We start from the raw sequence: 72,089 nt of genomic DNA on the forward strand, positions 1-72,089 counted from the left end.
CAGTGCTTCCCCGCCAACCGAGATAGAGACGGTAATTCCCCCACTGCGTGGGAACTGAGTGATAACTGCTGTCTCACGGTGTGGGAGAGAGAACGAGAATGGGAGTCCCCGATTTCGATGTGAAATTGAAAAGAGACAGATCAAGGGAAGTCCCGAGTTCTGTATGTACAAGGTTTTTTCATGTATTGTAACTTGTTCTGTGATTGGCTTGTGACTTGTAGTGTGAATGAAGTTTGCGTGTGATTGGTCGGTGAGGTCATGTGACGTCTACTCCCAGCGTGGAGGAGACGTGTCATGAGTTCATCAGTAGTCGTCGGGCGATCGCTACCAAGCGAGGCCGCGTTTCGGCGGCTCGCGGTTTTTCGTTGGATGCGGCCGTGTTTGAGGCCGCACATATTTTAGATATTCCAGTAAGACTTAATCGACATTATTTTTTTTTATTATTATTCTCATTGCGTGAGCTGCGAGCATTTCTCAACGGGCGAATGTATGTGGAATGAGTGAGCAGCCTCTTTTGGAAGTGTTTGGATTCGTCTGTGCAGTCTAAATTGAAAGAATAAAACAAAAACTACAATCGACGCTTTAAATCTTTTTATTTTTGTAAGTAACGAACCGTTACAGCCTATGTTTCAACAATCCTTAAAAATATTTGTACCCACAGTTTGTTCCATTTTTGCTTCAAAAATGTGCGTAAATAGCGACATTTTACATCCTAAAAATAAATTTCTTTTCAGGGAAGGAGTCATTTGTTGTCATGTATAAGTATTCCCTCCATTTGGCAAATATCCCTCTCTTGGACTTACCAAGGTTGTCAAGATGCAGTAATGGGCTGTGATATTTTCCAAAGGTTATTTAAAAAATGGCTACGTTTGTTGCAATTATCCTGTACATATTAGTACATACTCTTTCAAGGATCTTTTTTTTATTTGGTTTCCAGTGGCCACGTTAGGTGAAAATGTATTGGTAACATTCGTAGAAGTTGTAATGTTTGTAAACCATGCATTACATAGCATTGCAACACTTTTGGTATGTACACAATTTTTTATTGGCTGTTCTATACTTTCATTGCACCTATTCTATCTTTTCTGTACTAGCTTGCAATATTGTAGCAATTTTGTTGGGTGAATTGAATGACTTGTATGTGTATGATACTAGCAATTAAATATACTTGAGATAATGGGAAAAAATTGAATTATTTAATTGTCCTTTCCTTTAAACTCATATTTTTCTAATTAGAAATTTTGCTTCTTTAAGGACAATTTTGTATTGCATGATGGTTGATGTAATACAACTATTGTATTTTTTCTCCAAATAATTACAGTTCATTGTAAATGCTGTTATGCTAGGCTATTTATTTTACAGTAATTGTGAAGACAAAATGGTATTCTTGTAAGGTATATCTATTGATTATGTGTGTATTCAACTTGACAACCTTCTTTCATTTAATATGGTACCTTATAAGATCTTTCAATTATTAAACATTATAAAGGAAAAAGAACAGCATACATATAACATTCATTTTTAAATAACAATTTAGAATTTTTTGCAACTACAATGGCTAGAGAAAGCTTTTAATATATTTGAATTTCCCGCCGTAGAGCTTTTCAATACAAGTGTTTCCGACTCCGTCCGCTAGATAGCACTACATGCTAAACCGCTGGATGGCGCCACGAGTACATTCAATAATAAGGTTACAGTTTCTCCTTCAAGAGTTACGCTTCTATATTACCCTCCCTTTTCTATGGTTTGAGTCGTGAGTGAGGCGGTGGCCCTCACCCTAATGTAGTCATTTATTCTTGAATTTGTTCTGTCTAAATTCCTTTTCAGCCGCCACCAAGAAAAATATGTTTGGATTGTTGCGTTAAATTAACTTCACCTTCGATTTCGTTTTTGTTTGTAACTGTCTCCCCCTGAGACGTCGTCGCATGTATTTGTTTATTATGTATTAATGTAAATTCTTTCTTTAATTGTACCTGCACTTTGCAGTAGTTTTGTAAAACTTATTGATATGAATTTAATTTCATACTTGGCACTGCTTTTGCTTCGAGTCAACTGCCCATTGTCCCCTTTTGATGGTCCGTTGCTTGGATCCCTTATGGTGTAGCCGGCTTACCTTTGAAATTTATTGATGTTAACAAGCAAGTTTTGTCGAAATCATTGTTACCGATTTATGTATTTAGCTTTGCCTGAATTGTTTTCACTTGACAATATAAGTAATGTTAACTTAATGTTTTGATTTGAATTTGAATAAAATGTCTGTGTACCTGAAACCATTTACCTTGCATACCTGATCTGCTCCATTCACGTATACCCCAGTCCATGCCAGGTTCTGGCATCCCATCACGCCTCCAGAGCATAGTTAGGCTTTTCACATTCAATGATAAAAGCTTTTTTTAGTTTGTTTTTTTAATTATAAGTTTATTTTTAAATACCAGAATACGTAAATCCTGATTGTCTGTATGGGCAACTAGTCTTTTGGTGCCATAATTGCATGTACAGTGAAACCCTGATTATCCGATTTCCAATGGACCATGAGTAAAAAACGGATAATCCAGGAAATCCTACAATGTGGGAACACACTCTAAAGTTACCAAATGCACAATGTATGTACTATTGCAAAAACTTTCAGTGAATCAGTTAGGTATTTCCATAAACTGACACCAGCAGCACACTGTATATACACTATCAATATTGGAAAATTATACTTCCTTAATTTTTTTAAATGAACAAAACAAAGTAAACTTCAAATTTTTATGTTTTAAAAAAGTAATTACGTATGTATTATTCAAAATTTAAAAGGTACATACTCACCACATGTTATAAGATGCACACTTCTTTCTTATTTATAATGCAGAGAAATTATAAGATGAGTTTTTATGCAGCAAAATATTTTTGGTGTTGGTAATCACAAGTTTGTTAAGAGTCGATGGAGGAATACCATAGCGCTTTGCCAAATCAACCCGTTTTTCGCCTGGATTTTTTTCAACAGCATTTATAATTTCTAAACGCTCTTTAATGGTTTTAACCTTTTTTGTAGGCCGATGCATATCAATGAACCTTTACAAATTTCACACGTGCATTAGAGTTAAATGCGTAAAGCTAATTTACCATAAACAAAGAAAATCTCGCGCATATACGGCCGGCCACGGAAACGCTAGGATGAACAATTTCATCTATGTTTCTCGCAGGATTTCACAGTCGCTAAATAGAAACGTGTTTACGTTGGGCTAGTATGTACAGTATATCGACCACAGTTATATTGTTGTGTCGATTATCGCAGAAAGCAAGAACTATCGTGCGAGCATTAGCTTTCGTCTGTTGTTTTATCGAAGTTGGTGAACCTGTTAGCAACAGAGACATGCTCACTTTATTCGTTTTCTTTTAGTAATGGCCGCCATATGTAAATATTGGTATTGCGTGTCGTGTAGACACGCGTAAACTGGAATATTTTTCGGGAATTTGAATATGAAATCGGTTATTAGCCTGTAAAGTTCAACCCGTTAAACCGGGTTAAAAAATATTCATAAACGATGGAAACGGGACTTTTTTAACATTGTTCTTGCGGGATTTTTTCGGGACCACGGACATTGAACAATAAAACCGGGAAATTCTACAATGCGGGAACGAATAAACGAGGTTTCACTGTATTAGATTCAGTGTTTTTCTTATATATCAACGGATTCACTTAACTCCAAGTATTATTTGTGAGTATAAAATATGGTTGTAATCAACAGATTGGATACGTATTTTATAGATACGTTTTACGTTGCAAAGGACGCAGCTTTTTACATCGCTAATGACATTGTGATATGTAATATCTGTTGAAATTGTACGCATTTAGATCAAGCAGAAACGTTTTTATTATTGCAAAACAATTTAAACTATTTAAATTAAAACTTTTTCATCTGGAAATAGAATTCACAAATTAGTGGTCTAAGATTATGGGTTTTCAAAGATGACCCTCAGTTAAAGCCGTGGCATAATTATTTTTATTGAACCCTAACACGAACTAGTAACATTTATAACGTTTTGCTTCATTAACCGGAGTTGAAGAAATATTATTTAAATTTAATTTGGACGATAGACTCTTGTAATTTTACTTCTGTGCCTACATAATATCCTGCTATAGTTACAGCTTGGTAATCAGACACATGTCACTAATTTCATAATAGTAATATTAATAATTTAATTGGATATTATACAGAATTGTGTTATGTTAAGAAATGGATATGGTATAATATAAATTAAATAGAAAATATTTCTTCTCTTATTCCAACCCATGTGTGTAATTGTAGTTGCAATTTTTATTTGTGTTTATTATGCAACAAAATATTTAAAGAGTACAGGGTATAGTGAATCAGCTAATATAATTATTTTATTTAGCTTAAATAATAACTTCACAAACACCCATCTCAATCAGACTATTTCTGGATTTAGAGTATTGGTAAATACTATTGACAAATACCAGTAACTCTACAGTAAATAATGTTTTCTTATGAATTTTTATTTCTCACAGGATGTAGCCCATTTCATGCAGTTTCGCGATGAATTCTTTCATTTCAACATGACAGTTGATGTTGATTTTTGCAGTGTGTATGAACGAGCAACATGTAATTTTGATTATGACACAACTATTCAAGCTAAAAATTCAATGCGAGGGAAATGACTCAGTAGGGGCTCCTGCATTTAGTCCCGAAAGGTCATTTGTGGTGTCTGACGCCTAGGCAGGTGTGCTCGCGACTGATCCCAATTTGTAAGTGGATTAAGTCGTGCTTTCCATTATGGTCTCTCAGAGATCTTTTGTGTTTCAGTCGTTAATACTGCAACGTTCCCACATTGGGGCTAGGTCCGTTGTAGAGATCCTACGGGCCACCTATTGGGGCTGCTGTGAGTCTTTTTCAAGACTAGGGAGTGGAACACTTAGGTAATGTCTGGGAGAGGCAGAGGTAGAAGTCGGAAACCACCAAACACAGAAGAAGGGAGAGGAATGGCTACACGGGCACGGAGAGGTGAGAGCAGACTTGAAGGTCAGCAGGCACCTGATGTGCAAGGGCCACAACCAGTACCTCCTGCGGCTGGAAGAATAACGGTACGCGCCAGAAGACGCATACCCAATATCACCCCTGAGGCGCGTGAAATTAAACTCACAAGTATCGTCTAAAAAACTAGCATTATATCAAACCAATAAAAAAATATTAATTTTTCACACTTGAACATTCTTAAAGGCAACAAAATAACCATTACGTACCATACGTAAGCAATACTTCTTAAATGTGAGTCTGTGGCGACACTTTTTTCTCTATGTGTTGTTGCAGATACATGTCCCTCACGTCGAAATTCAATAGTGGAAAGCGTGGTAGCTATTATAGGCGGTGCTACGGTGCTGCAATTGCCTATACGAATGGTACTGGCTGCCATACTAGTCCTTGGAAAGGCATGCATGGCCGCAGTCCTGGTTCCAGGTTCAAGAAGATGTGCCAGCAGCGTTAGAAGAGGAGCTCAAAAACGAGATTGGAATTCCAGGACAAAGGTGCTCCAAAAAAGAAAAGAAAGCAGGCAGGGGACCCAGATGAGTACTACTATGGTGCTCATGATTTAATTCCGGATGCCGACAAATCCGAAGAGATGAAATCTCGTTCTGAAGAACTACTAACAAAACTGAAGGAAGAAGCAGATAACCAAATCAAGAGAGAAGCTGTGGAGAGAGACACACGAGATCAGCACGATTTTGTGAAAAGTGCCACGAAGTTAGATTGAATCGGTTAACTGCATCCAACTTCGGTACAGTTATCCGGCGTCAAGACTACACGCCTTGCCACAACCTAGAACAGAACTTACTATTCCCTAAGGAATTGAACACATCAGCTGTTATGAACGGACGAGTGCGCGAACCGGATGCATTATGTCGGTATAGCAGAGTAAAAAAGTGTATAAGTCATCCAGTGTGGGATTTTTATTAGTAGTGCTTACCCATACCTTGCAGTGACTCCAGATGGTCTGGTAGGCGAAGATACTTTGGTTGAAGTCAAGTGTTTGCCATCAGTTAAAGAAAAGCTTTTATTGGTTGTGGCTGAAGAGAAAAAATCTACACTTTTCTTGGAAATAAAAAACAGCGGTCTCCAGTTGAAGAAAACTCGTCACTACTATTATCATGTACAGGGACAGTTGAATATCACTGGAGAAAACTTTGCGACTTTATTGTTCTGACAGATAAAGATCTTTTCGTGGAAAAAAATAGAAAAAGATGAACACCTTTGGACAAATATGATGGTCCCAAAACTTACTAAGTTCTACTTGCACTGTATGCTTCCTGAAATCATTGATAGCAGAATCAAACGGAAAATGAAGGTCAGAGATCCACAATACATTTTGGAAGCACAAGAAGAACTGAAGAAATAGAAGTGCGGAAAGCCAGTGAGTTAATTCTTTGGCTTCATGAAACATCTAGAATTTTTGCATATGACTTCTCCAAACAATCATTCTCTGAATAACTTCACAAAAGCTAATACAGTAAAGCATAGGAAGTTGATTGCAAGCCATTTCTTGCTATGTAGAATGAGTTTGTGAGAGTAGGTGCACTTTGTGCTGTGCAACAGCACAACTGGAAGTTATTTCATTAAGATTTGACCTTTAAAGGCAGTATATTAATGTTTCAAAAAATGCATCATTAAAATACTTTCTTACAATGGTGTTATTAAGTAAATTATCATGCATTGAAGTTTAACCTCAAATAATCTGTCCTAGAAGGACATGTAGGCCCTAGGCTCCTATTGTATATTTAGCTTGTCTGCGCTAAGTGTACAGGGTCTTTTGCCAACTGTTAGTAGACAGCAACAGTTTGTTAAGTCAGCCAAGTGTAATTGTTCTTATTAATAGGTCAAGCAGTGTCAATTAGGTGTTGGAGCCTACTGTAAATTGCACATTAGCGTGGGAACAAAAAGTAATGTAACTTACAATTGTTTAACCTCGCAATTGGTGAATTAGCGTTGTAGGAACGGGGAGGAGTCCGCTCACACCGGGTGAAGGCCCAATTGCGAAGTTAAACATTGCAGTCCCGGTATGTACGTTTCACTTATAGGGTTGTCAGTCAGTGGTTGTAGGAAGTAATGAAACCATATTAGTTTTATATTAATATATTTTGAGAGTTTCAGTTTGATTGTAGAATGTGAAAATAAAATTAACTTGAAGACTAGGCCTATGTGATTATAACTTTACCCTTATCTGGATATGAATGCAGACTTTGAAAATGGAAGATATTTACTCGCTTACCAGATTTATGCACAATATCAGCAATCATATTATGGTCAATTACCATCCCCAATATTAGACCCGAATGATTTCAAAAATATTGCTCCTCTCTTTGTATTTGACGATAGTAGACAGGACGACTGTATTAATACTGGAGTTATAAACTGCAAAATCAAGCTTACGGCTGCAGAAAACATGCCTGCAAACACTCAAGCGTATGCACCTTTTATGCACGATAGGCTGGCTACTTATAATGTCCGGGACGAAGTAGTTAAAATACTGGTGTAAATGCGGAAAAGTGTTCAGTATAGTTTCACCTGCCACTGTACACCATTTTCATCATTAGTGGTGTTGCACACATTTTCCTATATAGTCGGGATCTGAAAAGTTTCAACCGTGCTCTGGTTTCCCTTCCAACCACTCATTGGGACAAGTCTGGGTGGTTTAGACGGGGATTCCTGGCAATTTCGAGTTTTTCTCGCAAAAAGTTTCATACCCGACCAGTCGTTTCTGGCCAAAGACTTGCTTCTGGGCATAAATCCGGATCTGGTGATACTCAGCAGCAAGCAACAGGGTCCCCCCCTGGGCATTGACGGGGGGACTCTGCAATTTTTAACTTCAACCCTCAGGTTCCATTTACAATTGTTTTAATTTAACTTACAAACTTCAAATCAGCCACTAGGTGGCTGAGAAGAGTAGTTTCTCCTAGGTGTGTCTCTTTGCCTGCTGACTTGATAGTTTCCTGTCAGCATGGCCGAGGAGGGGTCCGGGGAGGACCCGCCCCTGGAGGACTCTTAATTGCGGGACGATCCCAAACTCCTCTGATGGACTACACCAGGCCTCCTGGTGGCCAACGAGACCAGAAGGGCGACTCGGGCAGTGCTGGAACTGAAGGATGCTCGCCGGTCCGGGATCCGCACCCAGGAGCGCTGTACCAAGGTGTCCGAGTCCAAGCTCCACCAGATGGTGCCCGCTGGCTTCGCCTCGGACACCGCCTTCATCCCGGACAAAACCATGGCTGCCACTTTCACCATGACCACCACCACGACCACCATGACCACCATGACCACCATGACAGTCTGCACCTTCTCTGCCTCTGCCTTGCACCCCATCTCCTCACCGACCTCTGCACACTCTCCCACTCTCCCCCACACTCCCCCTCACTCCCGATCATCACCTACGAGCCTGCGGCCCCCCGGGACGTGCCGATGGACACCAGCTTCCGCCTTCCCCGCCGATCGGTCAAGAGGCCGACGATGGAGCGCGCTGACGACCGGATGACCATCAGCAACCGGTTCAGCACCCTCGACCTCGACTCCGCCGGCGAGGATGGTGTCTCGTCCCTGGACTCGTCGCCGGCCCCTTCCACCTCCTCTCGCATCTCCCACCTTGCTCGCCGCACCACCCTCCGACCATCGACTTCAGCTGCTGCACCTGGACCCCGCACCTGGCCTCCCACCCAACCTGCTGCCGCCCCCGCTCCTGCTCCTCGCATACCTCCCATCAGCTGCCGGCTCCCCATCTCCACCTGCCCCTTCGCTTTCATTCAGTCTTTTCAGTCACACCTCTCCGGCAAACTCTCCATCACATCTGTCAACGGCCGCACTTCCTTCTACACCTCCAACGCCTCCGAACACACCTTCCTCTTCAACCACCTCACCCAGCTTGGCCACCAACCTTTAACCCACCTGCGACAGGATGAGAAGGCTGACCGACTCGTCCTGAAGTGTCTCCCGCTCTCCACCATTCCCGAGGAGGTGCACGCCGCCCTTCTCGACCTCGACCTGCCCGTCGCCTCCGTCACTCCACTCCGCGTCTCCGCCACCACTTGTCCGTTCCTTGTGAACACCCACCACCTGGGGGAGGCAGCTCCCATCCTCGCACTGCGCTCCTTGGGCTGCTGAGTGGTCGCCGTCAAGCACTACAGGTGCAGTGGGCGGGTCCCGCAATGTTACCGGTTCCAGCAGGCCGGCCACCCATCCACACGCTGCGAGAGGCCGGTCGCTTGCTTCAAGTATGCCGGGCCCCACCGGTCCTGGGAGTGCACCTCAACCACCCTGAAAAGTGTCAACTGCGAGAGGCGCACTTCACCACCTTTGAGGACTGCCAGGTGATCCAGGCGTACCTGCGCCGCCACCCACCCCGACCACAGCCTGAGGCCACACGGGCACCCCGACCACACAAAGTAAGTGCAGTGAATTAAGATTAAAGGGCTGGTCTACCTAGTGTAAGATTAGGTATTATACACAATTTTACACGAAAACCCCTTAATGTATTAGTAATATGTTATGGCACAAAGTAAGTTTAAAGATATTTTACATATGCTCTATAATTGCCAAAAAGTAAATTTTAACACAGATGTGTCTGAAAACCTTATGACTGTGTACATAATTAAGTACCAGCATTGCATGTTTAGAGATTACAAGACACTAGATATATTTAATTCTGTTATCCTTGATTCTTATTTGCATGTTTCTGTACTACAATTATTATAGGCCTAAATTATGTACAGATATAGAGAAAACCACTAAATTTTCCGAAACCTAAACCACTAAATTTTCCGAAACCTCACAGGATATGAGTAAAATTCAGATGTGTCCTCAGAAATTCAGAATTTTCTACATTCTTTGTTTAGATTATGTCATTACCCTGTGTTCGTGTAATTAAAACTTTTAAATCACAATCATGATGTTTTATAAAAGTAGTACTGCGACTGAAATCATAAAAAAAAACTATCATATAAAATTGACTGAAATTTTCCCTTCCTGTGATGCAGAAATTTTAGTGACCATTAATCTGTGAACTTTATTTATGTGCTGGTTGTATTTATATACCATGTATGGATTTTTAGGTACATTTAGGACGAAATATCTGGTTGCCTGTAAGTACGTACAAACACTGTGCAGAAGGCATCAACGTTACTCCCAAAGCAGTCACCAGAAACTTCATGGTCGCAGTGTTTTCATACAAAGTATCGGCGAACAGCTCACTCAGTGGCAGGCCCTCAAATAAATTAAAATAAAGTCAGGGAAACCAGCCTTGGAACAACAAAACTGCAAGCAGTAAAAGGTAAAATTGTGTAATCAATACATTTTATTTTAATGTGAAAGTGAAAGATTAAAATTTTTTAAGTAGTCTTAGTTCTCCTAATAATGGAATATCTTATGTGCTTTAAAGTTGAAATATTTAAATTTTTCAGCAAGTAACACAATATAATATATTTCACAACAGCTTCTGAGAAAACTGAATGTGGTATGCAGGCTGTTATATTTCACTTGAAAACTATTTTTTTTGGACCTATTGCCTTTAAATAACCACAAGCTTACTGGTTGCATATTAATTGGTATTTCTGTTACATAATTTTTTATTTCCTCTTGACAAACATTTCAAAAAAAAGTTACTGCTGTGGTTTATTTTCAGTAGTGATAATATGTTATTGTCATGAGATTACATTTATTGGATTATTTAAAGTGTTTTCATTTCACAAATTGTGTATACATACTTTTCTTATTCTGTCAAGTTAATGTATCTATTATACTCTCTTTTCTAAGGAAAATTTGTATTTTACATTACAGGGTGAAATTGGTTTACAAACATATGCTTACGTGTCATTTTCGGGAATGAATAATTGAGTTTATATTCTTATCACATCATATTTTGCCATTTCCATGATACATCTTCTTCATTGTCATTATATTCCAACTGATTTCAACACTGTTTTAACATCAAGATAATGCGAAAATACACACACATTAGAAATTAGGCCAAATTGATGCACATTATTCAATGCCTTTCAAGTTTCTTTATGTGCAAATACATTCGTGATACATATTGCAATTAGGTTGTTTTTTAAAACAATTCAGAAAAACAATAAACTAATTTTGTTCAGTGAAAGTTGTAAATAAGTAAAGATAAACTAAAAATAAATTTATTTTCAGTAAAAAAAAAGTCTTAGCATTTTCTGGAATAAAATTCTATATAACTTGCAATTATTTTCGATTTAAGACATCAATCTGTTAAATGTTTTATTTCCATTACTAAAATTCTGTAATTTTTCAGTTGAAATGCACCATACATGCTTACGGTCTGGCTCAATGGTAGACCAATTTGTTCCCCTTGTTTTTAGTGTAATGTATCAGCTCTTCTCTTGTATCATATTAACCAATGCATGCTTAACTTCAAAAAAATTAACTTTATAGGTGTCTTCAAGATTTCATGTTTGGTGATGCATGGGGAGTATTGCTCAGTCAATCCCAATACCCTAGCATGACTCAAAATTACTAGCACTAAGTTTGCATCCAAATAGTTTGGTGCACATTTTTAAAAGTTAATTTATATTGCCAGAGAATCCTCTTGTAAGATCTCAGTTTCATTACATTAAACATATATTATGTTGTTTGCTTACAGATATGTTGAGATATTGGCTTCAAGAAAATAAGTACTCGCCAATTGAAATAGATTTTCATATTGCTGAAATGAAGAGTGTTGTGGCAGCAATATTACGAGAACAAGGCAGAAAGAATAAAATTAATAATGATTTAGACGAAACAAGTTATAAGGACATACACCACCAGGGCCGGAACTAAGGGGGGGCATGTTCCCCAGGCGGCAAATATCAGGGGGCGGCAAAATATGAAAAGTGGTTCACTAAAACAAGTTGAAACTAGTCATTAAAAAAAGTTTTGAAAGTGTACATATCGCAACCAATAAGTTAGCCAAGAAATTAAGAAATTCTATTTAACTTGACTATGCATAATTTGTAAATATATTCGTACTTCAAATGCGATACTTCACTCTAAGAAACAAGTATTACCATAATTCGTGGTCTGGGGTGAGTAAAACCACTGCGATAAGAGCTGCTATCTCAAGGACCCGTTGCACGGGTGATAACTTGGCTGAGCAAGATGTAGCCCTTTCTCTGATAAATACCCTCATTTTTCCAGCCCCTACTCAGTCGCTCCTGTGTTTCGTACCATGTGCGTCTCTGCCTGAGGACGGGAGCAGATAGCAGTTCCCAAAACGTCGCTTGTTTCTGTTTTGGAAAAACTATTGTGTTTGTTTCGTCTTTTCGTTTTGTCATGTATTTGTCTCATTTCAACTGTTGTGCTGAATTATTTTGGGTTCAATATTTTTGTGCTGTCATCATTTGTGGGGTTTTTATCGTTCTATTCTGTTTTGGAAAACTATTGTGTTTGTTTCGTGTTTTTGTCTCGTTTCAACCATTGTGCTGATTTTTTTTTTGGGTTCAATATTTTTGTGTCGTCATGATTTGTGGTTTTTTTTCGTTCTCTTAGTACATTTTTCTTTGTTTTTCTTTGTTTGTTGACCATATTCCTGTTACGGAATATTTTGTGGTGTTTATATTCTGTTGACAATAGCAATTTTTTGCTTAATTTGTGCTTTTTGTCTTTTGGTTGTTTTTACTTATTTATTTTATTTTTTAGTTTTATTCTACAGAAAACGTGCTTAGCAATGGCGTATGTCCAAAAAAACTTACATCAAGTAATGTTGAAAGTCATTGACAGATTAATTATGGAACTGAGTAACAGGTTTAAGGCTTTGGAGAACATTAACAATAAGTTTGGATTTTTTAGTGGTGTTCAAATTCATAAAATGGAAGTAGAAGATTTAAAAGTCAAAACAGCAGAATTAGGAAAAACAGTGCCGATCTTAACAAAGAAGAATTCGTATTTGAAATTGAAAGTTTTAAGCACCATGCATTAACAGTAGACTATGAATTAAAAGATGCTACAGAATCAACAATGTTGAGCCTTATCTATAAAAATAAACTGGAGTAGGCACATCCGAACATTACTACTGCTCTGAGAATGTTTTTCACCCTTCCAGTTACAATTGCGTTAGGTGAAAGAAGTTTTAGTAAACTTAAACTTATTAAAAGCTATTTGAGAAGCACGATGGGCCAGCAGAGATTAACAAATCTAAGTATTATATCTATTGAACACAAACGAGCTGCTTTGATAAATTTTGATGATATTATTAACAGTTTTGCAGCTAATCATGCTCGAAAAATTAAATTTTGAACTGAATTTCTTTGTATGGTTATCAATACAATATTATACTTAATTCAAAATCACATGTTCCTTATGTAATTTTAGTACTTAATAAACTTATTGGTAAGACATTAATTTTCACTGTTGTGCAAACAATAAACAATAGTTTGATAACAGTCTACTTCATTATAATAAAAAATGTATTAGTTTTCCAATTAGTGTACTTGATAAATAAAATTTCTCAATTATGTATAAGTGAATGGTATCATTTCAACCACCGCTTCTAACAAAAAAGGGTATTTTATAATGTTGGTAAGGAGGGGGCGGCAAATTTAGCTTTGCCCCCCCTAACGAATCTCCTAGTTCCGGCCCTGTACACCACCAACAAATTAGGAAGAATTTTGCCCACTGGCTGTAACTACACAGATGAATATGGTGTAAAATATTTTACAAAAATTTTTATAGTGTACACAGAAAAAAATACAAAACTTGGTTATATAAAACTTCCCCAAAATTTTTATGTCATTGTAAGTTTGTAAAAAAAAGTAGGTCTGCTGTAATTTGAAGTGTTTTGTTTTCTTCAGTTTTTTTTTCCTTTTTAAGTTTTACTTTACTTAACGTTTTTGTACAACAGCATCTCTTGCTTTAAAAAATTACTGTAGATGTGTCATATCACTAGATCAGTACATGTTTTGTAACTCTTATGATTTTGTATCACTCCCATCCTATGTCACCTTCAACAAAATTGACTGCTAGTGAATAAATAAAAACATTAATGGAAAAGTCCAGTAAGGTCAAATTATTATGAAAACCTTCAAAAAAATATTAAAAATTATTATTTTCTTTCCCAAGCACATAACACATTCAAAACACACATTTCTGAAAATACAAACATATTCTTTAATGCTTATTAGTATGTAGTTAATATGTAATTCTTTTTTGTGAAGTGGACTAAATTTGTAATCAGCAACGTATAAAGTTTTTTTAATATTGCAGTTCAACACTTAAATGCATTTATAAACCATTTTTGATTGTGCACTCTTAAGAGACTATTAAACATAACAAATTAAATAATTTTATTTAAGATCCAAGTAACGAAAAGGATTGAGGTAGAGCGTCACAGTTGCACTGTTGTACCCAAAAGTTTACAACTTACATATCTGTTTCCAAGATGGAATATGTTTGCCTGTCATATTTATGTTGCTATTTCTTTTTTATAGACAATTTGTCAATGCAGACATGCATAAAAAGATTATTCACTCTTACTTTTTACATTTCATATATTTTAACATAATAAAACGCTCATTTAGGAACAGTTTATTCAAGTGATTCCAATCCTCAATTCTGTATTCATATTAAAATGAATTTTTATTCAGCAAGCTACTATGATTTTTTTTTGTTTTTTTTTAAACACGCTAGGTGTGCTGTGTCTAATTTTTTTAACTTTGATGGAACTCCTGGCGTGTGGCATTGGGGCTCGGCTTGCAAAAACAACAAAGGAAAGTTTGGATTTATGGGATCTACCAATTTATTTCTGGACTGATTCAACTACTGCTCTTTATTGGATCACAAGAGGTGAATCATGGGCAACATTTGTCAACAACAGGGTTAAGGAAATACGGTCAATATCCAACAGTGAGGACTGGTATTATGTTCCGGGGTCTTTTAACCCTGCTGATCTTCCTTCGCGGGGAAGTACGGTTGACACACTGTTGGAGTCAAGATGGTGGGAGGGACCAGACTGGCTTAAACAGAGAGAAGAAGATTGGCCAAAGTCTGAACTCACTCCTCATACAGAAAGCATTGGTCACGAAAAGGATAACAAGAATTTGACATGTTTTGTTGCAGAATGTCAGGAAGAGGCATGGTACTTAAGGTACTTCTCTAGTTACAAACGAGTGTTAAGAATGATAGCATGGATTTTGAGATTCAGAAATAATGTACAAGCGAAACCTGAGAAACGACAGAAAGGGGAGTTGTCAAATAAGGAACTTTTAATAGCAGAGAAGCATCTCGTGAGAATTGTCTAAAATGAATCATTCCGGTTCAACAAATTGAATGATCTGAAAACATTGTTAACTTTTGAAGACAGTGAAAAAATTTTGAGAGTCAGAACTAAAATAACTTCTCGAAAGGATGCAGAGGATTTTCGATGTCCAATGGTACTTCCCAATAACCAAGAATTAACCAGATTGTTAGTTCTTGAGGAGCACTACAGGAATGCCCATGCTGGAACTCACATCCTCCTGTCAAAACTGCGAGAACGATTCTGGTTTCTAAAAGGGAGACGAACTGTTCGTAAAGTGTCTCCAAGTGTGTTAAATATAGGAGGTATGAAGCAAAGAGTATTTGTACTTCTCCTGTGCCTCTCGCAGGACCATTGACCCTCAGAGATGGAAGTAAAGCTTGGATCGTTCTCTTCACTTGTGTCGTGTACAGAGCTGTGCATTTGGAAATTGTTTCTTCCCTCAGTACAAATTGCTTTCTTCTTAGTTTTCGACGATTTATCTCTCGCCGTGGCAGGCCGAAGACGTGGTTCTAATTGCCAATGATGGTTAAAGAAGAATAGACTGGCCCATGGCTAAGGTAATAAAGGTGTTACCTGGAAAAGATGGAGAAGTCAGAGTGGTGCGTTTGAAGACTATGAATGGCGAGATGATGCGACCTGTGCAACGTCTGTATCCTTTAGAAGTCTTTAGCCCAACAGACCTTGTCATAGAAAAAGAAAAGTCTGGGACTCTCTCTATTAATAAGGTTATATTAACTAGGAGTGGCAAGGTTGTAAAACTTCCATCTAGATTTGTTGAAGACTAAAAAAGAAAAAAATGTGGTGATGTAACGATTTAATTTTGATTTGTGTTTTGATTGGTTTGTCCTGTAATCAAAAGGTGGGAATATGTTGGATATGAACACTATATTGTTGAATGTTTTTGTATTGGACACAACTTTGAATTAAGGAGTTAAATGTTTTCTGTTTTAGTAACCTATCAGCCACTCAAGATGGTGACTATGTTTGTTAAAAGTGTGATCGTTATAACAAAAAAAAGAGATGTGTAATGTAATCGCAAGTAAATGCAGTGTAACGATCGGGATCGTAATGTTTTATGTATTGATTGTTAATTATGTGTTTTGCGGAAAATTGTTATAGAGAGAGGACACATTGACGGGTAGTTGCAGAAATATCAAACTGATATTGATGTTGAAATGTTTCTTAGGGTCTTTCCAAGCACTGACCTTGCATGAAATCACTCTTTAGATTTCTAGTATCTGGCCACAGTTTCCTGCCGAATGACAAAGATTTTTCCCACATTGAGCGATTATTGAAACACCATCAAAGATTCTACAGCTGTTCAGAATACATTGACGTCATGAAAGCAGCCAAGAAGAAAAAAATACTAAAAGTAACAAAAATGGCAAGTAAAGATTTTGTTGGGACAGCAGCTGTTGAGAAACTCATTACTAACAGAAAAGTTTCTGTAACACATGACAAGGTGAATTGGTTGTTTGCAAGAGAAATAGTGATCAGAAGAGACGAGACATTTCTTTTCCATATGAAATATGAACTAGGTTCGGAAAGAGAGTACGAGGTTGACATTTCTAAGAAAAGACCAGGAAGACCGATGGAATGTGGCTCTTCCCTAACATATGACCGGCTTGTTCCTTTGTGGAAAAACGGGAAAACCATAAATCCTGCAAAAATACGAGGCCTGAAGAGCCTAATGCAACTTGTACCACCATGCTATCAGGGGTTTTATAAACACCTGAGAGCATCTGCTACAGAAGAAGGTGAAGATGTCAATGGTTTAAATCAAGACCTTGACTTCGAAGTAGATGATGAATAAACACTTAATATGTTGTTGCAGAGCTGGTTCGCAATACAAGTTCAGGATTTTGATGTACAAGGTATTTTTAATCTCACCAGCATTTTAAATTTGGTTTCTTAAATGCCCTAAAATATTTTTCATGTTTATGCTATAAAAGATTATAATAGTTTCTATTTTAAATGTCATAATGACATTCTTATGTGTAGTGATGCTTATGACGGATAATGCGCAAAAGTGTAACACTGATATTGTTTTCGCATTATCAACATTATTGTTTGTATCACTAGTTTATAATGAATTATTGTCATATTATTTTGTTTAATGTATAGTGAAACTTCGAATACTAAAATTATTTATGTAGAATGTTGTACATTAGTAGTTTAAAGACAAAACATTATAATTCCCTCGAGCCTGATAACAACAATATTGCATAAGAAAAATACAGAACACATGTTTCTTTCTGCAAAATTCAGATATTGTAAATACCTATTTCTGCAGAAAAGAACCAATCAACAAATTACATTAATTTTATCTGATAATGAAATTAAATGTGGTTACGTTGTATGAGATAAGATAGCCTGTTTTAATCTACTTTGTTTGAAAACACTATAACATGATCTTCTTGTGTGTGAATTAACCCTTTAGCTGCTACGTCCGTTTATTTACGTTTTTTACCCTTATTACTCTATGTGCTACGACCGTATATTTACGTTTTCGTTAACAATTGATGTGTGCTACGTCAGTACATTTACGTTAGCTGTTTTTTCCCCGGAAAGTGCTGCTCTCTCTTGGGGCGTGTTCAAGTTGTTGAATGCAGCGCTGTTTAGTTGAACTAATTACTACAGTTCACCAGTGAATCAGTAGATGGCGTGCGCTGTCAATTCTTTGTGAATATCGTGGGCACAGATTTTTATGCTGCTATCTATTTTCAAGGTATCGATCGGAGCGCTATTTAGTGTATCTAAATACGCAGTTAGTTTTTCAATAATAGATAGCGTGATTTTCAAAGAAAATGTGCCTAATGAAAGCACGTTTTTACCAATGAATAGCATTCTTTTGTAATATGAGTTCGATAAATATATGGCATATTTTTGAAACATGTGTATATGAATTTATTATTTCATATTATATTACATACGTGTTTTTTGTTTGCCATGGCAAGTGCAAAGGTGCATTATGTAAATGAAAGGAATCCATTAGTGCGGATTTTCCATGAATACATTTTCTCATTGTGAGTTTTCTTTTAGATTGCAAAGTGAAATAAATATAATTTTGTAATTTTTTTACGCAATGGCTAATTACAGCGGATATGTTGGACTCACAGAAACTGAGGCGCAACAAATGTGTGAACTGATAAGCACAGTCGAGTCGGAATATTCAGAAAGTGATTTTGAAAACAGTGATAGCAGTGACAGTGACAGTCTTGAACCACCACCGAGAAAACGAAGTTCACAAAATCGCGCCGCGGAGAAAAAATTCGCTTGGGTAAGTGGTCACTTTGTACCAAAGTTGCATTCATTTGACAATGAACTATCTGGTTTTCATGCTGAGAAACTAGATATGAATAGTGAATCTTCAATACTGGAATACTTTGAATGTTTTGTTACCCATGATCTTGCAGGAAAAATAGCTGCAGAAACGAACAGATATTTTTCTTATGTTACTCAAAATATAAATCATAGTAAATTTTCACGACTAAACAAATGGGTTGAAACTGATTGGCAAGAAATTTATTTGTTTTTGGCAGTAACAATGCTTATCTCTAGAAACAGAAAACTAAAATTGAACGATTGCTGGTCAACAGACCCACTTTTGCAGACTCCTATTTTTGGCAAAGTGATGTCCAGAGATAGATATCTATTGCTCCTGCGTTTGTTGCATTTTTGCAACAATGAGGAGCAGGAACAAAACAACCGGCTTCAAAAGCTAGAAATGATCATTTCAGAGTTGAAACAGTGCTTCAAGAGTAATTTCACCCCGTTTGAAAATCTATGCATTGATGAGTCGTTGGTTTTATTCAAAGGACGACTTTCATTCAAGCAATATATAAAGACAAAACGGCATAGGTTTGGTGTGAAATTGTTTCTTTTGGCAGATTGTGAGACTGATTATATTTTAGATTTCATAATTTACACCGGTGCCACAACATATCTTGTAGCTTCAGACCCTGACTTAGGTATATCAGGTGCAGTTGTTTTGACTCTAATGCAGCCGTTCTTGAACTTGGGTCACAAACTGTACACAGACAACTGGTATACCAGCCCTCTGCTTGCCGACTATCTACACAAAAAGGGAACAAACTTATGCGGAACTGTGCGCAGTAACAGACGAGGAATGCCTAAGTTTGAAGGGAAGTTGAAAAAGGGGGAATCATCAAGCCAACACACAGACACTGTAATGGTTACAAAGTGGGCGGACAGACGAGATGTGTTGATGTTGACTACTTTGCATGTTGATACTCGTGTTCCCACTGGCAAAGTAGACAGAAGCACTGGTGTAGATGTCCTAAAGCCCTTGTGTGTGAAAGAGTATAATGCACACATGGGCTCTATTGACAAAGTTGATATGCTATTGAGTTCAGTAGAGTGTCTGAGAAAAACCATAAAATGGTATAAGAAAATTTTCTTCCATTTAGTTGACTTAGCTGTTTTGAATTCTCATGTGGTGTACAAAGTAAACACAGGGAGAAACATAACCACTGCAGACTTCCAGCTTCAGCTTACAAGGGAACTCATCGCAAAATATGGTCAAGTACGTGCAACATCTAAAGGTGGGCGTCCATCTTCCGGAGATCTGCCAGCTCGACTGACAGCTCGCCATTTCCCAGAAATTGTGCCAACAAATGATGGCGGGAAAAAAAATCCACAGCGAGTGTGCCATGTCTGCAAGCACACACTCTTGGGTCCAAAGAAACGAAAGGACTCTAGATATTACTGTAAGGAATGTGATGTAGGTCTGTGTATTGTTCCTTGTTTCGAAACATTTCACACCCTCAAAAAATATTGAAAATCTTTCTGAAATAATTGATGGATTGAGGGTTTGTTTGTGTCTTGAAGGGGAATGGTTCATTTCAGTGTTTATGTCATATTTGATAGGCTACTTTTCCTCACCATGCTAGGCACAAGTTTATTTGTATTATTTGCAACTGATACAAATGAAATGAGAATACTAAAAGTAGGCCTTCGTATTGCTTCAAAGTATATATTTTTTTATTTCACATGTTTGTATGAATTTGTTTTCACAGTTGTGATGTATTTCATTTATATTTCATACTTGCTTGCACATATACACTTGGCAAAAGTTACAAACAAATGCATGAACATGTATACTCACATTTTTTTATTCATAAGGATAATTTCATTTTTATTTTAATTGTCCACTATACATGACAGAAAGTTTGAATAATATTTGATCATGAAAAAATTATAGTTGTGTGAGTTCATTCCAGAAATTCTAAAACAAAAATAATGCTATAAATAATAAAAAATTAAATATTTAATATTTTATAGAAAACTCTTCAAATAGTTAAGTAAAAAGTTTTTATCATAAAAATTTTTCTAATAGTTTATTACATTTACAAATTGTTTGCCATGTTTGAATAAATAAAAATAAAAAACATTGCTAGTGATTCCTAACTCAGCACAGGCTTTTCATTGAAATTAAATTTAAATCAGCAGCTAAAGGGTTAAAGTAAACCTCGAACTTTGGGCCTTTTTTCTCAGTTTGGTTTCAGTGTTGATTGGTTCCTTTCTGCATAACACCGTCCAATTTATCAAAAATTATTGCCCTGGTGAAAAAAAAAATGTTATTGGCTATGAGGGTAGGAGGTGGGTAATGTTGCTGTCTGTTTGTGTACTGGTGTGATGGTTTTGTTTATGAGCCTGTAAAAAACATATCCAATTTATTAATTTATGTTTATGTTTCATGTTTGTTTGCAGATATACACCCCAAGTCTCTGGTACTTTAAGATGCTACTGTTCCTAGAAGAACATGTCCAGCCAAGGAAAAGTAAATCTTCCAAAGTGTGCGCAAAAAGTGTTCAACAATGTTCAGATGTGTTGTTGTTGGAAACCATAGTGAATTATGAAAGTACACAGGAAAGTGAAGATTTTTTGTTTCCAACACAGTACGACCAAGAAGTGGTAATAGCATCATTGCGTGTGTGTTCGGCAGAAGTCTCTTCTAATGCTAGTTCATCTGGTGGATCTTCGTCAGAAAAAGGTGGAATTTCTGTTGAAGTAGGCACCTCATTAGCTAGTTGTTCACCTGTGGCATCATCTCCATTAGGGAAACGTGCATGTGCTTCTGTTGAAGGAGGCTCCTCACAAAGTGTCTTCCGCCAAGTTTCAAGGAATCGTATCGTATTAAGTATGGTACTAAGCATTCTTAATAATTTAGAAAAAAAAGTTTTTTCTGAATGAAACCCGCAATTCCTGCTAAAATTACAGTATTTTCGGCCAGAATATTGTCACAATATTTACGTAACTCTTATATCACGTTTATATTGGTTGCAGTTTCAGCTTATACAATTACATTATAAAAGTCGTTAGGATCAAAAGAAATATTTGTTTTCCAAACTCTAGAGTTGCAGCCCAGTGTTCAGAGCAGACGGACGTGTGCGCGCGCACTCAGCGGCTTTATGTTCATTCAGACGTGATCTGTGCCGGTAGTGATTTCTATTCATCATTAATTCTTCGATTATTGAACAACCTGATTTCCAGGGGTTTCCATTGCCCTATAATGAAGATCGCGCATTGATTTTAAGTCAAGAAATCAACACGTTTAGATCTCCTAAGAAGACGGATCAACGGGAAGCCTTAACTACTCTCGAAAGGACTTCATTGTGAACTTCAAACAACCACCTGCAATATGGATGATTTATGTACTATTGTTAAATCACTTTGTATTAAAGTAGATGAGCTCAGAAGTAAAAACCAAGTACTGAAGACTTTACTGATGGATTCGCGTGCTGAAACAGCTGAGATCAAAAATGAGCTTTCTCAGATTAATCAAAAATTGACTCTTAAAAATGATATGGAAAAATCATATAGTCAATCACTCATAAATTCTTCCAACAGCAAGAAAGCTGCCCGTGTGGAAATCACGGTTCTTTCGGGTGACAGAAGCCAGTCCAGCCAGAACAATAGCCAGAACAGTGACCTACTTTCAACTCAGCAGGATTCTCGTGATGTCACGGGGTCTAGCAAAAACAAGCCACCTGTGGACAATGACGGCTTTACAGTGATGCAACATAGGCGCAAGGCTAACGGGAACACCGTCAGTAAACAAGATCATGACCGGAGGAAAACACCGACACAAGTGGGGATAAGGAATGTGTCTACACTTAAAACTGTATCCAAACCAACATTCAGAAGTACAAAAGCATTATTTGTTACAAGGTTTCATCTATCTGTGAGTGAACAGGAAATTACCAATTACATTTCCAATGAACTTAATCTATCTCAAGTGAAGGTAACCAAACTAAGAACATCATTTAATTCCTATGCATCCTTTCATATTTATGTATTGGAGGAAGACTTTTTAAGGATAAATAATATCGTTTTCTGGCCAAGTGGGTGCTTAATTAGCCCTTTGTATCGGAAGTTGCACCCAAATCAAATAATTAACGTCTCTGAATCAAACAATCCGACAGAAGTCAAAAAATCCAGCCCACAGCCCTTAATTGCGTTTGTGCCTGCATCCACATCTACCTTATCTACATCAGCTTCTAATTCATCCCGGGTGTCTGGAGGAACACCTCTACCTTAATATTTCTCCTGCATTCAGTTTCTAAGGAGTGTGTCATTTTTTATCAAAATGTCAGAGGACTAAGAACAAAATCAACAGTCTTTTCTGACAACCTTCTTACTTCTGATAATAATATAATTTAACTGAAACCTGGTTCCACGAAACGAGTATAAATGCACTTTTTTTTTCGGACAAATATCTTATATTTAGAAAGGATAGAGATTCTCTACTGACATTGAAAAAACGTGGTGGTGCTCTAATAGCAGTAAATAAACTAAAATTAGCTTCAGTTGAGCTAATTCATACAATTGATTATCCATGTGTGGAAGCCGTATGGATTAAAATTAAAAGTAATTCATCTAAACAAGTTATTATTGGTACTATCTACTTACCGCCTAACACATCGTTAACTGCGTATTTGTCGTATTTTGAATATCTTGAAGACAAACTTTCGTCCTTTCAAGATGAATTACTGATCCTTGGTGACTTCAACGTTCCTGGTATCTACTGGTCCAATTATAACTTACAAGTGAACACTAATCGTAAGGCACAGAGTCTTTAGATTTCGCTTCTAGCCTCTGCCTTATCCAATACAACAACACTCAGCCTACCCCTAATCTTTTAGATTTAATTTTTTCTAACTCATCAATCTGTTAAGTGTCTCAAGCAACTGATCCACTCGTAAAAGAAGACTTCTATCATCCAGCATTATTTATAAAATTAATTTTAGACTCTTTACCATATAAGTTTAATTCTACGACTAATTTCAAAAATTATAAAAATAGGAAATATCTTGGTCTCTTTAGTTCCATAAAAAATTTTGATTGGTCTTTATTCTATAAATCTACAGATGTTAATTTTTTAGTGGATCAACTCTCTAACTGCATATGTAACAGTGTAAATGAATTTATTCCTGTTATTTCTAAAAAAATCTACTAAATACCTTTGCTGGTTCTCTAGTGAATTAATATTTAATCTAAAAGCTAAAAAACACTTCCATAAATTACAGAAAAGAAACATGATCTACTATTCCTAATTTTCATTCTACAGGAAGCAAGTTAAATATCTAATCAAACGTGACAAAATCAATTGGACTCAACATATTAATAACAAAGTAAGGTCTTACCCTAAACAGTTCTGGCGCTATGTAAAAATAATGAGTGAGTGAGTGAGATTGTGGGGGCGCGTCGGCAGCTAAGGCCATTAGCACCCAAAGATTTGTACATTATAAGCAGAACAAAGAACGGCAGTTAAAATTTCCCCACAGGGGAGATGACAACGACCAGGTAAACAAATAAAAACTGGTAAAAATTCCCCACAGGGGAATGAACAACATTCAAATAAAAACAGTTAAAAGGTCCCACCAGGGGAAAGACGATCAAATATAAAAGGCTAAAAAGTCCAGACAGGGGTAAGAACAACAATCAAATAAAAACCGCAAAATGCCCCCACAGAGGGAGTAACAACGACCAATTAAAAGGTTAAAAAAAAAATGTCACCAGAGTTAAATAGCTGGATAAAATAAAACCAGTTAAAAGACCCCACAGGGGGAGTGGCAACAAACACGTTAAAAAGAGTAACCTTTCCCACAGGGGAATAGCAAAAATCAAGTAAAAACAATTAAAAACAGAGACATAGCTACAAAAGCAGTATGTTCAGAATAAAAGGTGACTAGAAGTAAAATTACATTGACATCACAACACATTAAAAAGGCCCACAGTACGAAAGAAGTGGAGTACACCGCTCAATGGTGAGCTCCCCTCACCGAGCAATCCTGAAAGCGTAACAGGAAGGTTAAAAGTAGAGCAGGCCTGGTGATAAAGCGGGCACTCCAGAAGGATGTGGCGTACAGTCAGGGGAATGCCGCAGTGGTCACATTCTGGCGGTAGTTCACCCTGCAGGAGGTACCGGTAAGTAAGGCTGGTGTGGCCTATTTGCAGTCTGGTCATAATCGTGTCCTCCCTGCGAGTGAGATGGTCGGCGAAGCAATGGCGGCGAGGTGTCTCGCAGACGGAGCGGAGCTGCTTGTTCAGAGGGAATGCCACTCCCAGGCAGTCCAAACAATCTCCCGGGCAGCCAGCAAAACATCGCATACAGGGACATGGTGTATGCTAGGTGGAAGTCCACAAGCTTCCTTTGCTGCTCGATCTGCCTACATGCCCAGATACCCACAGGAACTCAACTTGAGTACCCCTGAGTTCCACGTCGCGCAGTTTCTGGCGAATCAGGGGAAGAACAGGGTGCGAAGTCGAGCCAGACTGGAGGGCCGACAGTGCGCTCATAGAGTCGGAGCACACCAGATACCGACAGTGTGTGCCTCCACCGATATAACCCAGGGCCTTTAAAATGGCGTATAGTTCGGAAGTTAGAACACTACAAATAGGGTGTAGCCCAAACAAATAACTCTCCTGGCCGTAAATAAAAGAACACCCGACATTTCTATCCGAGCAGGAACCGTCTATGTACAGGCAGTAAAATCCACAGAATTTGTCACACATAAGGTCTTAAAAAAGTGCTCTGTACACAAAGGGTGGTGTAGACGGCTTCGCCCATCTCGCCAGGTCGAGGTGTACCACAGGCTCACGTTGCACCCAGTTTTGCTCATGTTGGACAGGTGGTAGCATGTTATGCGGAAGCGCTGTGTTTGCCCAAGCGGCGTGTGCTCGAACACACACCGGCCTGGTAACACGTGGTTTTGCTGCATACAGTGCTAAACAAGGGGGGTGCAAAAACAACATATGGTGGGGATGTGAGGGGTCGGAACGGACACGCGCTCCATACGAGAGTATCAGGAGGTCTCGCCTATACAGCAGTGGCAGTTCACAAGCTTCCGCATAGAGGCTCACGACCAGGCTAGTACGGAATGCACCGGTAGCGATGCGGAGACCAGCATGTTAAACGCTCGCCAACTGCTTTAACACAGACGGCCGTGCCGAAGAGTATGCCACACATCCGTAGTCGAGCTTACTCCGGATCAGAGCATGATATAAACGAAGCAGGGTCATTCGTCCGCGCCCCAATCTCGACTACTCACCAATTTAAGGACGTTGAGCCCTTTGCCACAACAAACTTTCAGGTCTTTAATGTGAGGCAACCAAGTAAGTTTGGGATCAAACATGAGTCCCAGAAATTTTACCGTACTAGGGACCGGTAGTACTGAGCCATATAGTTGAATCGCAGGTGCAGGGAATAGACTGCGCTGTCGGGAGAAATGCATCACCTGAGTCTTGGCATGGGAAAACCTGTAGCCTTTAGAGTCCGCCCAGCTCTCCAGCCGCCGCACCGCAAGCTGGATTTGTCGCTCAGCCATGGCGAACATGGCCAAAACATCCACGTACAAAGCGCATTGCACTTGAGGGCGGACGGCAGATACAATGCTGTTGATGGCCACTGCAAAGAGGGTGACGCTCAGTACACTTCCCTGTGGGACACCGTTCTCCTGTACGTACACACGGGAGAGAGTAGTGCCATTATGAACCTGAAAGAAACGATGTTGCATAAAATGTGAGATAAAAAAAAGAGATAGCCTCGAAGGCCCCAGTCATAAAGTTGTTGAAGAATACTAAACCGCCATGTTGTGTCGTAAACCTTTTCAAGGTCATAGAAGACAGCGATAATGTGCTGTCTGTGAAGGAAGGCATCCTGTACCAGTGCTTCCAAGCCCAAAGGTGGTCGACAGTCCAGCGATTACGCCTGAAGCCACATTGGAGAGGGGAGAGGAGCCGCCACGCCTCAAGGTAATACACCAGGCGGGAATTCACCATTCTCTCCATGGTCTTGCATATGCAACTGGTAAGTGAGATAGGGCGGTAGTTGGATGCCTCAGATTTGTCCTTCCCTGGCTTTAAAATAGGTACCAAAATCAATTTACACCAGGCGGAGGGGAAAGTCCCGGATACCCAAATGCTATTAAATAATTGTAATAAAGCATAATTCCTGACGCCGACATATTCTTCAACATTGAGTAATGTACGCCGTCTGGGCCAGCCGATGACTGCCTCGAGTGAGACAGTGCCTTCTCCAGCTCTGTGAGCATGAATGGGAGGTTATAGTCTTCCTCGCTAGAGGAGCGGAAGTCCACTCCGGCACCCTCGTGACGCGCTTTGAGGTTTTGGAAGGCGGGAGGATACCGCGCGCTGCTCGAGACTTCGGAAAAGGTGTGGCCGAGTTGGTTGGCTATGTCCATTTCATTTAGCACAAGGGTACCATGTATTCGGAGATAAAGGATGAAGGTGGAGGTATTATGTCCATTTAGCTTCCGAATAGTAGCCCAAATGTGCTGACTTGTGGAATATACATTTAATTGTGAAATAAACTCTCTCCAGGAATTGCGTCTGCTCTCACGAATGGTACGTCGTGTTCGTGCCCTGCATATGCGGGATTCTTCCAAGCGCTGTTGTGTCGGTCGGGCCGTAAACCGTCGGAGTGCTCGCCGTCTGGCACGGATAGCATCACGACACTGGTCATTCCACCAGGGTGTGCGACCCCGACCGGTGGGCGAAGATTTAGGGATGGAGATCTCTCCCGCAGATACCAACATTGAGGTGAATTTCTCCACTGCCATGTCCACATCTGGATTGAGGGTGGTGGGCACATGGAGGTTATCGCGAAATTTTACCCAGTCCGCTTTCTTAATCACCCATCGAGACGGAAGGTGTGGTGAGTGATTCGTCAGGGTCTCCAGAAAGATTGGGTAGTGATCACTTCCACAGAGGTCTTTGTGAACAGACCAATCAAAATGGGTGATTAAAGCAGGACTACAGAAGGACAAGTTAATGCAGGAGGAAGAGCCAGTGTGAGAGGTAAAATGAGTAGCAGAACCGGTGTTTAACAGGCCCAGGTTGCCACCTGTCAAGATTCCCTCGATCACACGGCCTCTGCTGTCCCGACGCGAGGAGCCCCACAGCTCATTGTGTGCATTGAAATCACCAACAACAATGAACGGTAGTGGTAGCTGCGAGAAAAGAGCTTCAAATTCGGCACGACGTAAGCTTTGGGTGGGGGGTATGTACACGCAGCACACAGTGATCAAGATGCCGATGTAGCTGCGAACCGCCACTGCCTGAATTGGGGAACGGAGAGGAATTGCTTCATGAAATGTGGTGTCCCGTGGAATGATACTCACGCCACCGCATGCATGGTCAGCCTGCAGGTAGTCCGCGCGATAGAATGTATGCCCTCTAATAGAGGGTAAGTCAGTAGGATGGAAATGAGTCTCCTGCAAGCAGGCAAGCAAGGGTGTGCGCGAGGCGAGAAGCAGGTGCAGTTCAGTAAGGTTGCAGAAGTACCCTCTGCAATTCCATTGGAGAAGAGTCATAAACGTAGTGAAAGGGGGTGGGAGGTTACTTATTTGATTTCATTTTCCCTTTATGTCTGTTGAGTACTGGTTTAAATGCATTTGATTGAGGGATGTCATCAGATACCATCGCTGTCTCAACTTCAGCAGTCGAAGGGGTAGGTTGGCGGGATGGCAAGCAGCGGGTGGCCTGTGGCTGTGGTTCATAGCACTTCGGGCAAACCGCAGGGTTCTTGCAATGGGCGGAAGAGTGACCGTATTTCTGGCAGTTGTAGCAGCGGAGCGGAGACGGAACATTCAGTTGAACCCTTACATTCAGGTAGCCTACCTTTAAGGTAGGAGGGTGGTCCCGGATACCGAATGTAAGGATAAGAGTAGCCGTAGGAGACAGAACACCATCAGATTTTTTAATACTCTGCGACCATGGACTACATACTGGGGTGTCAATTCGTTCAAGAGTTCTGTATCAGGTACATCGAGCAGGTCTGGACGCCAAATGACGGCCTTGCACGTGTTCAGCGACACGTGGGGCTTAACCTCAACGGGGAACTTGACGGTCGCCCCATTGAACATTTTCATCGCAAGCAGCCCACGCGTCTGGGCGGCATTTGATGTCTCCAACAGGATGTCCTTTCGGCCATTAATCTTCTTGCAGTCTTTGACGGAACCACCAGCTGCACCATCAACCACTCTCTGCAGTTCAAAGGGGGACACCTTTTAATGGTGTGCCCCTCGAGACCCTGGATAACCAAAAAACAAGGGGTGGGTAGCTTAACAGCGGTCGAGGTGGATTTGCCCGTGTCGCTGTCCGAAGAATCGCTTGTGTCGGCTTTCCGCAATCTTTTGTTGTGGCTGTTTAGGGTGCCACCCTGAGTGCTTTTAGAAGCCATGGTGAGAGTCCCCTCTAATAGGAATTTCGGCGTCAGCCTGCCGTTCGGGGGGAAGAAGAATAGAAGCTAGTAGTTAAAACACCCCACGGTTTGTGCCGTTGGGAGGGGGACCAACCTCCCACAGGCCTAAGCTGTACATAGGAGAAGCTACCGTTCACCGCTATTCACTGTGAATCACTGGCCCAATAGCACATTAGCATGTGCACCGGGCCAAACCAGGGACAAGTCGTACATCCTGGGCGAGGCCGGTTTTATTCCCCTACCTGGGAAAACCTCCCAGGCTCCCCACTATAGAGGTCACCTTAGGTGCCATTTCAGGGGACTTGTGGTGGATTACACTGGCCTCCCCTGCACAGCGGTAACACATCGCCCCAGCAGGTATAGCTGTGGGGGCAGGTCGGCCCCACAGCCACCCCCCCTCCGCTAGGGCGGCACCAGTGGTGCTACGTGGGTGAACATATGCATGGATATGGGCTCTGCACCTAAACTTGCCTGCTGGGCAGTGAGAAGGGTTCACTAAACCGTCACTAGCAAAGGCAAACACGTGTGGTCACACAAGTTGGAGGCAGCACTCAAGTGCGAGGAGAGGCCCTCATTAGGAAGGAATACATCGCCCTGGCCTGAGACGATGCCGAGGAAAGAAAAGGTACGACGGGAGCTGGTGAGGTGAAAAGAGAAAGATGACGAAGAAGAAAAAGGAAACATGAGGTGAAGGTCCGAATACATTGCAGGTCCCGAACGCATCCCGATTAGTCGCCTTGTACGACAAGCACGGGTCGGCTGTGGTGATATTCTAACCCGTACACCACACGGGCGTCGCAGGGAAAGAAAAACAGGAAAGATACAGATCGATGATTTCGACAAACGTGTGATACGCGATAACATCGAAGAATTTTATGTTAACAGAAAGAGTGTTCCAACAATAAGGAAACTTATTCCTACATTGAGAGAGAAGATTGGGTGGTAGTGGAGTGAGAGGTCGCTCAGAAGAGAGCTACACAATATGGGGTTTGTATTGGAAAAAAATGCAAAAACAAACGTGACGTCCTTATTGAAAGAAGTGACATTGTCATGTGGCGTTCCAAGTACTTGACGGAAGTTCGGAAGTTAAAGTGCGAGGGCAAGGAAATTTTTTATTGGTGAATCATGGATGGATAACAATTTAACTGTAGACAAATGTTGGCAAAATGAAGAGGATGTCAAAGGTATTTTGAAATGGAGCAGTGCATCCAACAGACTCATAGTTGTGCACATTGGGTCAGCAAATGGTTTCACATCATCGATCGTCTCTTAGATGCAGGAGTTATTGCTCCCTCTGTTTCCGATTTTAGTTCACCGTCCTTTTTAGTCCCTAAGAAGGAGGCTGGTGAATTTAGGCTGGTTCATAACTATAAAGAACTTGATGATAAGATTAAAGAGGACGGCTACAAGTTGTTAACCGTAGAGAGCGCCCACCAACATCTAAGGAATGCCGCCATATTTTCCGTCATTGATTTAAATGCTAGTTTCCACCAGTGTCTCTTGCATCCGGACTGTCGCAAATATACTGCATTTTCTACCCCTTGGGGGCAATTTCAATTTAATCGAGTGCTGATGGGTGTGTCTTTTGGTAGCCAGGCGATGAGCCAAGTGCTAGATCACATTCTAGGTGACTTGAAATATAAATCAGTATTTAATTACATTGACGATATTATCGTCTACAGTGCTAATCTGGAGCAGCACAAACTACATTTGTGTCAGTTGTTTGACCGCCTCAGAGCCGCTAATTTAACGGTAAATCCCGTTAAGATTCACTTGGGAAAAGATTACGTGAAATTTCTAGGTTACATTATTTCTAAAGGTAAATTGATCATGGATCCTGATAAAGTTTCCCCTATTGGAAATTTCCCTCCTCCTAGGAACGTACGAGGAGTTCAAAGATTTCTTGGCATGATGGGATATTACGCTGGTTTCATTCCCGATTACGCTGCGGTGTGTAGTCCGCTTAATAAGCTGCGTAAAAAGAATGTTGTTTTCGAGTGGGGCGACGCTCAACGGAAAGCCTTTGACAGCCTTAAGGCTATGGTGTCTTCTTCCCCTGTCTTGGTTCTGCCTGATTTTCAACGCAGGTTCGCACTCCAGATAGATGCGTCAAGCATCGCGGTAGGTGCTGTCTTTGGGCATATTGAAAACGATAGGTTATGACCTATCGCCTATGCCAGTAGAACACTCACTGATGGGGAACGATGTCTGGGTACATACGAGAAGGAAGCCTTAGCATGTTTATTTGGCGTCGAGAAGTTCGCGTCTTATCTTGATTGTCATGAATTTGATTTATTCACGGACAATCAGGCGCTCAGCTGGCTCTTTAACCATCCGAACCAGTTCGGCAAGCACGGGCACTGGGTGTTGTGGTTGTCTCGCTTCAAATTTAAATTACATCACATTAAGGGTAGTGACAATGTAGTGGCTGATGCGCTTTCGCGAATGTTTTCCCCGGATGAGTTTGACACGCGTGTTTCGTCCACGTCTGAAACAAAGCCGATTTGTGCCGCTGTTTGTAAAGTTTTTCCCGAGTCTTTCCTTAGCATTCAGCAATGTCAGCAGGAGGATCCGTTGTGTATTCATATCCGTAAGGATTTGAGTGCCGGTAAAGTTGTGCCTTACATTGAGGGACAGGGTGTAGTGTATTATACCGGAACATCCGGTAGGCAAAAGAAGGCTGTTGTTCCCGCCTCCCTTCGCCCTATGGTGTTGAAATATTTTCACGACTCCATGTTGGGTGCGCACTTGGGCATCAACAAAACTTTTCGTCGAATCAGCGCGCACTTAGCCTGGCCTGAATTGCGAACTGATGTTCAAAAACACGTGTGATCTTGTCGAGATTGTCAAGTCTCGAAGCCCCCGCAGTGTGCCAAAGTCGGCTTGTATTGCGCTGATGCTCCTGTTGCCCCCTGGCATGTGCTTCACATTGACATTTTTGGTCCTCTAACACGTTCAAAAAAAGGTAATAATTGTATTTTGGTCATTTTCGACATTTTTTCTAAATGTGTTACTCATTCCCTTAAAGAACATGAAAGCAGTTAGTATTGTCAGAGCCTTACGAGACCAGGTGTGGAAATTTTTTGGTGCGCCTGCCATGATAACGTGTCATAACGCACACTATTTCCGTTCTGTACAGTTTAAAGACATGTGTTATCAATGGGCCATTAAGCCCAATTACAGCAGTCCTTACTGTCCTCAGGGCAATCAATCTGAACGCGTAAACAAAGTACTTAAGGGTATTCTTACAGCTTTCTACAGGGATGATCAGTCACTATGGGATAGTGATTTGGATTTTATTAATGTGGGGCTTAACTCTGCAGTGCATTCCGCCACTCGATTCCCGCCTTCGATCCCATTCCTAGGTAGAGAGTTGACCCACCCCCTCCTTAACCTGTGGGGACTGTTGCCACTGGAAACTACCTCTGATGACGAGTCACTCGAGGCCGTGCCAAGCTATGGCCAATTTGTATAATGCTTCACGGAGACCTCGTGTTGGTTAAGAATTTTTTGTTGCCTCAGTTGGCTGATAACATAAATTCTAAATTGATTCCTCCGTACGTTGGTCCGTACGTAATAAATAGATTCTTAGGTGACAACACTGTTTTGTTGCATAGTGCTGCGGGCTCTAATAAATTCAAAAAGGCTCATGTTGGGCAATTAAAGAAATTTAATGTGTAGCCTTGATGTCCTGCAGTTGTTTTTGGCGTTCGCGTCTGGCCTTGTTTTTTTTTTTTGTTTTCAGCATGTTTGGTTAATGTTTCCTCCCTCCTTTCCTCGTCGAGGATGCCATGCCCACAAGAGGATCCGCACCGCTGAGGACCTGACGATCCTCTGCCTGCCCGCACCGCCGTGTTGCTGGTGCTTGCCCGTTCGCCACTACGTCTACGAGGCCGCCCGCCTCTTCTGCCGCCTGAGCCATCTGGAACGCCGCATACGCATGCTGCTGTGCGGCCATACGCAGCCTCCCAGGGCAGGGGCCCACCCTGAGGAGCCTTCATCGAGTCATCGCGGTACGCTCGAGACTGTGCTGGCTGAGCGAGCGGCCGTCTACTCTGTGACTCTGGCGTGCTGGCGTGCGATCCTCATCCCGCTCGTTTGGAGCCACGACACTGGCTGTGAACGAGTCGCAAAGAAAGCCCTCGCTCCTGTGAGCATGCAACTCGCTCGACAGGGGTGCGAGGTGAAGAGCCGAGTCAGCCAGGCGCCCGACTGCACGCCCTGTTGGGGACGCCTAACGCTTGCTGTGCCCGGAGGCGCATCGGCTGTCGACTCTCAAAATCTGGTGCTCGAATTTCAATTGAACATGAACTTTCCTGGGATGTTCCGTTACTTTCAAGATAAATCTTCAGCGCTGAAGAGACCAATGTAATGATGAAAATACCAATGTAATTGGACTTTGTAAACATTTATTCAAGAATCTTTAACCTATGTAATTGGCGTATTAAATCACGTGTAATTTTTGGATCGTATGTGTACGTGTTTGGAAATTATTGGAAATTATTTTTTTTTGGACTGGCAGTCAGACCATTTCGTGGACACTTCAAGTTTTGTTTGCAATCTATTTAACTATTGATTGACATTAACTTGTTGCTGACGAGGGCGGCGAGCACAGTGGTTCCAGGGCAGGGGAGTAGAAGCGTCAGGATCGCCGCTTCGTTCAAAATCCGTGCGTCAGCGCGGGCGATGGCACGTCGTCCTCTCCTTCCTTCCCCCTCCTAGTGTGTGCTTGCTTGCTCCCCACCTCCGGTCGGCGCATGCGCACTGCACCGAACCTATGCCTTAAATATGGCTGTAAAGCCTAAATTCGGTCTTGTTCGTCTTAGTCTCTTTCGAGAGCTCGGGTAGTCTGAAATCCAGCACGTAGTCAGTCAGTTAGGCTTAAATTTGTGCGACATGCGCGACCTCGGGGGAAAATAAAATGTAAGTTGGAGTGAGGAGGTGGCCCTTGCCATAATTTAAACGTTTGTTAATGTTTGAGTATTTTGTCTAGATTCCCTTTCAATCGCCACCTAAAAAATCTTGTTTGGATTTAATTTGATTTAACTTACTTTAATTTAACTTCACATTGTTGGTAACTGTTCTCCCGAGACGTCGACGTACGTAAAACGTACTAAAATTAAAATGTTTTAAAAAAAGTAACTTACTTTTGTAACGCATGTAATTCGCATAATGTAGTGTGTTTTCCCTACATATAGACAATATTGTATTTAGCAGTTTCAATGCGTCTACCTTGTGACGCCCCCTTTTTATGGCCCGTAATGGGACCGCGCATGTTTCGCACCACGTGGTGCCGGCATAACTTCTATTTTTTGTGGCCTTGATGATGGCTCGTTCACTTGAACTTTTATGTACAACCACTTTAATAATGTGGACCATATTGGTCTTTGTAAATCAATTTGTTTGTTTGTTTTTTTTGGCCTAATTAAAACCGCAAGTATTAAAGGTGAATTCTGTTGTTGTGTTACAAATACCTTTTCTCAATCCCTGCCATGCTATGGCGTCCTACCCCGCCCTTATGCCTATTGGCATTACAGTATTTCTTTGAGCCAGGCCATACGTTTATGGCTGTTGATTCTTTCCACCACCAAGTAGAGCAATCCCTACACCCCCATGGAAAGGTGTATGACTTCAAGGATTTTCAAGACTCTGTTGCAAAGGCTAACTCTGGAAAAACTGAAGTCAAATTTATGAGGTACGACAACTTTGCTGACTGGCCATCTTGTGTTTCATTTCACATACTTAAGAAGAATTAAATCTGTCCTCTTTTAAGTGACAGTCGACATCAAGGCAGAAAAAGGAAACAACAATTTACAATATAAGTCATGTTATGATGAATTTTCCCCAACAAGAAACCATGTAATACATCATCTTTTGGTACTAATAGTGTTATAAACAACCTAGTTAAGATTATAATGAAGTATCTATAAGCTTCAATAAAAAACATCATATGCCTCAGTTAAAAAAAAATAAAGAGATCATCTACTTGCATGTAAACATTAACGGCAAGTGACAAATGATTAAGAAAAAATCAATAATTTAAGAATTAATTAGCTAGTTTAATATACATGGTTGCTACAGGACTATAAAACCGGGAAATGTCAGGAAAATTAAAATGGTCAGGGAATTACGGGAAACATCAGGGAAAATTCTACGAATTCTGGAAATTTTAAAGTTGCTTATAATTCAAACGAAGCTTTGTTTTGATGCGCTCGTACCGCTGCCAAACGACTCCGCTAAAAGGCTGCTGCTTAAGGCACACTGCAACTGCAACTTTTTTTTTACTTGGTCTACGATTATCCGTTGCAATAAGTTGTTAAATCCCCCCACCATAACTTCTGGCCAATCCAGGCACTCGTTTGTTCACTATGCAAAACCCGGCCTTCATTTATTTGTGTTTTGATCCTTTTTAATTTTCCCTTGAGACATTGTATTATGTTCCATTCCATGCAGTGAACTACAGAACGGGCATGGCGTCGTTTATCTTTTGAAGGCTATTTTCACGTGGAATAAGGTGAGTACAAAGCTTATTACGTGGATTTAAAGGCGTTGTTTCAGGTGAAGTTAGTTTTTGATGCGATCATAAGTAAGTAAAGTGCATTTTGATAAAGAGGCAATACCAATTCTCATTTTGAAAAATACTAAGCTGATACAAAACACGTGGCTTTTGTGTGCGGTTATGTTTTTGCATTTTTTCTAACTTTTTTTTTTTCAACCGTTATAATCCGAGAGTTCTGTTGCATAAACTTACATTGTGTATAACTTAACATGTTTTTCCCCAGATTCGTTAGTTAACATTGTAAGAGTATTGCATGTTGTAATGCTGCTATTGTAATTCTCTAAGTAGGCCAGTTATATTGCTAGGTGTGAATTTGTAATAGTTTTTGTAAAACAATAATGTTTTAACCCTTTCAGTCCCAGTGTCCATTGTAATGGACACACTTTTCAAATATTTTTAATATTGTAAAAAAAAAAAACAAATTTCCTTCAGCTGAAAGGTTAGTTATACATTTACACATATAAAAAATATTTTTACATATTTTTTGGTAGTAATTTAGGTGTAATTTGAATGTAGAGATGCTAAGAACTCTAAAAAAAATGTCAGATATTAAATGAAATATAATAATTACATTTACAAACAGACTTCAAAATCCATGTCCACTGGAATGGACAAAGTGTGCCAAGTGCTATTTATTTCAGATGTTTGTGGAGAATTTTCTAACCTTATTGTTTTTTACATTTAAATTGATGTATATGGTGAACTACACTCAATTATATATTTCATGCAGTAAAATATTGTTTGTAACTCATATGTTATATATTTACAATATTTCAAACTCATATTATTTGCATATATGTTTTGCAGATTCATATGACCTGAACAACCCCGTGGATACTCATGAAGCTTTGGACATTATTCTGAATGGCACATTTTCAGATTTATATTTGTCAAGTGATGAAGATGGTGAATATGCAAATGAAATATCTGATAGGATTATTCGTAGCATAGGTACATATAATATAAAATTTTATCATAGCCAAGTAGATTGCTAGTTACTACTTGACACACAACCACATAAAAGGTTATTGTGTGTTGTTTTAGGTGCAGATAATGAGCATCCGGAACAAATGCAAGAAAATAATGTGGATGATATGCCAGTACCGGAAGAAACGGAAGGTCTCACTGAACGGGGGAACATCAAAAATATTAATATGTAGTTTTTTTTTTAGCTTAGAGATGTCGAAGAAAACTACTTTTAAGGAGAATTGGCTCAAGGTGTCACAGTTTCAGCATATCAAACCCTCTGCTAAAAACATAAATTCTCCTACTGCACTTTGTGCTACAAAAGTATTCAACTCAGCAATATGGGCCGAAGAGCTCTCGAAGGAAAAAAACACATTCGCAATTCTGCAATATAAATAACACAAAAAAAAATAATAAAAATTATATAAAAAACAGAGAAAGTGTTATACTTTTTAGTATAATATGTATTATTTCTTTTGTAATTTTTTATGACTATTACCGCTAAATATTACTAAAAGTTTTATGAAACCCTGAACATGTTTGTAATAATCATTTATTAGTATTTGACGTGTGTGGTAAAACGTAATAATGTATGAGTATAGGCTATTTTGGTATTGATAACCATATGGATACATATGTTTATGTTGTTGTATATACGTTATACATTTATGTATAGTCCCCCAGCATGAGCTTTCAGCTCTTTGGGACAAGTTTCAATAAGGTTAAAAAAAATTAATAAATAAATAAACAATGTCCCTCGGAAATTCAAACAGCAAAAATGAGAAATAACGAAAACTTAAAACCCTACAGTGCATTATGTATCACGTGTGATACAATTAACAAAATGCTTTGTTTGTTGACACACAAACTCTTGTCAGTCTTACTGCATGGCGTATCCTTTGTGATACACATTTCTTTCACATAGTTATGAGTTTTTCCGATGTCAGTTAATGTTTGTAAAGTAGAGAAAAACTTGGTACACAGCAGCCATACTTTATTAAATTTTTGTAGTTTGTTTTATTTATTTCTTAGGCGTAAAAAAAAAATTACACAGTGTTATATATTTAAGTGTAGATTTTAATGTATAAATTAACTACAAGTTATTAATTTGTGCAGAAGGAAATATCTTTGTATTATAGGTGATACACCATGAATACAATTTTCTTTTTGTTGGCACCTCGTGTTTTTACATGTGTTGACATAAGATGTCTATTCGCATCGTGTTTTGATATTGAAGTAAGTTAATTTGTTTTAGTATTCTGGTGATTGATGTTTTCCTTTCAAAGACTTATTTAGTGAAAAGGTATGCAAATATGTCCATTTACTATGTAGAAAAAGGAAAAAAAAACATTTTTACGAATGAAGAGTTTCCCCAGCTTGTAAATAATTTCCCTTCAGAAAGTGAAGATGATCTGGAAGATTGCGACATTGATGAGCTGCAGATAGGTGAGGTAGAAAGTATTGATAAAGACTGCATATACAATACAGATGCTGTGGAAGTCGCATTAGGAGTTTGCAACCCTTGTGAAGTTGATGTTTCTGTAGTTTCTTCAAACCTCGCACTTGCCCATTGGACTTACAAAAACACCTTCTACTTCTAGAATAATTGCAGGGGGTGTTACGGACTGTACAAGCGTGGTAAGTGATGATTTAGTAGATGTGTTTACTGTGGGCATCAATGAGGTTTTGGAATTGAACTTGCCTGTCGCACCAGCTTCCGTATTTTCTGAATTACAAATAAATGCACTAAGCCTACAAAGAAAAATCTCAACCCACGTCAGGCACAGTGGCCACAGAAAAATTAGTTAATTAGTTAGTTCTCAGTCAACATGTCAGCGTGGCTTGAATAGTCCTAAATGTGTGTTGCCTTCAGACAACAATGATTATAAAAGAATTGTTTGGATAAAAAAATAGATTTCTTTACCTCTACATCAAAAAATGTTTTCAGGAAATGAGTGTCTTCCATCGGACATACTGTGGCTCGAAACTAACATTTACAGTGACACAAAGATGTCAACCACCCAGCAAACATCACAAATGAAGATATTTACAGATGGCTTGGCATTGTTCTCCTAACTTCGGTTATTACCTTACCAAATGTCAGAATGTACTGGAATAGCACAATTGGAATTGATGTGGTAAAAGACGCCATGACATTGAATGAATTTGAAAAAATTCGTGCAAACCTACATTTCAATAACAATGCATCCCAGACAGAAAAGGAAACAGAAGGCTATGACAGCTTGCATAAGTTGAGACCGATCATTGATTCTCTGAACCAGAGGTTTCTTTCAGTTCCATTTGAAGAGTGTTTGTCAATTGATGAACAAATTTACGCTACAAAGGCGCGTGCAGTCACATGAAGCAGTATATGCCTGCCAAACCCCATAAGTGGGGCTATAAATTGTTTTTCCTGTGTGGAGTTTCTGGCTATGGATATAAATTTGAAATTTACACAGGGATGGAAAATGATGCAAAAAGGAGATTACCAGAGGAACCTAACATTGGAGCGAGTATCAAGGTGGTTGTTCGCCTATGTAGAGAGGTTACACGTAATGTGAATCACAAAATTTACTTCGAAAACTATTAAAACATCTTTGCCACTTGTGACATATTTAGCCAAGGAAGGAATTCCAAGTCTCGGAACTGTCCGTAGCAACAGGATACCCAACTGTAAGATTTCAGAAGAGCAAATGAAGAAAATGCCTAGAGGAACAGCTGAGGAATATGTAAGAAACATTGGCGGTGTCCAAGTATCAAATGCATGCTGGAAGGGCAATAAAGTTGTGAATCTTTTGTCTACATTTGCTGGATCCCAACCTTGTGAGGGAAATAAGAAGGAAATGGCGCCAGGAGACGGACCTGGTAATACATGGAGTTCTCCAAAGAAAATAAGTTACAGAAGGACGGATAGAGAAAGCCATCAGGGAGATAAAGGGAGTTTGTGACAAGATGGGAGCAAGTTACATAAACGTGAGAACCCACCAAGGGGAGGGAGATGTCAGCGAGGATGGCATCTATCTCAGTCAGAGAGGGCAAGGAAAGCTAGCCAGTTACCTGGAGGTGGAGGTCGTAAAAATGTGTAGGTCGGGGCTAGGAGGGGGGGGGGGAACGGAGAAATGGGGGGAAGGGGAGAGATTAGGACTGCCAATGGAGGGGTCGGAAAGGGCGGAGGGAGGGAGTTGGAGTGGAAGGATCAGAAGAGAGGAAGTGAAAGAAGGAAGGAAACGGATGAGATTTGCAGTGATAAACTGTAGGAGTGTCTATAGAAAGCTGGATGAATTCTGGAGTGTCGTGTAGGCATATGGGGTGGACATTGCCACAGCAGTAGAGACGTGGCTACACGAGGAAATAGAGGATGGAGAACTGCAGGGGGCAAACTACGAAATATTTAGAAGGGACAGAAACAGGGCAGGAGGAGGGATTATGGTATGTGTGCGTGAGGGACTAGTAGGAAAGATTGAATGGGTGGGGAAGAGTGTGGAAATACTGGAATTGAAGATAAAGGGAAAGGGAAAGACTTTTACGGGAGTAACTATAACTCTCTTCGGCTGCGAACTCGTTCGTGGTTGTTGACGAGAAGGCGAGCGATCGTTTGAGGTGTCGGAGCGCCTCGGGGTTCTAGTATCCGAGATCAGCTGTCCAACATATTTACGGAATGGTTCATGATGCGAATACATAGCCTCTCATGAGCAAGGCAACTCCTACCTCCTTGTGGTACCGCTGGTGTAAAACAAACAGGAGCTCTGCCGAGAGGATGGGGAGCAATCCCTGTGGTCACTCCCCTGAGCAAGGAGTGATCCTGACAAGGGCTTGGGGGTCAGGTTAAGAACAAGAGGGCCCCTCTGCGGTCTCTGACAAGAAGTCCTAGATAGCTAGCAATCAGCACTAGGATAGATGGTTAGAGACTTCTGAGCGAGAAGAAGCCTTCTCCTGTCGCTGGAAACCCTTGCCTAACCTACTCACTTATTCTCTTCGGAGAGGTTGCCATCCACCACTGGAGGACAGTGGTAAGTGAGAGGTACCGCAGGCATGCTTTGTATGCGGAGTCGTGTTCGGGCTAAGGACCCGTCGCGACTGGCTCACTCGCATCCTTCCTGGAAAGAAACAGAAGCCTCAGATGGGGGCAGACCCTTTGATGGGCGCCCCCGCTCCCCGGACACAGGCGCAGGATGAAGTTCCTTGTGCCCACGTAGTCCCACGAACGCAACCAGTGGGGGAGGGTGGAGAGAGGGTGTAGTGCCCCTCCTGCCAAAAGCACCTGTCAGAACGTACGCTGCCAAACCGAGCTCGTCACATCCAGCTATGTGCGCAGCCTCCACCACGGGAGGATGGCAAGTTCACCTGCCCAGCGCCCGGATGTGACCGCCTCTTTGACACTTACGCCGGGGTCCGCCAGCATTTCAGGAGGGGTCATGCTGCCCTGTACAATGCGAATGACCTCGAGTTGGCGGACCTCCGGGGCCCTTCCTCCAGGTATACCGACGAGACGTATGTCAGGATGGCCAAGATCGAATGTGATTTCCCAGACGGAGCTCTGCAAAAGGAAATTAACAAGAAGATGGCTGAAGAACTTGGCAGAAGTGTGGATGGCATCTCCAAGGCACGGAGGAAGCCACACTATCTGGCCATCCTGAGGGAGCGCAGAGAAGATCTTGCGCGGAGGGAGAAGGATGACCTGCCTGTGCCGTCGCCAGACCGCGCACAGTTGGAATATGCCTTTCGACCGCCGACGACCTGCCCGACGCCACCCCTGTCTGAGAGAGTGCGAGCAGAAGACCTCGCGTGGCTGCTCAATTTGAGGGCCAGTGTCACACCGCGGATGGCAGAGATGATTGATGTGTGCACTGGCCAGGAGACACACCCCCGGCGCCTCGATGAACTACTGACTAGTTACATCGAGGGACTGCCGCGGGAGAACACGAAGAAGAAGAGGCACTCTCGAAAGACAGGAACGTGGAAGAAGAAGGGGAAGAAGGCTGCCCCGCCCAATCGGAGCAGTCGGCGAGCCCGAATTTACGCTGAGATGCAGCACCTCATGTGGGATCATCCTGCTGGGGCTGCTGCACTCATTCTGGATGGAGCTCCTCCAGAAGGCCAACCACCACCTATGGCTGAGTTCGAGGCGGCATACAAGGGGATCTTTGCAGCGCCAGAGCATCCCACCCCCCCCCCCAAATAGGTCCCTATGTGATGGAACCACGGTCATCAGAAGACCGATTGATGTCGAGGAGATCGAGAGGTTTCTCCGCCAGATCCGCGACTCTGCGTCTGGCGTGGATGGTGTGACGAGGGGCGATCTGGAGAGTGTCCACCGCCCGGATCTGGTTGCCATGCTCAATATCATATGGCTGTTCCGCCTCATACCAACACCTTTGAGGCGGAACCGGACAGTGCTGTTGCCGAAGGGAGGAGATCCAGCACAGACTAAGACCTATCACGATCTCCATTATGGTGCTGCGACTCCTCAACAAGGTCATCAACGCAAGACTGGAGTCGGTTGTGGAGCTACACCACTCCCAACGCGAATTCACACGACAGGATGGGATCATGGCCAATACCACCATCTTAGAGGCTGTGATCAGGGAGCATCGGGGAAAGGGCGTCCCCATGGTGCTGGTCAGTGAGGACATGGCCAAAGCTTTTGACAAGGTTTGTTCCGAGTCACTCGTCGCGGCCCTGCATCGGTCCAACATTGACCCCCGCACCATCGAGTACCTCACCAAAATGTACTCGGATGTAACCACCACCCTGGAATGCCGCGGGGAGAGATCCGCACCACTTCAAGTCTGCCGAGGTGTCCGACAAGGCGACCCGACTAGGGCCTTCTGTTCAACATGGCCGTGGACTCAGTTCTATGTGCTGTGAGCGACAGAAGAGGCATCAAATAGGGCACTCAGAACATCACAGTACTGGCCTTCACCGATGATATTGTGTTGCCGGCACCAGATCTTGCCACGATGGAAGGGCATCTGGAGCTTCTGGAAGAGTTTCTTGCGGCGAACTCTATGGAGTGTAACGCCCAGAAGTGCAAGAGCTACCAGCTTCTGCGAGTACCGGGCACCAAGCGGTGCTACGTGGAAACCAGGCGCTGACTGCGGATCCAGGAAGAAGGTCTATCGACCTTAGCAGTTGGCTCGCAGCTCAAGTACCTGGGCCAGCTCTACGAGGACGCCGCCGCCAAGTCCTTATCGGAGGAGGATTTGGCAGAGAAGCTAAATATAATCTACAGAAGGCTGCACTGAAGCCGTGGCAGAAGCTACGGATACTTAACCAGTTCCTGATTCCTCGTCTATACCACCGTCTCCTCTGCATGGAATCACGGTCAAGAAGCTGAAGTCCTGCGACCTTATGGTGGGGGGGGATGTTCGTGAAGAAAACGCTGCACTTACCGATGACCACGCCAACTTCCTTCCTGCACTTCATGCAAAAAATTTTTTTCTTTTTAAACTATTACCATGCACAATTACGTACCTTGCTTCCGCACTTTCAAGACGGTGGGGTTGTTCGCCAAGGCACCGTAAACTTCAGACCTACGAATGCATTACACACCATACACAGATATGAAAAAAAAAAAAATTTTACAACTTCACTGTACATAATTCTTAACACTACTTCACAACTACTTAATTGAAATTTTTTCACCGGGACAGCGCGAACGCAGTCCCAACTACCAAAAATTACGCGCCCGAGTTACCCACATTTGGGGTAATCGCAGAGGTCAGCTCAACCGAAGTGCAAGGGAAAAGCCTCACCCTGGGGGAACCCCCTGCTTGATCAGGGTAGCCCCTACGCCAGGTAAGTATGCTGCGCAGTGTTTCGCTTTTCTATTTCACTTGGAGCTCGGACCACCTCATCAACGTGTTTTGAGGTTATGTACTTCTACCTCCGAAACAGCTCTTTCCCCAGACATAACACTCCCGTGCCAGTTCATCACACTACATGACAGTACACACCAACAATGCAAATACATTTTCTTCCTACAATTGCCCGTTTCTACTCACACCTCATTTCCTTTGTTTCTGTACCCACGGCGACGGTCGACCGCCGCGTGCATTTGGTTACCCCGTTTGCCGCGTGGCGGCACTTGGTTACACCGTTTGCCGCGTGGCGGCACTCGGGTGGTCGCGTCCGCCTCGGCAAAAAGGCGGGCACCACGGCACAGTCGAGAGGGGAACTTTTTTCCATTAGCAACATACTTAGGGTTTCACGAAATATCGAGTGCCGTGTCCCACGAGGCGATTTTCGGACGATTCGCGGCTTCAGGCTGCACGACCGTACCCTATTTTCACCATTAGTGGTGGTCCGCACATTTTTCCTATATAGTCCGGATTTTCAAAGTTTCAACCGTGCTCTGGTTTCCCTTCAAACTGCTCTTGGGCGCGAGTCTGTGTAGTTTGCAGGGATTTCCATAGTTATTTCGAGTTTTCCTCGCGAACTTTTCATTCCGACCAGTCGTTTCTGGTGCGAAGACTTGCTGCTGGGTGCATATCCGGATCTGGTAACTCTCAGCAGCAAGCAACAGGGTCCCCCCCTGGGCATTGCTGGGGGGACTCTGCAGAATTAAATTCAACCCTCGGGTTCCACTTATTAATATTTTATTTTGATTTACAAGTTCTACTCAGCATTGTTCCTGTTATATTCACTCCATCTTCTTCCACCTTTACCTGACTGCTGACTGCTGACTGCTGCTGCTGCTTCCTGGGGCTGTCACCAGGTGGCCGAGAAGAGTTGTTCCTCCCAGGTGTGGCTCTTGGCCTGCTGGCTTGATTGTTTCTCGTCAGCATGGCCGAGGGGGGGTCCGGGGAGGACCCGCCCCTGGGGGACTCCGACTTTGAGGGCCGACTCCAACCACCGCTGAGGGACTACACCAGGCCTCCTGGTGGCCACCGAGACCGGACGGGTGCCTCGGGCGATGCTGGAGCAGAGGGATGCTCGCCGCCCCCCACCCCCAGCCAGACCGGGATCCGCACCCAGGAGCGCTGCACTAAGGTGTCGGAGTCAAAGCATCACCAGATGGTGCCTCCTGGCTTCTGCTCCGACACCCCCTTCACCCCGGACATCACCATGGCAGCCACCCTCACCACGACGACCACCACCATGACAACCACGACTGTTTGCACTTTCACCCCCTCTGCATCTCACCCCATCTCCTCACCGTTCTCAGCACCTTCCCCCTCACTGCCGATCATCCCTGTCGAGCCTGCGGCCCCCGGGACGTGCCAATGGACACCGGCTTCAGCCTCCCCCGCCGGACGGTGAAGCGGCCGAGGATGGGGCGTGCCGAGGACCGCACCTCCATCTCCAACCGGTTTGGCGCCCTCGAGCTCGACTCCGCCGGCGAGGAGGGGACCTCGTCCCGGGACTCGTCACCTGCACCATCCACGTCATCCCGCATCTCACACCTCACCCGCCGCCCCACCCCCCGACCGACTACGACCGCCGCTTCTCAGCCATCACCTTCGACCTCCACTGCTCATCAGCCATCACCTTCGACCTCCACTGCTCATCAGCTGCCGCCTCGACCTTCAACCTCAGCTACTGCACCTGGACCCCGCACCCGGCCTCCCACCCACACTGCTGCCGCCCCCGCACCCGCCACCACCGCCGCCACCGCCAAGCCTTCTCGCATGCCGCCCATTAGCTGCCAGCTCCCCATCACCACCAGCCCCTTCACCTTGGCACAGTCGTTCCAGTCGCTCCTCTCCGGGAAACTGTCCATCACCTCCGTCGACGGCCGCACCTCGTTTTACACCTCTAACGCCTCTGATCACACCTTTCTGTACAACCACCTCACCCAGCTCGGCCATCAGCCATTCACCCACCTGCGACAGGACGAGAAGGGGGACCGACTCATCCTGAAGCGTCTCCCACTCACCACCACCCCCGAGGAGGTGCACGCCGCCCTCCTCGACCTGGACCTACCCGTCGCTTCCGTCACTCCGCTCCGCGTCACCGACACTGCCATGACCCGTCCGTTCCTGGTCAATACTCACCACCTGGGGGAGGCAGCTCCCTTCCTAGCTCTACGCTCCCTGGGCTGCTGGGTGGTCTCCGTCGAACGCTACTGTGGCAGCGGGCGGGTCCCGCAGTGTTACCGGTGCCAGCAGGCCGGCCACCCATCCACACGCTGCGAGAGGCCGGTGGCCTGTTTCAAATGTGCCGGGTCCCACCGGTCCCGCGAGTGCACGTCGTCGACTCCAAAGTGCGTCAACTGCGGCGAGGCGCACTTCGCCACTTCAATGGACTGCCGGGTGAACCAGGCCTACCTGAGACGCCACCCCCCCCCCCCCCCGACATAAGCCTGAGGCCACCCCGGCGCCCCGACCGCAACCGCCAAACTTGGCCGACGCTCGTGCCTTCCCCGCCGTCACCTCCAACGCCTGGACACGGCGCGGTTCCGCCGCCGCCACCCTGTTCCCCTCCCGAGACGGGCCATCTGCATCTGCGCCTCAGGACCCCTCATCCCACCGGCCTGACACTGACGACACTTCATTCACCACGATCATACGAGACCTCATCCAGCTGTTCCGGCAGTACTTTCCTTTCATTCGCCGCACCCTGACCGCCCTGTCCCATGCCAAGACCCCTTCGGAGAGATTCGAGGTGCTCCTCCAAGCGCTTCTGGGTCTCTTCGATGGATCCCCCGCCGCCCCTTAAGCTCCTAGTCTGGAACGCCTTCTCCTTGCTCCCCAAGCTTCTCGACTTCCTTCACCTCGTCAGAGAGCTCTCACCCGATGTCGTGTTCCTCTCAGAGACCTGGTTGACCCCCGCAGTACCCCTCCGCGTCCCGGGATATGCCGTCCACCGCTCCGACCGTGATGGTCGGGGGGGTTGGGTGGCGCTCCTGGTGCGCGATACCTTCACCCATCACCGCCGACACATTCACTCATCCCCCGCGACTGAGGCTGTGGCCGTGCGCCTGTTCGGACAGCCCAACTCCCTGACTCTTGTCTCCGTGTACCTCCCACTCCAATTCGCCTTCCCCACTGCCGCCGTTGTCGCCCTCGGTCGGCTCGATGCCCACGTCATGCTGGCCGGGGACTTCAACGCTACCAATCCCTACTGGGGCTGCGTCACGGCCAACCGCCGGGGCAGCTCCCTCCGTCAACTCCTCCGGCGTACTAACCTCTCCATCTGCGCCCCCACCACCCCCACATTCTTCCCCGCTCAACACAACCGTCACCCCAGCGTCATTGATCTCACCCTCACCACCCCGCTCCCCATCATCTCTGGCCTCTCCACCATCACCACCGGGGCCTCGGATCACCTGCCCGTCCTCGGCTCCCTTCACTTCTACCCCCACTCCAACCCGCACCTTCCCCGCTTCAACTTCCGCAACGCCGACTGGGATGGGTTCCAGACCGCCCTCTCTTCATCACTGGACCTCACCCTCCCCTTCGACACCCCCGACCGTCTGGACGCCAACGTCCTGTCATTCACGCACGCCGTCTCTGCGGCCGCCTCTGCTCACATCCCGCTGGCCACTCCAAGTCCCCGCATCACCCCCTTCCCACCCTACCTGCGCGACGCCGTGGTCCTGCGCGACCGCTTACGTGGCCTGTGGCAGGCCAACCGGTCCCCGTTGACACGGACGGTGTTCCTCTTGCTGCGGGGCCGGTGCCGCCGGATGGTCGCGGCGTGGAAGGCCCATTTGGAGACCCGGCGTCTCGGCTCCCTCGCCTCTGTTTCTGGCTCTCTGTGGACCTACGTCCGGCGCCTCCGATCGGTCCCCACCACAATTCCCCCACTCACCCACCCGGCCGGGGTGGCGGAGACTGCTCCTGAGCGATCGGAGGCGGTCGCCGCCTACCTCGCGACCACGTTTGCCTCCGCAGACCCCCCCACCCTCTCCTCCGAGTCTTCGGACGACGGGGATGGCCCCCCCCCTCACACACCACGTCACTCTGCCTGCTCTTCCGGACACTCTGCCGTTCCCTCTCGCCACGCCGTCGGAGGTGCGCGCACTCCTTCTCCGTCTCAAGCCCCCTTCTGCCCCCGGTTCCGACTCTCTGCCTGCACCAGTCCTCCGTGCCCTTCCTCGGAAGGCCACGGTCTTCCTCACCCGCATCGTGAACGCGATGTTCCTTCTCTGTCATTTCCCCACCCCTTGGAAAGTGGCCATTGTCTCCCCCATACCCAAGCCCGGGAAGCCCCCTTCACTACCATCATCGTACCGCCCCATCTCTCTGCTACCCATCATCTCAAAGGTCGCAGAGCGGAACATCCTCAAACGCCTTCTCCTCCACGTCAACCTCTTGCATCTTCTCCCCCATCACCAGTTCGGTTTCCGCAAACGTCTCTCCACCTCCCACGCCATCGCCCGTGTGGAGGTGCTGGCTGTCCAAGGTTTCGCACGGCGCCAACACACGGGCATGGTGCTCCTGGACCTCGCCCGGGCATTTGATTCCGTTCCCCATTCACAACTCATTCACCGTCTCTCCGCCACCGACCTTCCACCTCATCTCATACGTCTCCTCTGCTCGTTCCTGGGGGGTCGTACCTTCCGGGTTCGGGTGGAGGGCGAACTCTCCGACCCCCGCCACATCATGGCCGGCATCCCCAAGGGCGCCATCCTTTCACCACTTCTCCGCTGGTGTAAAACAAACAGGAGCTCTGCCGAGAGGATGGGGAGCAATCCCTGTGGTCACTCCCTTGAGGAAGGAGTGATCCTGAAAAGGGCTTGGGGGTCAGGTTGGGACCAAGAGGGCCCCTCTGCGGTCTCTGACAGGAGTCCTGGAACGCTGGTAATCCGCACCAGGACAGATGGTTGGAGACTGCAGAGTGAGAAGAAGCCTTCTCCTGTCGCTGGAAACCCTTGCCTAACCTACTCACTTACTCTCTTCGGAGAGGTTGCCATCCACCACTGAAGGACAGTGGTAAGTGAGAGGTGCCGCAGGCATGCTTTGTATGCGGAGTCGTGTTCGGGCCAAGGCCCATCGCGACTGGCTCACTAGATCCTTCCTGGAAATCATAAGAAGCCTCGGATGGGGGCGGTCCCTGTGACGGGCGCCCCCGCTCCCCGGGCCCGGGCGCAGAATGACATTCCTTGCGCCCACGCAGTCCCACGAGCACGACCAGTGGGGGAGGTTGGAGAGAGGAGGGTGTTGTGCCCCTCCTGCCGAAAGGACCTGTCGACGCGTACGCTGCCGAACCGAGCTCGTCACATCCAGCAATGTGCACAGCCTCCACCACGGGAGGTAGGCAAGTTCACCTGCCCAGCACCCGGATGTGACCGTCTCTTTGACACTTACGCCGCGGCCCGCCAGCATTTCAGGAGGGGTCATGCTGCACTGTACAATGCGCATGACCTCGAGTTGGCGGACCTCCGAGGCCCTTCCTCCAGGTATACCGACGAAACGTATGTCAGGATGGCCAAGATCGAATGTGATTTCCCAGACGGAGCTCTGCAAAAGGAAATCAACAAGAAGATGGCAGAAGAACTTGGCAGAAGTGTTGATGGCATCTCCAAGGCACGGAGGAAGCCACGCTATCTGGCCATCATGAGGGAGCGCAGAGAAGACATTGCGCGGAGGGAGAAGGATGACCTGCCTGTGCCGTCGCCAGACCGTGCCCAGTTGGAAGGTGCCCTTCGACCGCCGACGCCCTGCCCGACGCCACCCCTGTCTGAGAGAGTGCGAGCAGAAGACCTCGCGTAGCTGCTCAATTTGAGGGCCAGTGTCACACCGCGGATGGCAGAGATGATTGATGTGTGCACTGGCCAGGAGACAGACCCCCCGCGCCTCGATGAACTACTGATTAGTTACATCGAGGGACTGCCGTGGGAGAACACGAAGAAGAAGAGGCACTCTCGAAAGACAGGAACGTGAAAGAAGAAGGGGAAGAAGGCTGCCCCGCCCAATCGGAGCAGTCGGCGAGCCCGGATTTACGCCGAGATGCAGCACCTCATGTGGGAACATCCTGAGCAGTCGGCTAGCCCGGATTTACGCCGAGATGCAGCGCCTCATGTGGGACCATCCTGCTGGGGCTGCTGCACTCATTCTGGATGGAGCTCCTCCAGAAGGCCAACCACCACCTATGGACGAGTTCGAGGTGGCATACAAGGGGATCTTTGCAGCGCCAGAGCATCCCCCCCGAGTAGGTCCTTGTGGTGGAGGAACCACGGACATCAGCAGACCGATAGATGTCGAGGAGATTGAGAGGTTTCTCCGCCAGATGCGCGACTCTGCGTCGGGTGTGGATGGTGTGACGAGGGACGATCTGGAAAGTGTCCACCGCCCGGATCTGGTTGCCATGCTCAATATCATATGGCTGTTCCGCCTCATACCAACGCCTTTGAGGCGGAACCAGACAGTGCTGTTGCCGAAGGAAGGAGATCCAGCACAGACTAAGAACTGGAGTCCTATCACGATCTCCAGTATGGTGCTGCGAATCCTCAACAAGGTCATCAACGCAAGACTGGAGTCGGTTGTGGAGCTACACCACTCCCAGCGCGGATTCACACGACAGGATGGGATCATGGCCAATACCACCATCTTAGAGGCTGTGATCAGGGAGCATCGGGGAAAGGGCGTCCCCATGGTGCTGGTCAGTGTGGACATGGCCAAAGCGTTTGACAAGGTCTGTACCGAGTCACTCGTCGCGGCCCTGCATCGGTCCAACATTGACCCCCGCACCATCGAGTACCTCACCAAAATGTACACGGATGTAACCACCACCCTGGAATGCAGCGGGTAAGGTCCGCACCATTTCAAGTCTGCCGAGGTGTCCGACAAGGCGACCCGACTAGTGGCCTTCTGTTCAACATGGCGGTGGACCCGTTTCTACGTGCTGTGAGCGACAGAAGAGGCATCAAATAGGGCACCCAGAACATCACAGCACTGGCCTTCGCCGATGATATTGTGTTGCTGGCACCAGATCTGGCCACGATGGAGGGGCATCTGGAGCTTCTGGAAGAGTTTCTTGCGGCGAACTCTATGGAGTGTAACGCCCAGAAGTGCAAGAGCTACCAACTCCTGCGAGTACCGGGCACCAAGCGGTGCTACGTGGAAACCAGGCGCCGACTGCAGATACAGGGAGAAGGACTCCCGACCCTCGCAGTCGGCTCGCAGCTCAAGTACCTGGGCCAGCTCTATGAGGACGCCGCCGCCAGGTCTCTATCGGAGGAAGATCTGGCAGAGAAGCTCAATAAGCTCCAGAAGGCTGCCCTGAAGCCGTGGCAGAAGCTACGGATACTTAACCAGTTCCTGATTCCTCGTCTATACCACCGTCTCCTCTGCATGGACATCACGGTCAAGAAGCTGAAGTCCTGCGACCGTATGGTGGGGATGTTCGTGAAGAAAACGCTGCACTTACCGATGACCACACCAACTTCCTTCCTGCACGCGCCGATCAGAGACGGGGGGCTATCCATCCCCAGTCTCCGCTACCAGATCGGCGCGACGTACTCCAGGAGGTTGGTGAAGATGCGGGCATCGGGCGATCCCCATGTTATTGCCGCCTTGGACTCCGACGCTGGAAAACAGCTCATCCGGAAGCTCGGCGTCATTAACGGGCTCGTGGGCACTTCCAAGGATGCCGTCAAGAAGTACTGGCGACGGCAACTGCCGTGTCGTGTTCTCGCGGTATACCTGGGAGCTTTTTTTTGACTATCTTAAGGGAGAAGGGATACAGTCGCTTGAGGTGTCGGGGCATGCCGTCCTAGTATCCCAGACTAGTACCCAACATAGTTACGGAAAGGCTCCCTGAAGCGTCATATATAGCCTCTCAGGAGCAAGGCGACCCCTACCTCCTCGTGGTACCGCTGGTTTTCTAAAAGGGGCTACGCCGGTAGGGTGGGGGACTTGTCCCCAGTGGTCGATCCCTTGGGAAAGGAGAGGTCCAGAAAAGGGCTGGGGGTCAGGTTGGGATCCATGGAGTGGAGACTCCCCTGTCGCTGGAAACCCAGTCCAGCCTACCCTCTTACACACCACGTTCTACAGGTGTGGTTGCCACCCGCTCTTAGCCCGAACATCTGGTTAGGAGTAAGAGGGAGGCATTACCGGCAGGAATGCAAACATGTCATGGCTGCACAAGCCTGGCATGTCCACCCAAAACGAATTGCAATTAAAAATGCAAAGCCTCGGATGGGGGAAGCTCAATGTCAGAGCTCCCCAAAATGTTAGGGCGGGAGTAACTATGACTCTCTGCAGCTGCAAACCCGTTCGTGGTTGTTTGCGAGAAGGCGAGCGATCGTTTGAGGTGTCGGAGCCCCTCGGGGTTCTAGTATCCGAGATCAGCTGTCCAACATAGTTACAGAATGGTTCATGATGCGAATACATAGCCTCTCATGAGCAAGGCAACTCCTACCTCCTCGTGGTACCGCTGGTGTAAAACAAACAGGAGCTCCCCACAATTTTAGGGAAGGGGTAATGGAGCTCGGCTCCCATGCCCAAGAGACACACTTGATGCACAGGGATGCAGAACTGGGAAGAGAGATGTTCTTCAATAAATCTAGAAGACAATAAGAAGAAAAGAAGAATACGTTATTGGACAACGCTGGTGACATGTGATACGACATTGACAAGTCGAGAAGAGAGCCCAGCTGCTTCTCCACCTTCCTGGATGTTGGTTGTTTCATCTTCCCTCTTATGTATCTTTGTGCATTTGTATTGTCATGTAACTATGTTACTGCGCATGTTTATGAAAATAAACGAGTTTTTTTTTTTAGAAGGAATGAAGTCGTTTGAGGTGTCGGGGCATGCCGTCCTAGTATCCGAGACTAGCGCCCATCAGAGTTACAGAAAGGCCCATTGAAGCATCATACATAGCCTCTCAGGGCAAGGCGACCCCTACCTCCTCGTAATAACGCTGTTTTCTAACAGGAGCTACACCAACAGAGTGGGGAATTTAGTTCCCAGTGGCTAAGCCCTTGGGAAAGGTGAGGTCCTGAAAAGGGCTGGGGGTCAGGTTGGGAATCATGGAGTGGAGACTTCCCCATCGCTGGAAACCCAGTCTAGCCTACTCCCTTATGCACACAGTTCTACATGTGGGGTTGCTACCCGCCTCTTTCACTAACATCAGTAAAGGGGTAAGGGGGAGGTGCCACTGGCAAGTATGAAAGGTGTTTGGGGGCTTATCCCCCTCAAATGCTTTCCCATATTTTGATATCGAAAAATAAAAGAAAGCCTCGGATGGAGCCCAATCCCCAAGTGGCCGGCTCAACTAGAAGGGTGATGGAGGAAGGAACTACTTCTTCTATAATGACCAAACTGGAAGTACAGGGACCATGTCTTCAAGGGGAAAAGCAGCAGTACAGCACATGTCATTCTTGTGGGACTTGTGGGAAGGATTTAACTGATCGAAGAGTGGAGTATCGTAAACGACATATTACTAGATGCATACAACCCAAACCTCAGGCAAACGGGAACTATAGCTACAATTTTGCTGCATGCTATAAAATTTTTCAATCATATGCCGGTTTGCGGTTGCACAAGAAAAAGATGCATCCCATCGAATTTAATGTAGAAGAGACAACCCTTGCCATGGAGAGGGGGCCGTCAGTAAGGTATACTGACGAAATCTATACGCTCATGGCTGAGGGGGAACTGACCTTTCCATCCAGGACAAAACTTAAGGACATTATTACTGCTATGGCTGCTGCCTTGGGTCGGACTACTGACGCCTTAAAAAAGGCTGGATACCATTTCAGGTACCAAGAGATTCTTCAAGAGATGAGACAAGTAAGAGATGAGGAGAAGGTAGTCCATGAAGTGCAGCAGAGACGTGATGAAATTAAAGAGCAAATGGAGAGTTTTTAAAATATAGATATTTCTGTTGAATATCTAAAGACCTCAACAGAGGAACTGGATGATGTGTCAGATGAAATGAAGGATATACTAATGGAGTGCCGGAAATCTCCGGTAGATAACTTGACTATCAGTGCTATGATTGAAAGGTATATTGCGAAAATTCCATCAAGTAGACAGAGTCGCAACACCACTCACTCTACCAAACAAGCTAGAAGATGGAAAAAGGCTAAACGAGACGCGAACAAATTGGGTAAATCTTATCGCAATAAACATGCTAAAAGAAACAAAAGGAGGGTTTAAGAATATGCGAAGATCAGCAACTAATGTGGATGGATCCAGCTAAGGCTGCTGCAGTCATCCTAGATGACGAGCAGGACGCGACTAGTTCGCCCGACATGGAAACATTTGAGCAGGTGTATGAGGAATTGTTTCGAGCTCCACAAAATCCACCTATAGCGGAGCACACTTATCAGCTAAAATCGGACATCAGCTATCCCATTACCATGGATGAATAAATGAAATTTAAACGACTGTTAAAGGAAACGGCTGCTGGTCTGGACGTAATTAAGAGAGATGACTTGAATGCAATGCAGCCCGGAGACTTGCTGTCCTATATAAACATTATATGGTTGATGAGAATTTTTCGACCTATAATTATGAAGAATCGTACAGTAATGTTACCTAAGAAGGGTAACTTGAACAATGTTAATAATTGGAGACCAGTTACCATATCGAGCCTGATATTAAAGCTTATTAACAAAATCATTAATGCAAGACTGGAGATGGTTATTGACTTGCAATTCCACAATCTTGGAATCAACCATGAAGACGTATAAAGGCCAGAGGAAACCCATGACCATGGTCAGTATCGATACACGGAAGGCATTCGATAGTGTATGTAAGGAGACGATTTTGGATGCATTATACAGTAATACAACAACTACTATTTAATGTCAGAAGCAAACAGCAAACCCTATAAAGGTTGATCGAGGAGTTCGACAAGGAGATCCTTTGAGTGGTACGCTATTTAATATGGTGCTTGACCCCCTGTTAGGTCTCGAGAATGGTACAGGCGTACCATTGGGGGATGAGGAAATTAAATCATTGGCTTTTGCCGATGTTATTATTATGACTAAAACTGCCTTCAAAATAGATTGACAAATAATGAGACTGGAGGCTTTCCTACACAAGAGCAATATGCAATGTAATGTAGCTAAGTGTCATGCATACCAGCTACAATACATTAAGAATACAAAAAGGGTATCTGTTGACACCACGCCCAGGTTCAAGATAAATGGAGAGGAAGTGAAAAGCGTTGCCATAGATACTCAATTTAAGTATCTCGGACACATATACGAGAATGCTGCTGCTAGGTCCTTGTCCTATGTGGACTTCGATTTTAAATTAAAGAAATTGCAGGGCGCACCATTAAAGCCCTGGCAAAAGATAAGAATTCTCAACCAATACCTGATTCCACGACTCTTTCACCGTTTCTTATGTATGGATGTAACGTTAAAGAAGCTTAAAGCATGTGATAGACAGATCAGGGAGTTTGTCAAGAAGGCTTTACACCTCCTTATCACTACCCCAGATGCATTTTTATCTGCACCAATTAAGAAAGGGGGTTTATCCATTCCCAGCATGAGATACCAAATAGGTATTACTTACACTAAGAAAATCGGAGGATCGACAAATAATCGCAGCAGTAACGAGTGCTCCTTGTGAACAGTTAATGAAGAAACAGCTGAATATAACCAAAGAGGCAGGCAGTGCAAAGGGCCATTACAAGAACTATTGGGCGAACTTATTACATACAAGAACAGCATTGGGTAGTAGCATGCATTATGCAATACCCCAGGGAGGTAAATGGATTTTAAACCCCCCATCATGGTGGACGGGGCGTGACTACATCAGTGCCATACTGTTGAGATGTGGTCTGCTCCCCACGATAGGAGCTCCCTATGTCCCTGAGCACTTAGCTAAATGCCGGAGTAATGTGTGCCAGGACAGGGAGACCCTGTCACACGTAATACAGCGCTGTCCTCTAACACATAATTTGCGAATAGAGAGACAAAATCAGATCAACAGAATGATGCAACAAAGCCTCACGGCTAAAGGGCTCATTACTCATGTGGAGCCCTAACTGAGTACTGCAAGTGGCAGATATATTTCTGACTTAGTGGTTATAGAAGAGAACACAGCTTATGTTATTGAAGCTACTATATCCTGGGACCATAAAGAGGCGCTGCAAACGGCCTACCATACGAAACTGGCTAAATACAATACACTAGAAGTTAACAACAAACTAAAGGTGAAATATGGTATCCAGGAAGTCGAGCACTACCCCTTTATAATGGATGCCAGAGGAACATGGTACCCTAGAAATAAAGACATTTGGAGATGCTTTAAATTGCCTCAAGAGATGAGTGGCATCATGATCAATAAAGTGCTCCAGTATGGAGTTGAGATCCATAGATCGTTCATGTCTCAAGTGTGGCGAAGGGGATGTGCGGTAGTAGCGCCTAGGGATAGATTGAGACTGTAAGGAAATTGTCCTGTGAAATGATTACAGCTGAGATGATATCCTACCTCAAGATAAGAAGAACGAAGATAATCAAGATTGGAAGACGTCCTGAGCCTTGTTGAGAAGGAGGTTCCTGTGCTGCCACTGTACAAGACCAGAAGACTAAGAAGTCCAGAAGAGTCCGAGCCAAGAATAGAAGAGTAAGCCGTCTGCAGCATCGTGGACGCCGTTGGAGAGTGCTTCCTGTAGGGCCAGTTGGGGTAATTATGAACACTGGATAATTGTGAAGAAGCGCTACTATCGCTCATGTGACAGTACCTGATACTAAAAGGAAGTTGAAATCAAATGTTTACATTCCTGTTTACTGAATTATAACATTCCCGCCATTTTTTCTTTGAGGTTAGCTGCATGGCTTGTGTATTTCAAATATCTTACAGTTTAAAGTGATAAATAGTTTTTTAGTGTATGTGAATATCCTGTGTTTCCATCATATTAAAACAAGGTAAGTCTTTGTTTTAGTAAATATTTGACAATATATGTTTACTTTAACAGAATATCAATAATATTTTGCAACAACACATTTTCAAGGACCTGCAGAACCATGTTCATAATCACACCATACTTTTATTCATACAGGGTGTGCACGCATGTGTGAATATTTACAGGACATAGACAATTTTCTCCTTTCTCTTTTCATTATATTGACTTGTTTGTAGTGCTTGGCATTGTGGGAAAACAAACAAGGAGTCTAGCCAGATGGCGGTTTGTGTTAGTGGTTTGTAATTAGTTGTGGTGAAAATAAAATACATTATCCGGCAATAGATGTTGTTGAGTTTATACATCAAAACATAATTTGGTCCTCCGGGCCGGATAAAAGATATGAGCAACCAGTTTTAAAAACATTTCTGTGTGTGTGTGCTATTGGTGTCATGGCGGCTTCAACAACCGAGTTACAGCTTATCATTTTTGACTATGTTATGGACAAAGTAAACGAAGTTAGTGCAATTTTAAAGGAAACAGCCAACAATCCAGATCTTTTTGAAGAATTTGCAATTGCGTTTGAAGAAGTCTCAGAAAAGAAAGACGAATTGCTGGCTAACTACTTTGCTTTGTGTGCAGTACCGCCGAAACCAGAAGTACGAACAGCCTTTGTGACGTTCGAAAGGTTGTTTAGGCAGCTTCGTAATGAACATAATCGGTGTACAGTTAGAGCGGCAGACCTAACCTCTCGTGCAGTCCTGCCTCCACTTCCTTTGCCGGTGTTTTCAGGAAGCAGGGCAGAATGGGCATCCTTTTCTGAGCTTTTTAAATCCATTGTGCATCAAGATGTGTCACTCAGCAACGTGCAGAAACTGCATTATCTTATTGGATGCCTGAAAGATGAGCCAAGAGAGCTGGTAAGTAATTTACCCCTCACCAACGAAAATTACGAAGTAATTTGGTCATTGCTGGAAAAGAAATACCAGAATCTACGCATTGCTGCTACCATTCATGTTCAGAAAATACTTCATCTTCCATCTGTGCATTCTAACCCACCAGACTCATTATCCCGCTTTGTTAGTGTGGTGCAAGAGAATTTGAATGCATTAAGGGCTGATAATTTTCCAGTGTCTGAGTGGAGCTTTCTCCTACTGAATATTCTTCTTGAGAAACTAGACTCAAATTTACGTGAATCATTTGAAATAGCTGTGGAGCAAGATTTGCCCACTTGTAACCATCTCCTTGCATTTTTAGAGCGTCGTGCTGTGGCGAATGAAAATGTTAAACTACTTAGTGTTCAAGGGAATCATGAGGTTAAAACCTCTACAGTTGGTCGTAGCTACAGCAGGACTGCAACATTTAGTGTGAAACCACCCTTTAGACCAACCACTTCCTTGCAACACATGAACGCAATGCTGAAGGGCGATACATACTTCGTTTACCATTCAATCAGGAGGTGAAGGACATAATGAATTGGTGAAATGGTTGGAAACATTTTCATCATTTTCAAAACTTAAGCGAGTAACAGCATGGATACTCAGAGCCAAAAGTGTATTCTCAAAACTCCCGCATTGTGATTCTAAGATATTGAAGTGTGAGGAGATGCAGTCTGCACTGATGTTTTGGATCCATGTAGTGCAACATCAGTATTTTATGAAAGAAATCAAACTCCTGAAGCGCAATAAATGTTCCAGTAATTTGCGGAGTTTGTATCCATTTATTGACTCCCTCGGAATTGTCAGGGTGGGCGGACGTTTGCAATATGCTTGTTTGCCTGAAAGTACCAAACACCCAGTATTGCTTCCAGGAAAATGTCATCTTTCAAAGCTTATTGTAACCTTTTACCATGTCACATATCTCCATGCAGGACCTCAAGCTACTCAATCTCTCATTCAAAGGCAGTTTTGGATTGTGGGTGCTCGACTTCTCATTCGGCACTGTATTCATCGGTGTATCTCATGTTTCAGGTTGACTGCAAGGCCTCCTGCACCTCTAATGGGGAATCTCCCAAGTGTAAGATTCTCACAAGTGCGTCCTTTTCTGAAGGTTGGTGTGGACTTTGCTGGACCCTTTTCTTCTAAGACCACCAAAACACGTAAAGCCCCAATCAGTAAAAGTTATCTTTGTTTGTTTGTGTGTATGTCAAGTAAGGCAACACATTTGGAGGTTGTGTCCTCACTATGTACAGAAGCATTTCTAGCTGCTCTAAAAAGATTTGTATCTCTGAGAGGAACACCATCAGACATACATTCAGATCAAGGTAAAAACTTTATTGGTGCTGACAGACACATGAAAGAAATTCGTCAAGCCTTGTTTACTGAGCCTGCCTGGCAGATGCTGCAAGATCACCTAGCTGACCTCAACATTGTGTGGCACTTCAATCCTCCCGCTGGCCCACAGTTTGGAGGTCTATGGGAGGCAGCTGTCAAGTCGGCAAAGGTGCACATGAAAAGAGTTATTGGCAATCAAATACTCACATTTGAAGAACTGACCACACTCTTTACTGAAATCTCAGCAATTTTAAACTCAAGACCATTGTGCCCTTTGTCAGCAGATCTCTCAGAATTTGATGTTTTGACTCCTGGACATTTTTTGATTGGTGCTCCTCTTGTTGGCATACCGGAACAGGATCTATCCCACCTTTTGGAGAATCGTTTGGATAGATGGCAGCTCATCACCAAACTGAAGCAGTGCATCTGGAAACGCTGGAGCACCGAGTATCTCCACACGCTCCATCAAAGGACAAAGTGGAATACTGCAGTACCCAATGTTAAGGAGAATGCATTAGTGTTAGTGAAGGACTCGAACTTGCCACCCTTGAAATGGAGAACTGCCAGAGTTATCAAAACTCACCCGGGTAGAGATGGTGTTGTAAGAGTTGTCACACTGAGAACCTCTACTGGTGAAATTGTGAGACCTGTGACAAAAATTTGCCCTTTACCAATCTCCTAAACTTATGGACATAATCAGGAGCTTTTGTGATGTTGGATCTTATTCGTTTTGTGTTTTAGTATCAAGGTTATGTATGAAGTATGGAAAAAAAAATGTCATTTTTTTGGTGGGCGGTATGTGCACGCATGTGTGAATATTTACAGGACATAGACAATTTTCTCCTTTCTCTTTTCATCATATTGACTTGTTTGTAGTGCTTGGCATTGTGGGAAAACAAACAAGGAGTCTAGCCAGATGGCGGTTTGTGTTAGTGGTTTGTAATTAGTTGTGGTGAAAATAAAATACATTATCCGGCAATAGATGTTGTTGAGTTTATACATCAAAACATAATTATGAACAGTTTGTTTTTGTGTTTTGTTGCATAGTAGGTCATATATTTAGACATTACTGCTTGCAAAATTTAAATTTTGTGCATTACATATTAATTTACAGAGATTTTAACTCTAATAAACATGGTAGCATCATAAACATAACCTCACATTACATAACATAGAATACGTAATAAGCAAAACGTAGTACTAGAAGATCTTTTTGAAACACGAGACCTGTCCTGATACAAACAACAGAAAGCAAATTTTGAACACCACACTGAACCACAAGCACTGAATGAGAATAGGGACAAAGTTGCAGCTGAAAATTTATATTTTCCAGGAGAAATAATACCTTCAGCCGATTGTGAAATGTTTGCTTTGGACTTAAGTTTTAAACGATCAGGCGTAGATGCTAGTGAAGGCACATCTGGATGAATTCCCCCGAACCAAGTGCCAACTGACATAGTGGATATTTTCTCCCGAAGCATCACCACAAGTACTGTTACTTCATCAAGCCCCGTGAAAAAGTTACCCACAACTCGCTTGAAACAACACACCTATGAGGAGGTCCTCTCTAATGATGATGTCTTGCAATGCCTCAAAGATGCTGAAGAAAAGAAAAAGAAGCCCCAAAAACGACAGAGAGGATATAAGAAAATAGATAGAGAAGTGGAAAATCCGAAAAATAAGGTCAGGCTAACATGAAGGAAGTGAAAGTGAAGGAAACAATCTGCCTGATGAACTTTTGGATTACAACTGTGTGCCGGAAATTAGGCATTTCGTCACTTTTTTTAATTTATCTGGTGGTTAATGGGGGTGATTTACTTTTTGTTAGGCCGGTGTACGCCACCGATTTAAACTTGGTGCCAGTGGACCGAAGCCCCTTCCCAGGGGGCCAATCTGATATTTTGCTGTCTAATGTGGACATGGTCAGCCCGGTTGAAATTTCTCTCGCCTGCAGTCACGTTCCGAGTTTGTAATTTTAATTCCCTGCATGACCAAAACTGCTTTGAGCAGCTCCTGGGCTGCAAGCTGCTACCTTGTAGACCAAAACTGCTTTGAGCAGCTCCTGGGCTGCAAGCTGCTACCTTGTAGAGGCCTGCTGAGAAAAGCATGTCTCGTCATGAAGCAGTCTCCAGTGGAGCTGCGTTCCCACCATAGTGGCTATTTCTGCCCCCCCCCCCTTCCACTCTCTCCTCCTCACTTTAGTTCTGAGAAATTAAGCTAAGAGCAGTGACCGGACGGGACGATGACCTGATGCAAAAACCTTCTCCCGGGTCCGACAGACACATCCCTGACATCTAGCGGAGGAAAAAGTAACCGCGGGCCTGGTCGCCAGCGTGCAGAGCTTACCCTCATGACACCTGGTGGCAAGTCTGCTCACCACCTCAAGTAGTTCCCCCTTACGCCACTAGAAGGCAGCGTCGCGGTGCCATAAGGCACTATGCTTTCCTCTCGCGGCCCGGAGAAGTCGATTGTTCTTTGCTTTCGTTTCGGTCCGGTAGAGAGCGCGCATGTCGTGTTGTTGTCACGACCGCCTCGGACTCCTTCGGAAATTTTCGGCTTAGAACCGAACCTACCCCCTCCTTTGACCCGGGGCCTTACCGCCCGATTTAATTAGGTGCTTTGGCTGATTGCGGGGACTCAGCCCTCTGACCTCGGCTACTGGCCTCGTCTCCTCTACGTCCTCTGCACTAAGAGGCTTTTTGCGGGAACGGTGATTTTCGCGTGCACGAGAATGTAGTCAGTTTGCTTAAGGGATGTGATCCCGTTTGTACAGTAGCCAGGCAGAGGTAGTTTTTAGAAAAGTCATGCGTAGTTAAATTTTTATTTATTCTTATTTAATTCAAAAAATTCCTGTTTCGTCCGCGCATCCTGACTTCTCGGTCCGTGGCATCCTGATGTCGGCGCGGGACACCTAGTGAGCTCCGAACTCTACACCCTGGTTGGTGAGTAATCCGGCCTTTTCCCCCCCATTCCCGTTTGTTGGCCTTTTGCGCCGACGGTATAGGACTGTCTGGAAGCAAGTCTAATTCGTTTTGGATTTTATTTGGGTTTCAGACAGGGTCGAAGTGCTGGAGAGACAAATTGCTCCCAGCTCGTGGTCCTGCACCTCCACTGCGGGTCACGTTAGAAGAGAGGTTTCCGCGACCCGACGTTATTTTTTGAAGACCCGGGTGGTAATGTGAAATCAACATCCCCCCACTTTCTAGCTACGAACTACATTAATCGAATGAATAGCCTACCAGCGAACAGTGTCATCCTCAAGAATCTGTAAAATCGAGGAAACTCATATATAAATATATGTAATTGTTGGGACATTCAAATTTGGTGCAATTTTTAAATTTTTGATTATGTAATAATTTTTTGTTAAGGTGTAATATGTATTGTTTTAAATAATCCTGGGGCGCCCCCTTTAACTTTGTTCATTACTAAGATTTTTATTGTCAGGTTTGAATAATACGAACACAAAATTCCTTAATAATAAAACAGGGAACCTATAGACCAAGCTACTTGTGTAGTGTTAATTTATTTATGATATACCTTGTTCCCTTAAAAGATCCACCAGCTCCCCAGTTGCTTGTGTCAGGGAGTTCCAAATTATCTTGTTCTCCACCTCGTGCCACCTCTGGTCAATAACTTAATTGTCTCATTTTTCTTACCCAGCAGTTTCCAAGGCTCTTTTTTAATTAATTCAAAATAATTCAATATTGAGGCACGAGGGGCGTTACAACTGCGCAATAGAGGACTTCCGTCATGAAGTGGAGGCTGAAGAAGTTGAGGAAATCATTTACTTAGAGCCATCAGTTAATGATATTTCTCAATCCACGTTTATTCTTGTTGACATTGTAGGAGGAACAAGAAATAAAACACACTTTGCTTATGTTTGTCAAGTAGATGAAATCTTAGATGAAGAGCTTGCAGTTACTTAAGATGAAGAACATTGGTAGAAACAAAATTGAATTAATTTTAGTGGAGAATGACAAATTCGCCATCACTATAAGCAAGGTGAAATCTATTCTGCCATGTCAAACATACAAAAAAGCAGGAAGAAAATCTGTGTACAAGTTTAGTGGCAGTGTTAATGTGAAAGAGAAGTAAAAATTAAAAACATTTTGATTCATTCTGCATATTTTCAGTAATTTGCTTTTTGATTTTAATAAAATATGGTAATGAAATAAACTTCCACTGTTGTCCCATTGACACGTTATGGTTGTTGTAGTATAATATAATAATTTCTTGATAAAAAAGGCTCAAAAAAGTAATCTTTGGATCATTGCGAAGTTCGTATTGGGGTAAATATGAAGAACGTAATTATCCTCTTGAATGATGTGTGCAACTTATCCCTGCCATATGTTTTTGTGTGAACTTTATGATTTTTATAGTCTACCATCCGTACACAGAGATAGATGTTCATAATCACCCCATAGTCTCCAGGGTAATTATGAACAAGCATTTTAGTTACTCTATACACAGCACCAATAACCAATTTTAATTGAAGTATTGGAGTAAAACAATAGTTTTATGGAGGTTCTGAAAGGTTTTACATGGTTCATATGCTCCTAAAAGCCATCAGTAATTGAAACTAGTAGAATTTGTTCACAATTACCCCAACTGACCCTACTTTGTTTTGTTAATTTGGCCTCACAGAGCCGGTGTAACATCAAACCATTCTTGTACATATTTTGTATTCCTGTGTGAATAATAAAATGTTTCCTAGAAGTTTTGGCGGACTCCCATAATCCAGCTTCTTGGAGGCTGATGAAGATCATAGCAAGTAGCGACCTCTGCGTGGTTCCCGCCACCAACAGCCTTAGTAGGGAGCAATCCTCAACGGGTGAAGCTATCATCTACCTCTGTGATGGTACCTGGGGCTGGCCGCCCCGGAAGTGTACCTCAATGCTGGCTCATTTTCGTAAAACGAAGCCTCGGATGGTGAGCTTACCCACCAGTGGCAGCTCTCAAAACGACGCGCCCACTGGTGCCGTCGTGCCAGCATCGGAGGAGGGTGTAGGACCATCTAGTCATGACAGAAGTGTTGGATTTGGCTGTGAATTTCCCGGCTGTCCTAGGGTGTTTACAACCAAGACGGGACGTGGGGTCCACCATCGTTTCGCCCACGAGGATTGGTATGATGCGCGACAGAAGCTCGATTGTGTGAAAGCGCGCTGGACAAGCGAGGAGGCCGCCCTGATGGCATGAGAGGAGGCTAAGGCTGGGACACTAAAAGCTAAAGATTTGCATCGGGCCCTGCAGTTGGTCTTGCCGCACAGGACACTGGATGCAATTACGAGCCACAGGAAGTTGGCGCAGTAAAAGGAACTGGTCCTGCATGCTATGGGTGCATTGTCGGATTCAGGGAAATGTGCTGGCCCTTCCCAAACCTCCTCTTTCCCCGGTAGCGCGAGGACCCGGTGAACCCAGTGGTAGTGATGGGGGATCCGGCGAGCGTGGGCTGGGTGATGTGCCAGACAGTTCCTGTGGGGAACATCTGAGCGCGCTGCTTGGCGGTCTGCAGCCCAGTCCGGTTGTTGATCAGCTGAACTTAATTGTTCGGTTTGTGGATGACTGGCCCCAGGCACGCCTGCACCAGGAGATTAGTGGATTTCTCCGCCAATTCTTTTGGAAGCCCCTGACCACAAACCTGGCTAGGGTGTCACTTCCATCTAAAGACAAGGTGTCACGGCGCAGGCTCAGGCGGGCGGATTATGGGCAAGTCCAGAGGGCGTGGAAGCGCAATCGGAACACATGCTTACGTGATCTCTTGAGGGACAAGCGGACAGTGTCAGCACCACCCAAAGAACTAATGGTGCCCTTTCTGGGAGTGTGTGCTGCGTTCGGGATCGTCTTGTACTCCCAGTCAGAGAGGTCGGACGGTCGTGAAAACTGAGTTGTGGGACCCGGTGACTGCGAGAGAGGTTGAGCTCGCTTTTCCTCCTCTCAGGTCAGCGCCAGGCCCAGATTCCTTTACACCTAAGGATTTCAGGGCAGTATCGTCCAAAATATGGGCATGCATATATAACATCTTCATGCTGTGTGGCCGACTCCCGGATCATCTCCTCGAGTCGCGTACCACACTTATACCCAAGAAGGACGGTGCTTGTAACCCTGAAGAGTTCCGGCCGATAACCGTTTCCTCTGTTGTGGTCAGATGCTTTCATAAGTTGATGGCCAACAGGATGTCCAGGTGCATTCAGTTGGACCCACGCCAGAAAGCTTTTCGATCACTGGATGGTTGTTCGGAGGGAGTCTTTCTTTTCGACTTCATTCTCGGACATGCCGGTGCACTTGGCGTCTCTCGACGTGGCCAAGGCATTTGACTGTGTCGCACGCGGCCATCCTTGATGTACTTTAATCATTTGGTGTCCCGGATCAAATGGTTGAGTACATAGCATCTGTGTATGCTGGTTCTAGGACAAGGCTCCGGGGCAATGGGTGGCAATCCCATGCTATTCATCCCACTTGTGGGGTGAAGCAGGGTGATCCGCTCTCGCCTATAATATTCAACATGGTAATGCCACCTGTTCACTCTATTCCTTCGTGAGACTGGAGTCCAGGCGGGAGATGCTGTGCTCAATGGAATGGGGTACGCAGACGACCTTGTGTTGTTTGCTTCAACACCTGTCGGACTGCAGCAGCTGCTTGATATAACTGCCGAATATCTGACGCAGTGTGGTTTGCATGTAAACGCAGGCAAATGCTTTACTGTATCCCTTGCAATTGTCCCTCATGAGAAGGTGGTTGCTAGTAAACAACGATTCAATTGTCTGGGCCAACCTATTCAGGCACTTAAGAGGTCAGATCAGTGGAAATATCTAGAAGTTCCTTTCTCTCCTGAAGGTCGGCTGAAGATAGATCCCCTCGGTCGGCTGAAGGATGAATTGGAAAAGCTTCAAAGGGCTCCATTGAAACCTCAGCAAAGGCTTTATGCCTTACGAACTATGGTTTTGCCTGGCCTCGTTCACTTGCTAGTGCTTGGAGGAACAACCATCAGTTCGTTAAATAGGCTTGATGTTGCGGTCCGGTCCACTGTGCGCAAGTGGCTGAACCTACCGCATGATGTGTCCAACGCGTATATCCACACTGACGCTCGGGATGGAGGTCTATCCATTCCCTCCTATCATTCGACAGTCCCCCTGCAGCGCTTCCAAAGGCTGAAGGCCCTTTTCATCCTTTGTGGTGAGGGAGGGCCCGATGAAATGATTGCATCTGTAGGGGAAGAGATCAAGCGGGCAGCCGCCCGCTTATATGATCAAGGTACGACCATCAGTACCTGTAATGCCTACAGAGTTCACTTTGCTAGGCTAGTACATACCTCCAACGATGGAGCACCTCTTTTAAGGGGTCTAAGAAGGTGGAGGGCCAGCACTGGTGGATTACCGATGGGTCTCTCATGTTGTCAGGTCGTAATTTATTTGCTTGCAATAGGATCAGGATCAACGCCATACCGCTAAGGAAGCGGACTGCTCGGGGACTTGTTCATGACACCCATTGCCGTGTGGGGTGTGACAACATTGAGACATACATCATGTGCTGCAGAAATGTCATCGGACCCATGACATCCGAGTCAAGAGGTACGCTGCATGTGTGAAGTACTTAATAGATCGGCAACGCTCTCGCGGTAAAAAGGTGGAAGAGGAACCACATTTCCGCAGGCAGAAGGTCTTTTGAAGCCTGACTCTGTCATCCTTCATTACGCGACTATAGCTGTAGACGTTGATGCTTTGGTGGCTGGGGAAAGGGCGGATTTAGACCGAGAGCATGACCGTAAGGTCAGAAAGTATGAACCATTGGCTGATCTAGTAAAGGACCGGTACTCTGTCGGAAAGGTGATTTTCTCTTCCCTCACAATCAATGCGCGAGGTGTGTGGGGAGGAAAATAATTCAACCATCTATCAAAGCTGAGATTGGCATCACTGATGCCAAGATCCTGTCAACCCGAGTTCTGCTCGGGGGGATAAGGGCTGTACGTGTATTCAATCGCCATACAGCTTTAGGTGGGAGGGTCATTGGCTGGTGATTCACATCCTCCTTGTGATTAGTGCTTCCTCCTTGTGATTAGTGCTATCTCCTCCAGCTTGAGGTACAATATAGAGGGTTTTTTAGTGTGTAGTCACCTTGTATTGGGTGGAGTCCCACACAACTGCCACTGGTCACCTGGCAGGAGTGCGAAATGCATTTTTCCTGCTCTAAAAAAAAATATTATTTTCACGTACAACAGAGATTAAACATTCTGTGATTGCATTCGTTACACTCCCTTGTATCCAAAATTAGGTTATTATTTATCAGCAAGATATCTAGAAACCGGGGCGGATGCACGAACCACTTGGCGGGGGGGGGGGGGGGGGGGACACCCTTGGTTCTGTACCTGGTCTGATATCTGTGCATTACTACAAAAGTCTTATTATCCTGAGCATATTATTTTACCCTTTAGGGAGGGTTGATAGTGCCCCTAGTGTTCCTTCCTTCTCCCCTCCACCCATCCCACCCACTGGAACAACCCTTCGCTCGAGTTGTTCTACCAGCCGTCTGATTAAAGATGGCCTAAGCACAAAGCATTCAAACGCATGACACTTTGAAGAATAACTAGTTGGTTACACATACCGCGAAACGTTAGTATTTTTCATCAATACAAAATTTGAGTTGCTTTTCTTCCGAAAATGTAAAATTATATCAGGATATTTCAAGACTGTGATCGGCTGATCGCTAATGCATCAATTATCTTGCGGGAAGGAAGGCCTATACAAATGCCCCTGCTTTGAGTTAAGTGTATATACAATGAGATAGTAGCTTCGCCTCAAGCCTACGTCCATGACCTTATGGATCGACAATAGACTGCATCCTTACCTTTGAAATTCAAAATAACGACTGCATAACTAGCTGATAAATGTAAATATGCTAGAGAACATTCACTGGCAATGTGAGAAAACAACCTATAACACATTGTTGTAATGAAATATGTAAATATGGCATTTGCAATTTTATTCACTCCACTATTAATAAACCAACCTAAACTGTTATATAGTTATATTCTTAAATCATGAAATAATGGATAATCAAATGTAACTTTCAACTGCTCTTCCTCTTAGACAATATAGTATTAGTGATTAACACAAACGTTCAAGTCTTCTTATGGGTTGTCAATGCAATATGTTGAAATTATTTAGTTCTACATCTCAATTTTTGGTCCGAATGTCGATCTATTATAATAAAATGCAAGCACCTGTTCCATTAACCTTACCAGCATAGTTTCCGAGAGGTGATAAAAATGCTGAGGTCTTATGCATACATGTGAACATCTTGCAAACTTGCGTCAAACAGACACAGCAATAGTGTGTTTAGAGCCCTTAACAGGTGAGTTTTTGAGTCTTAAGTTGATATGTTATACTGTTACATTATTTGAGTATGATTTTTTTAATTTGGTACATTGCTCTTCAGAAAGAAATAAGAATTCCATGAAACAAATTTACCTGGAATAGGCTTGAGTCTATGTTTGAGAATACATACATATTGTTGGGTAAGTACAAATGACTTGTTCTATTTTTGATTTATTATTAAGTAATGATTTTTTTTATGTTTGCGTAACAGAGGGATCACCAGGATGTAGGGCCTATGTGAATGTGAGATTCTGCTAAATTTCTAAATACCAGTGAGTGAGAGATGGTTAAGTGCTTCCAAGTAAGTTGAGATGAGTCAATGCTTTTTATTCTCATCTTAGCCACTTTTCTTTCCATGTATTGCTAATCTGCATCTGTTCATTCTAAAATGGAGGAATTCACTGCTATCTGAGAGACTCTTAACGGCGCGGGGTTCGCTGGACTGTTGGATAAATCCGCAAGTCTGCGCTAGTGGTACTGTTCAGGTAGCAAGGAGCGCTCGTATCTCCGCATGTCTGCGCTAGTGGTACTGTTCAGGTAGCAAGGAGCGCTCGTATCTCCGCCTCTCTCGCGCGTGGGACCTCTTTTTCTATTAGGTTTCGGCATTACCGGGTAAGATAATCTCCCGATTCCCATGATAGAAAGGGGGCGGGCTGCCATGTTGCCAAACTAAAATGCTAGCAGGTAGAGACATTCTTGGAAGTGAGGTCATTCATTCCTGCCTTTCTGTTGTTCGAAGACTTCAGCTACCTAACTTACTCTTCGCTGCTAGACCTGTCAAGACTCTGGCTTTCAGTGTGAACCGCAACACTTGTGGAAGAGTGTTAAAACGTAAATAAGAAAATTGTGTTACTCTCTAATATAATTTTTTTCGGAAAGGCACAACATTTCAAAGAATGCAAATTAGGGACAAATCGCCCAGAAATCAAATATAGTAGCAAATACGCATTAATTTACTAAATTTCTTTTGGTGAGATATTTAAAGATAATGATTTGATTTTACCTAACAGAATACTATTCAAGAAATTAGCCTGTATTTCGATCAAACAAAATTTTAAAATGTTTTATTGAGATACCATAGTTCTTGGAAAGGATTATAGTAGGAATGCAGACGCACAGCAGGAATTTTCAAATAATATTTATTTCAGAAATAATGTTTCTGTACATAATTGAACATCTTAAAGTTGTTATATGTTTTGATTAATATATATCAATAAATCATATGCACATGCTAAAAATATTAGTTTAAAATAAATTTTAAGAAAAATAGTTACAGGGGTGTGATTTTTTTTTGTGATGGCATGCCGTACATTTACGCTTAACTGAACACTTTATAAAATTCACCCTTGAAAACATCTCTGCCAAAACTGCGTATAATGTAATATTGTATAGTAAACACCCAATTTAGTTGGCAGTGAAAGCGCAAAAGTATAGTTCAGTGCATTAACGTCTGGTAAAAGGTGTAATGTATTAGTTGCCGGCTTCAATAATTGGTGAACTAGAGTAGTAATTAGTATGTTGGCAGCATTTTGAAGTTTGTTATATTTTCACATTTCTCCGTGATGTATGAACATAATCACTATGTCCAGTACAACGTACGTTTCGTCGTTTAGTACAATGAAATAAAACAAGATAAAGAAGATAGTACCCAAGCAAGGTTTTTAAAAGTGTTTAGCAAAGCCATAACACACAATTTTAAACTTATTACTAAGTAGCCACCACAAAATACACAGAATGACACACTAAGAGAATATTTTGTGGTAACAAAATAACTCTTGTTACATTGTGTTTTCTTTAGTCCAAATAAGTTATGGATATTCTATGTACTTTTAATGAACTTTCACTATCGCCAGAAGTAATCTCTAACAAAATTATTTGTGATATCCCAAACATATATTGTTTTAATGTGGTTCACCATCAATTGCATGTTGTGTGTCATTAAAACCTCTAAACTTCGTTGGGTGACCAATAATGAATGTAATTGTTCTGTGTGTAAATAGTCACTCCGAAAAGATTTTTTTACTATGTATTGTCATGTTATGATTATGTGAATAATCGCCAGTTTCGTAAAGAATAGACGAAATTCCAGAAATGAAAAATGTAAGGTTTTCGTCGTTGACTTTTAGATTAAAATGGCGTGAAATTTTTCCCTATTTGTTTCCATGCAAGGATTTAAATTGATTCGGGAAATAAGTTTTGAAATAACCTTTACCCTAAGCAATTTTCTTGTATCGTATCTAAAAATAAAAAGCTTCATATCAAACACTGTTTGCACATGAATTATTTTATTAGTAAGTCTCCAGCATTGAGTTTACAGGTTTTGAAATAAATCTTTACGAATATGAAAAATCATTTCACATTACCCCACAACAAAACTAGAAATGCACGGGGTCTCGTCCACACACATTTTTAAAATCTCTATTGGGCAACTGCAGGGGTCACGTCTGGCTGGTATTAAAACCACACGAATGTCAAATTAAAAATCTAAAATATTATTTACTCAGGGCATAAAACCAGCTTTTAAACTCATTATTAAGGCAAGCATTTTACGCAAAAAAATTTGGAACGCGGATCAGACGGCTACAAGGTACAGGTAAACCTGCTCCAGCGGTTTCTTCCTCGTAATTGGCGGCCGTCTGCAAGAGAAGACCAAGCTACTGAGGACAAGTTTGCTTCCGCACTAGATTACTGTGATTGGTATTGCAACAGACATGTACCATAAGTACCATATGTACTACATGTACCATATGCATGCCCCTACTAATTTTTAACAAACAATTAACTACAAAACACAGGTCAGCTGTTCTTAATTATGTCAAGATAGAGGTTTTTTGTACGAGATTCCATTTGGTAACTTTCAGCAACCTAAGGCGCACAATGGACATAGAATTATATCGTCCCAACAAATTTTTTTAATATAATTGAAGTGTTTATTTAGTGAGAAAAAGTCATGCCAACAATAATTATAAGACACATAAAACAATTCCTTTCAGATTGTCAGAGTAACAGTTCGAGTAAATTAATTTTTTGGAGCTTCAGAAGTAATCCGACAAATTATTTTGTGGAAGAAAGCGTGTATTTAGCTTAATATTGTTACGATTTACCGGGTTCGTAAAAGGATAGCGCAATAAAAGATTTTTTAATGATATTAAAATAAAGCTCAGGTTATCTGTCGCTTCTGAATTCATAAGGCATGCTAAAAGTAATAAAAGAGTTAATTAGTAGACAATGCAGTGTTTTAGAGTCATATCCCATTCGAGGTTTATGGCTGTGTGCCAGTTAAATAAAACAACAAAAAAATCATGGTTACAATACAAGAATTCATGGAAACAAACAAATTTATTTACATAGTATAATGAGCAAAAATGCCTTTTAATCGAATAGTAAAACACGCTTTTTATGGAATGTATAAAATCATTAAAACACGTGATTATCATAGAATTCTTGATAATACCAAATTGGTAAATGTAATGAAGTGCACCTGAACTTATACGAGTACATGTACACACATTTATGTACATACATCCTTTTAGATAACATTTTATGACCACAGGAACAATTCAAAAGATTATTCAATTAAATAATCAAAAAGGCACACTGATTCATAGTCATAATCATTTCTAATATCTCAAAATAAAAACTATCACTGACTGTAATTTTTCATATAATAGTAAGTCCTAAGATGAAAAATCTTTCAAATTATCTGCAGTAAATTGATTAAACGTTCACAGATAATCAAGGATTTTTATAAATTTAGCATGCTGCAATTCACTATGTATTAAGTAGTACATATTCTGTGTGGAAATACATTTCATTAAATTCAAATTATACAAAGTAATTTTGGTTGAAAAATTTTAAAGCACGACACATATAGAACTGATTCACAACATTTACAAATAACCAACATTGTGTGTAACTCCTATGGAAAGAATAAGTTTGTAATGAATTAGGATTAAAAATATTTTTGCGAGTTCATTTCAGGACAAGCTCCACTTGAAACACACCTACATTTTAGTTACTTTTGTTATTGTTTCGCTGTAATATAGACAGACCCTGAGCACCTTTAAGCTAATAACACATTTTCACGGAATAACCGATATATACTATATGATTGTGTGAAAATGGAAAAC

General features: G+C 43.3%; 1 non-coding gene across 1 annotated transcript; it reads right to left on the reverse strand.

Annotated features, from left to right (window-relative positions):
- Positions 1–43,206: 43,206 nt before the first annotated feature.
- Positions 43,207–43,369, reverse strand: LOC134537121 (U1 spliceosomal RNA). The gene has a single exon (XR_010075937.1). It is a non-coding gene; the product is annotated as a U1 spliceosomal RNA (small nuclear RNA).
- Between the last annotated feature and the right edge of the window lie 28,720 nt (positions 43,370–72,089).

Source organism: Bacillus rossius, chromosome 11 (genome assembly GCF_032445375.1).
Source record: "Bacillus rossius redtenbacheri isolate Brsri chromosome 11, Brsri_v3, whole genome shotgun sequence".
Lineage (NCBI taxonomy): Eukaryota > Metazoa > Arthropoda > Insecta > Phasmatodea > Bacillidae > Bacillus > Bacillus rossius.